This window comes from Camelus ferus, chromosome 19 (genome assembly GCF_009834535.1).
Source record: "Camelus ferus isolate YT-003-E chromosome 19, BCGSAC_Cfer_1.0, whole genome shotgun sequence".
In the NCBI taxonomy this organism is placed as follows: domain Eukaryota; kingdom Metazoa; phylum Chordata; class Mammalia; order Artiodactyla; family Camelidae; genus Camelus; species Camelus ferus.
In genome coordinates, this window is record NC_045714.1 from 14,961,769 (window position 1) to 15,019,862 (window position 58,094).

Here is a 58,094-nt window from a genome sequence, read left to right on the forward strand (position 1 = left end):
CACTCGGGCTCATGCAGGCAGTGAGACTAAGGAAGGTATGATGCTAAATACTGACACACCAGCAGTGCTCACCTACTAACCGAGGCATGGCACAAGTAACTGGTCAGCAGCTCCTAACCACTGCGTCATATAAATAACTAGCAGACAGCTGCTACCACTGCGTGGTGCAAATAACTGCTAAACAGCTACTAACTATGAAGTAGCACTTAATGTCTACTAGCGACTGATTTGTACTTAGTAATTAGTGAATAGTACTAACTTACTGCTAGTCACTAACTAGTACTGAATAACTACTAACTACTAAGCAATACCGCTTACTATGTCATGTACTGAATCGCCACAGTCACCAAGCCTTGCAAGTTCACCGAGTGCTGGGGGGTCTCCCAGGCAGCCTGAGGACCCGTGGGCCAAGAGCCAGCTGGACACAGAGAGGCAGAGCACAGGGCCCAAGGCCACAGAGCAAGGAGGCCGGGCTTGCAGCTGGCTCGGAAGGCTTGAGCCAGGCCCCTGTTACTTCTAGACGAGCCCTCCAGGGTCCCACCCGGGCTCCGCCCCTCCCCAAGGTCAGGCTTCGCCACCCCAGCCACAGCGGCTTTCTCCCACGTCTGAGCCAATGGTCACAGCGGCCCCAAGCAGCCCAGGGCACGGGCGGTGGAATGAGGGAGGGAGGCGCTCCAGCCAACCAGGCTAGGCAGCCTCCCAGTAGGAAGGGTGCAGGCCCCGCCCCACCTCCTTGGCCCCGCCCCGGTAGCTCCCAGGCCCAGCCGCGAGCTGTTTGGGGCAACACAGGCAGCCCCCTCTTGGCTGGACTGCGAGGGTTTCACGAGCCTGGGGAAAGAAGATCCAGCTAAAATTAACCGTTATCAAGCTGTCAGCCCTGGAAATAAACCCGCCTTCCATTGGCTACGAGTGATGTCACCGCGAGCCAGGTTAATAATAACCTGCCAATGCAGAGCTTTCTACCTGTGCCGCCTTCCTGGGGGGCCTTGGCCAGCAGGTGGGGCTTGGGGGCGGAGTGTCTCAGAATGACCTCACCTCTGGCCTTGGGCCGCAGGCTGCCCTCTGACCCCTGAGCATCAGGCGCACATCCTCACGTGAGGGTCAGTCTCCCAGCCTGCCTGGGCAGCAGGACCTCAGATGACCTCAGAGACACGTTCCCTGCCCCCAGCTCTCCAGCCCAGGGGTCTGAGCTGCCCTTGAGGCAGAAAATTAAGTGGTCTCCATGGCAAAGAAGAGCTCTTGGCTACAGAGCTTCCCTCAGAAAAGCAAGGTCACGGCCCCTAATCAGAGAAGGGGGGCTGGGCTGGGCAGGGCGGGGCCATGTGTACACCAGCTGGATCCCAAGGCCAGTCAAGGCTGCACAGCCTGCCGGCGCTGTGCTCAGTCCCTGGGCCAAATGAAATGGGGAGTTGGGGTGACTTACTGGACAATCCAGGCTCCCAAACACTCCACCCTCCCAGACACAGTGTCTGGGAGAGGTGTGAGGCCAACCTGAGTCACCTAGGGAAGGAGGCCTGGAGAGGGGCTCACAGCTCCTCAGAGAGGGGGAGGGGCTGCCTGGCCTGCCCCACCCCCACCCGCGCTGGGGCCACCTGTACCTGCAGCGCGCAGGGAACCATCACCGTGCCGAAGGAGTAGGTGGCCCCTGCGGGCTCCTCCCCAGGCCCTCACCCCACAGGAGCCCTCAGACGTCTGAGCGCAGCCCTGCTCATGACCCCAGGCCACCACCGGCTTCTAGGGAGCAGAGAGGGGGTCTGGTGGGCCGGCGCCCAGGGCCAGGGGCTCCAGCCTGGAGCTAAGGAGAAGGAGCGGCCAGGCCCCCCATTTGGTCCATTGCAGGCTGGGAGGCCAACCAGAGATGGGGGGGCAGGGATCAGCCTCAGGGGCCAAGAAGGGACAGGCCAGCTCCTCCTGCGGCTGGATCCAGGTGCCCTGGCACCGGCACCACCCCGGAGCCCTGGAGTGGGGGAGGCGAGGCCTCAGCGCTCAGCCAGCCTCCCCACCCCCAGGTTCAAGGGTGCATCTCCAGGCAGGAGTTGCCCAGGGGAACGTGAAGCTCGTTAGCATCTCTGAGCCCGTGTTTTCTCCTCTCTGAACGGAGCTCCCCTCAATTGGGCAGTTGGGAATAACCCAGCCTGGGGAGCCCCAGAGACGCTGGGGCCTCTTGGGATGGGCTGATGCCGGAGATGGCGGGCGGGGCAAAGGATGGGAGGGGGACTGAGGGGGACAGTGCCCCAGCTTGTCCCTGAACAGACCTAGAGAAACAAGTTACAAATGGGCCCCGCCCCCAAGTCGGGAAACAGCCCCGCCCTCCTGCCCTGGAGAGCACCGCTACCTTGGCTCCTCCTGCGCAGACAGCGCGGCCTGCTTGAGCTCTGCGGGGATGGTGTGCACGGTGTGTATCCTCTGGGCGGTTTCCCTCACCTGCCATCATGCTGACGGCTGTGCCCAGGCTGCTGCGCAGGGGAGCTGTTAGTTTATTTTTGCTGCTGGGTGGCATTCCACTTCCAGCTTGGGGCTACAGCCAATAAAGCTGCTCAGAACCTCCCTGCGTCCCACCTATGTGCGTATTTCCATTTGCCGCACACACAGCTGTATGTACATCACGCCAGTCTTTCATTCACTGCCTCTTGGCTGTAAGATCCCCCTCTGATACCTGGTCGGTGACACCGAACAAAATCATGGTAAGCATTCCTTCTTTACAGCGAGCAGATCTATTTTCGCAGAGCAGGCAATGACAGGTTAATTTACAGCCAAGAGGAAACAGATAGCTGGTGTTCTTCCTCGACGAAGAGGAAATTGTCCTATTTTTTTTGCACGTCTGGTGATTTGGGGCTGCATACTGAGCATCCTGTGAAGACCCCGGGTCCCGACTCCTCCGGACTCCTTGGGAGACCGCTGGTTCACGTCCCAGTGGCTGTTTGTGCTCACGCGCTGCTGCTGACCTGGGAACCTCGAAGTGCCTCCCAGGCCCTCGACTCGGTGACACTCAGACTCCAGTCTCTGCCCCCGCAAAGCTCTCTGCGGGACTCAGCTTTAACTTTCCTCGGTCGGGCCTGGAGTAGGCGTTGCTGTAGGTTGCAGCCTTTTCTCCTAAGAAGTAAGCAAGCAGGTCTCTCCCCTCTGGCTGGGCCCGAGCGCATGGGCTGCGCGTAACACGTCGTCGTACAGTCGTACCACATTCTCGTCATCACTTTCCAGTTGATGGGCATTCGAGTCGTTTCTGCTTTTTAGCTAGGAGGGATGGTGCTGCCACGCCAGTCCTGTCCGAGCTTTCTGGGTGGGTATCTGTTCATCTTTCCTGGGTGGACATCTAGGAACAAAACTCCTGGGTCTTGTGGTGCCTGTGATCTTTCAAGAAACTGCCAGCCGGCTTCCCACAGCGGCTGCACCTTTTCACGTCCCTGGCGGCCGGGCGGGAGGGCTCCAGCACCTCCACAGCCTCACCCGCACTCGTGACTGGTCTGTGTTTCTGATCAGAGTTCGTCTGTGAGTGTGAAGTGGTCTCTCGCTGTGGTTTGATCTGCATTTCCCTGAAGACTGACGATGCTGAGCATCGTTCCGCGCGTGTGGCCATCTGTGTACCTCCTCTGGAGAAGCGTCCGTTCGGACCCTTAGCCCGATTCTAAGTGGCTTGTTTATTCTCTCAGCGTTGAGCTTTGAGGGCTCTTTATGTCTTCCGGATACAAGTCCTTTGTCAGGTAGTTGGTTTGCAAGTATTTTCTCCCCGTCTGTGGCTTGTCTTTTTATTTACTTAACAGCCATTCATAGTACCAAAGCTTTTAATTTTGATGAAGTCCGATGCACCCACTTTTTTTCTTGCGTGGGATGATCCACTGACACTGGCAAACCCCCAGGTTTAGGATCTACGGCTTCAAAAATTTCGCTGAGATTTTTATCAAAACTATATTAAATCTGGACATCAGTTTGGAGGGAACGGGTATCTGTTCTGCTATGTTTCCACTTACTTAGGCCTTCTTTGATTTCTTTCATTAGCAGTTAGTTCTCGGCGTACAAACCCTAGACATGTTTTGTCAGGTTTATACTTCAGTGTTCCATAGCAGAGGGTAGCCATTATAAACGGTATTTTTGAAATTTCTGCTTCTCATTGTAAATCACTAGTATGCAAGGACACGGTTGGTTTTTGTGTGTTGACTTTGTATCCTGCTGATCTCATTTGCTCAGTCTTTTGGTGGGTTCCTTGACGACGGGCCACCAAGTTGTCTGTGAAGCGGCACAGTTTCGTTCCTCACTTTTGATCTGTGTGCTCCTATGTCTTTCTCTTGCCCCACTGTACCGCTAAGGCCTCCGGGGGGTGCTGGGTAAGCCTAGCGAGAGAGCCCCGCCCCGGGGACGGAGTCTGTCTCTCTCCCTCAAGCACACGTGGCCTTGCTCACTGGGAGCTGGCTGGTGTGAGCTCTCCACTGACGCTCTTTACAAGATCAAGGACGCCCTTTTCCCTTCCTGGCTTGCTGAGTTTTCATCACGAGTGGGTCTACCAAAGCTCATTGTCCATCATTTGACAGGCGTGCTCACGGCTGCCAGCTGGTGCATTTCCACAAGCACTGCTTTAAAGCCTTCGTCAGGTCCCCTCAGCGTCAGGGTTCGTCCCTCCAGTGCCACTTCCTGAGGTTTCCCTGGTGCTTTTATGCCGAGTGATTTTAGCTCTTATCCCAAAGTTCAGTGTCTTTGAAGAATGAACACTTTGTGGTTTGCTGTACACCTTGAGCTGAATTCCAGGGCACTGAAATGCTTGTTTCTGACAGTTTTTCCAAGGTTCATATTTGCTTTTTGGAGAGGAAGTTTTTTGACCTCCTCACTCCTTCGTGCTGGGAATCTGTAGTATCTCTTACTACACGGCTCACCTTTTCCTCAAATGTATTTCTCGTATGCCTATCAGGGCTGATCTCTCTTAGCCATTGGGGACACAGTGGGTCCAAGCCTGGCTCTCACAGATTTGACTAAACCAGCAGGAAAACCGATGGGGTCATCTTTGGTGGGAACAGCGCTGCAGCTGGTGACCACACCTGACCTCCACGGAGCACCTGCTTTGAGCTGGGCCCTGGTCTACGCATCCACACCAAGTCCCACGAGTCACGCGCGTCCTGTCTCACAGACGAGGAAACTGGGGAGTGGCGGTGGCCGGCTGCGGCTCCCCGAGGAACCCTCTGGCCACACAAAGCGACCCCCGTGATGAGCTCTCATTAAGTACTAGTCAGTAGCTTCATTTCTTCTGAGAACATTGACATCACCGACAGAGGCTCAGCTCCTGCTCGAGGGCCCAGCCTCAGCTACCACCCAGGGAGGCATCGTCTGACCCGAAGGTAGGGCGGGGCTGGACGCCATCCTGATGGGAAACATCTCTGGCCCTCCCAAGGGTTTTCCTGTCCCCACTTCCCAGGTGGCTGGAGGCTCAGGTGCTACGTCCTGACCCCGGGCCCAGCCCTGCCCACCTTGAGCCCCAGACAAGCCTCCAAGCAGGCGGGCCACCATTCCCTCAGGGCTGGTGGAAGGGAAGGGCTGACCTCTCTCCCCCGAGCTCAGCCCGTGCCAGACCTTGTCGTTACCGCCCACTCTGAAGTAGCCCCCCTGAGGCGGGGCAGCCAGCGTGGGCAGGCGGGTTCCAGCCCAGGCCTCGGGGCTCCAGAGCCCGCCTTCCCCCAGGGCTAGAGCCACTCCTAGGGCAGCCAGCAAGACAGCGTCCCTGAGGTCAACTCAGCAACTCCGAGGACGCCAGACGGGTGTGTGGCCACCTTGGGGTCATCCCAGACGGTCCACACACAGGCTGGGGATGGACAGAGGGAACCTGAGACCCCGAAACCCCACCCTTTTCCCCAGTCTCACCAGGACGTGCCCCCATCCCCCTCAAGACCGCTGACCCAGCTCTGGGGAGGGACTGGCAGAGCCCCCACCTTCCTAGCTTAGTACACGCAGCTTTTACATGTTCACTTAAAAAACCCTCTCTTCAGGTTGCCTGTTACTGAAGTCACCATCGGTGAGGTTGAGAGTGGGGTGGACTGGGGCAGGCTGGCCAAGCAGGCAGCTGGAAGGCGGCCTGGGGAGGTGGGAGACACACTCATCAGTGCGCCTTCAGGGGAGGTGCCCAGCCGGGAATGGTCTGCAGACGGCCCCACTGCTGGCTCCTTTAGGGCAGGCCTTGGCCACGGAGCCGCCGTGCCCAGGGCTGCTTCCCCAGGTGGCCACGTGGGGCCTCATGCAGGTCACCCCCGACGGCGGGCCAGCACCTGAGCTGACATGTCCCCCTACTGAGCCCTTTCCCATGTGTGGGTCATCAACACACATCCTGCATCCCAGCCTCTGTCCCAGCCTCTGCTCCCAAGACCTCAGCTTGTGACACTTGTGCAAGCAGGAGTCCCAGACGGGAAGTGGCCACAGGGGGGTCACAGCCGAGTGCCCTGCCCGCCCAGGCTCCCTGAGCGGGCCTGCCACAGGGTGACCCCAGCCTTGCCCTCAGCCCCGAGCACACGCTCACAGGCTCTGCCCAGTGCTCGCACCCAGCACACGTCCGCGCCCAGCGCAGGGTGTCACGTGGCCTCAACAGGCTAGGGGAGCCCTGCCGGCTGGAGCCAGGGGAACCGGAGTGGATAGAACAGAACTTAATTGAGGCGTGCCATGCTCTGAGCATGGAAGAGGCAGCAACTGTCCCCAGGAAGTGTCAGCTCCCGGAGGTGGAGAGGACAGCCTGAGAACTCCTCCAGGTCTCTCTCACGAGGGTCCAAAGCTTCCAGTCCACCCAGGAGGTGAGCTCTGCCCGGGGCAGGGGCAGCAGGTGGAGGGGGCTCCATGGTTTCCTGAAGAACGGAGAAGGGGTGTCAGGATCCCAGCCACCCAGCACTTCCCTTCTCCCCAGCTGACCAGGCCCGAGCCAGGCCCAGGGAGGCGCCGGGAGGCAAGGCCTGGGTCCCACGAGGAGCAGGCGCTGGGTGTGGCTGCATCAGTGTCGTCCCAGGGGCCCAGCACTGTTCATGAGCTCTGTGGGAGGAGAGGCTGCCGAGGCCCCAGGCGCAGGACCACCAGGCTGTGAGGCCCGCATGAGTGACTAGGGTGTCACAAGCTCACCCACCCCCGGGGAGTCACTGAGACATCTCCTCTGCTCCCTGCCAGCAGAGAGGGCCTGACTTCAACCTCCCCACACCCACAGCCCAGTGCACCAGGGCTCTCTCCAGTCCCAAGCCCCTCCCAGCAGAAGCCCTGGTGGCCCTCCTGCCCTGGTCAGGGGGTGCTAAGCTGACCCTGTTCTCCAGGGCAGACCCATGTCCCTGCTCTCTGTTCAGACCCTGCCATAGGATAAGTCTGCCCCAGGGGTCCCAGCCCAACTGGGATCTCACCTCCCATATTGCTGCTCCCCACTCCCCCCAGGGTACACTGCGTCCGTCCCACGGGCCCTCAGGAATGGCACCTGCCCTCATTCCCTGAGCTGTGCCCCATCCTGAGCAACCACCAGGCCCAGGATTCTGAGCAGACCCCTCACCAAACCTTGCGTCCTGACCATATGAGCTGTCCATGGTCCTGGGCTGGCGCCTCACGCCAGCCTCTCCAGCTCCAGGCCCCGGAACCCCAGTCCTGTTGGAGGCACCAGCAAGGGGCACACCACAAGATGCCCACACACCTGGCTGCCAGCCACAGGGACACGGGAATCCAGGGAAGGGGCAGAGCCCTGTGGCTAAGGGTCCTTCAGAGCGAGACAAGACTGGAACATTCTTGCCAGAATGTCCCATCCTCCTGCTGTCAATCGCACTGACCAGTCTGCCTTATCAGTGACCCCTCAGGGCCCCAGTGAGGAGGCCTGGCTACCTGCCTGTCCAGCACACCCTCCGCCCTGCCCTTGCCCAGCTCTGAGAACTGGGTCTCAGAGTGTCTGTGCTGGCCCTGCCCCAGCGCCTCCTTGCTTGGCCCTCAGCTTAAGCCTAACACTCCGCCTCCTGTCCCTGCTCACCAAGGAGGGGCCCTGCCCTCTGGTCTGGCCCCTCTGCCAGAAGGAGCCCCCATCTGACTCCCCAAGCCACCCCCATGCCTCGCTGAGCTACACATACACAGAAGGTGCCTCGCCAACCCGAGCATTGAGTGAACAGCGTGGTGCACGGTCCAGGCAGGCCCAGTTTCACCCAGAGGCCCCCTTCAGTGCCCCTGCCTGGCTCTCCTGTCCTCACTACGAACCCACAAAGGCAGGTGCCGTTGGCCTCAGTGTCCTCAGCCTGGGGCACACAACTGGCACCCAACCACCCCAATCACCTTCATGAACCACAAAACATGGAACCCAATCATGCTGCAAGCCCACTGGGGGCTGCCCCTCTCTGGGGGAGGGGCCTGATGCCCAGCATCTCGGGGGGGGGGGGGGCATAAGGGGCAGATACTCAGGCACCAGGCAATTTGTCAGCTGAGGGGAGGGCACCCTGTTGCCCATCCCAGGCAAGCGTGTGGTCAGGGGCCGGCTGAGAGCTAAGACCAGAGGGGAGAGGCCACTCCACACAGCGGGCAGCTCTATGAGGCCCCGAGAAGAGGTGACGGCTGGAGCTTGCGTGAACCCAAATGGCCAATAACCCAGCCACATGGCCCTGGTGCATCTCATCCACTACGAAGCTCAGGGTTTGGTGAGTGTACGGGGGCAGGGGAGGGCAAATGGCAAGTGGTAAGAATTAAACTTGATTTTAAATTTAAGTAAAGTCATGATCCAGAACTAATGCCCTGGAGGGGCAGGAAGCTGGCCAGGGCACAGCTATGGGTGACTCTGGGAAGCGAAGGTCTCTGGCTGTGAAGTGGGGTTGAGGTGGGAGCAGTGGGGGGCCATGTGCCTCTCCTCTGAGGTCTGGCCTCACTTGTATGGGCCACATCTCTCGCCGTGAGCACAGTTATCTTGGAGGCCCATGAAAGGCCCAGCTGGACAGGTGGCAGGGAGAGCCCCTGGAACTGTCCTTTTCCCTGTGACCAGCCAGGGTCCAGTCCGTGGGGACGCCAGGAAGAGATGGAGGACCAAAACTCACCTAGGCCAGGTAGCTCTCCTCTGAGGGTCCTCCCAGCCACGCTGCTGCCCAAGGCAGGTCACAGTTAGAAGTCAGCAGCCTTGACCCACCACCCAGACCAATAAAGGGCCACATCCAGGGGCACCCAGATCCCTCCCCTCCTGGGGCCTTGGCTTTTTCGTCTGCTGAGTGAAAAGTCAGACTGAGGTGTGAAGTTATATAGAGCCCAGCCAAGAGGATTATGGGCTCTTCCTGGTGGCCCCCCTGAAGCCCCCACAGATCTCCCGAGACCTTCCCGACCACCAGGGCTGAGACTGCCCAGCCAGGGCCTAGCGGCAAAGAGCCAGGGAGAATGCAGGGGGACTTCTCCCCCTGCAGAGGGAGGCTGGGGCCTGGAGGAGGTTGTGTGGTGGAGGGGGAAAGCTGGTTTCCACACTGAAAAGGAAATCCTCCTCCTGACTAAGAGGCAGGGTGTGGCAGGGCCCAGCCACAACAGGGAACATTCTGGGGTTGCCCAAACCAGAGGGCCTTACCTCCAGCTACCGGAGGCTTCTCCAGACAGCAGTTCTTTACCTCATCCACTGAAATAACCCCCACCTTTGCCTGCCCTGATTTCCACTCTCCCTCCCTCCCTCCCCCACGCCCCACGAGCAGCTGGATGCAGGCTGGAGCTGAGAACTGGGAGTGGGTTCCAGAGCCCCCAGGGCTGTGAGGGGTCATGGGTGGTGGGTTCCACAGCTTCCCACCCGCGGTGAAGTCCCTGAAGGGCTGGAAAGCTCAAGGCATGCAGCCTGTTGTGGGTACCACCGTGTGCCCGCGGGGGCTCACGTCTGGTTGGAGGGCTGAGCACGCAGAAGCAAAAACCCCCAACCTGTCTTGGGTGAGAAGGGGCAGGCCCCATCCTCAGCGGAGAAGGCCAGAGCAGAGGGGCACTGCGGGGCCTCGGCCTGAAGGGCTCAGCCCAGGGCTGTGGCAGCAGCAGAAACGGACCAGAAACGCAGGGGCCATCGTCCAGCTGCTCGCCGCCCCCACAGAGCTGGAAAGGTGGGGGCAGGCTAGACCAGCTGGGGGCCAGGGCCCAAAGCAATGGCCAGAGCCCGGGAAGGGGGGGTCCAGGAGGTGGGAGGGAGACAGGCTGTGCTCTAGGACTGGGGCGAGGGTCATTTAACTACTCCAACTCCAGGCCACGCCAGGGTGCGCTGCCTCGGGAGCCCAGGTCTGACCAACGCCGCAGGACTGAACTTCCGCCGGCACAGGCCGGCAAGGGCCAGGCCAAGGGGGCGGAGCGGGGAGGTGCTTGGGGAGGGGAGGTGCTTGGGGAGGGGCCGAGCCGAGGCCTCGCAGGGGTCCTGGGCGGGGCCTGAACCGAGGCGGGGCCTGAGGGCCAGCTCGTCCCGCCCCCCGTGACGAGACTGCGGCGCCGCCGTATAAGGAGACGCGTCCGCGCGTGCGCGCCCCGCGCGTCTGGGTCGTGGAGCTGTAGCTCGCGGTCACTTCTGCAGATGGGCTCCGTGGCCTAGCGTCCCCGTCCCCGCCACCTGTGATCGTGCGCCGAGGCCCACGAGGGGTCGCCGCCGAGGTTAGGGGCTGGGGCGGCGCAAGGGTGGGGTCGAGCGGCCCTAATGGGCGGCGCGGGCCGGCCCGTGCGCGACGGTGGCGGGGCGGGTCGCACGGCGGCCGAGAGGACGGAAGGGCGGGCGGGGCCGGGGCCGCGGGCGGGCAGGGGCGGCGGGCCGGGCCCGGGACGCGGAGCTAGGGGCGCGCCGGCCTCTTCCAGAGCCCCAGGCCTGCGGCCCCGCGCACAAAGCGCCTTTGTTACCCCGCGCGGCCGGTTCGGGCTGGTTGGAACCGCCCGCGCGGAGAGGGCGGGCCGGGAGTTCCCGAGCCCCGCCTCGGTTGGGTAAACAAACCCAGCCTTTGTGCCCCGCCCCGGAGCCCGCGGGGCTGAGCCTGGCGTCCCGACCGGGCGGCTCAGCCCGGGTGGGGAGCGTCCCTCTCGACGGGCAGCGGTGACCAAAGGGGCTCCCCCACGGCGCCTTTGCAGGTTTCCACCAGCCCAAGCAAGATCATGGCAGCCATCCCCTCCAGCGGCTCGCTCGTGGCCACCCACGACTACTACCGGCGTAAGTAAGCCCCTTGCTCGCCCCCTCCCCAAGTCTCACCCAGCCTGTGGCGGCAGCTCCAGTGTCTTGAGAACCCTTATCTGGGTGGGGAGTGAGCTGCTAAAGATCCCTGGCACTTGCCCTGTGCTGCCAGCAAAGCCAGCATTTGGCCTGGTGGGCTGGGGGCTCAGTACCCTGCAGAGCTGACTGGGCCTCTTCTCTCCAGGCCGCCTGGGCTCCACTTCCAGTAACAGCTCCTGCGGAAGTGCGGAGTACCCTGGGGAAGCCATCCCCCACCACCCGGGTGAGTGGAGGCCCCGTTCCCATCTGTCCCCAGGGGCCCTCTGGAAGGAGCCAGCTGCAGCATCCTGACTTCACTTTGCTTCCTTCAGGTCTCCCCAAAGCCGACCTGGGACACTGGTGGGCTAGCTTCTTTTTCGGGAAGTCCACTCTCCCATTCATGGCCACAGTGTTGGAGTCCCCAGAGCAGTGAGTCCACTTTCCTGGGGGGCAGTGAGGGGGGTGGGCAGGTGGAAGCAACCTCTGACCACACGCTCTCCCCCAGCTCGGAATCGCCCCAGACTTCCACCAGCACGATCACCTGTGACCTGGTTCGGGAAGCCGTGGGGAAGCAGCAGCCTGGCAGCCAGCCTGGCAAAACCAACTCCAGGCCCCCGTCCTGAGTGGCTGCCACCAGCTGCCAGGCTTCCTTCCAAGGCGCTAGGCTCATAAGAGCCCTCCCCCTCCTCTTCCCTCCCCTCCCTGAGACTAAGCAGGCTACAGCCAACAGAAACGGTTGGGTTCTTTAATATCAAAACAGCAAAACACCAAAAAGGAAGTTAAGAGAACCGCACTCTTTGCTGTCCAAGCCACGTGAGAGCCTTCCTGACACTTAACAACCCTGTGCCTTGCACCAAGTAGAAAATAAACTCTAAGCAGCCATCAGCCTGATGGTGTGTGTGAGCTGTGTGCCCTACCCGCACCCTGCCGCCCCCCGCCCTGGGAGAAGTCACCCATACCCTCAACCTTCTCACTTCCTGGGCGGTGGGGAACTGGCTTTGCTCCCTGGGCCTTCCTGGGGCCCCTCCCTAGGGGGCCACCTCCAAGGTCTGGCCCAGGTGCACATGGGGAGGCAGCTCTGGTGAGCATGGAGCCTCGCATCTGAGAAGGGGTAGGGTGCCTTGCTATGTTGGGGAGCTGGGGAGAGCAGGCAGCCCAGGAGCTGGACAGGAGGCCTCCAGGGCAGCCACTGAGGTCAGGGCCCTCTGACTGCACCCCTTGTCCCTGCCACTAATGCTGGGGGCTGGGCCTCTGGCTCTGGGTTCAGGAGCCCAGTGCCCCTTGGAGGACCTTGAGGAGGCCGTCCTCAAGCTGGTTTAGGGTGGTTCATATGCCACGTCTTCCCAGGTGCCTTCTGGTAAGGGGTCACCTCTTCTTTTTCTAGCCTCTTGAAAGATGCTCTCTGGACAGGGTTCCCCAACCCTGGGGGTGTGGACCCAGGCACCCGAAACTAAGGCTGAGGGGTAGGAGGTGTAGGAGTGCCCTAGAGGGGCCCTGCCACCAGGGACAGCCCAGCTCTGGGCAAAGTCCAATTCCAGGGGCTCTGTGTATGGTGGTGAGGGTGTGGCTCATCCTCTGCTGGCCTCCTGGTGGTTGGCTGGTGGTGTCCAGCAGAGGTGGACCGGGGGAGTGGAGGGAGGCTTGGTGGGAGGTTAATGGGCTGGGCTCAGCAGGCCCTTGGAGGAGCCCATTCTCTGACCTCCCCATCTGCACTCTGCCTCATTCGCACAGGTCCATTCCAAGGCACTTGGATGGCTAGTGGCCCCCAAAGGCTGCACCCTCTGTCCTGCTTGCCCTCAGTGTGTCCACACAGACTGCAGAGTTGGGGGTTGGGCTCCCCTGTGGTCCAAAGGCTGGTAGACAGTGATGAGCCAGGGGGAGGGGCATACCTCCAAGGCTGGCCTGAGCCCCACCCAGTCTTTTTTGGCCACAGTGTCCAGATGAAGCCCCCAGATCCCCTGGTGGCAGCTGCTGATTGCTGAGGCAGGTGGCCAGGGACAGCCGCCTCGCACCAGGTAGCAGGCATCAGGGCTCCTGTCAATGCAGAGTGCTGGAAAGTCCATGCCCCCTCAAGTTCAGGGGTCAGGCAGGGCCAGGTGGCAGAGGGAGTGCAGCCAAAGCCTAAGTCCCCACCGTGCACAGCCAGGGAGGCTCAGTCCTGTCCTGACAGCCAGTGGGCTTCGGGTCAGGACCAGGGACAGGTCCCCTCCCTTAGGAAAGAAGGGAGGGTTCCAGAGCAGGCGTGGGCTGTGGAGGGCCTGGCACTTTCCAGAGCTGGTGTCTTGAGAGGAGTAGGTGGGAGGAAGGGGTAGTCTGAGCCCTAGACTGCACTGGGTGAGCTCCCCTGCCCCGGGACAGGGTGGGCCCAGTGCTGCCGGGGGGCCCCTACCTGGGAGTGTCCAGTTGGTTCATTGAGCTGCAGCCTTAGCACAAATCCTCAGTAACTCAAGGTCAGCCCACACCCTTGATCCGCGGTTGCTCAGGCCCTTCCTCATGGGTTCTCGTACCTGGTGCAGCTGGAGAGCTGCTCCCGCAGCTCTTTGAAGCCAGGCCTCTGCGTGGGGTCCCTGTGCCAGCAGCAGAGCATCAGTTTGTATGTGGTGGGTGGGCACTCGGAGGGGCAGGGCATGCGGTAGCCTGCTTCCACCTTCAGGAAGGCCTCGTGGTTGGACATGCCTGCAGGGGGCAGAACAAGAGGGGCTGTGGAGGCAGAGAAGCCAGTGTCCTGGGGCCCTGCCCTCACCCTCTGCATCCCTGGCACCTCCAGGGCCCTCCCTCTGGACGGTGAACCCTGGGAGGCGTCCAGGTGCTCAGTGAATGGTGCAGGGGCCCTGTCCGGGTGACGGCCGCCTCCCCCCCTGCCCACAGTCGGCAGCACTGGGCACCCAGTACCTGGGTAGGGTGTCTGACCCCCGCTGAATATCTCATGGAGGAGAACCCCGAAGGACCAGACGTCGGACTTGATGGAGTAATGCCCTCGGGAGAGCGCCTCAGGGGCAGTCCACTTGTAGGGGATGCTGTGGTCGTGGGAGAGGTAGATGTCCTCCTGCAATCAGATGTGTGCTGGGCGCAGGTCTTGGGGGCCGCTGTGCCCTCCCCCTGCCGCGTGGACAGGCTTGGGGAGCCCGGTGCGTGGCGGGCAAGTGTACAGTTGTGACCCACACTGTGTCATGGCCTCCTGGGACCCATGCCTGCTAAGCAGGAAGTCCCCACCCACCCATGCCAACAGGCCCCACCCCAGAGGACCCTTTTGCAAAACCCGGGACAAGGGGGCAGAGTTTCTCCCAAAGTGAGCTGCTAGGAGACCCTGGGAGGAGTCGTAGGTTAGCAGCCAAGCAGGCATGACGGGGTTGAGGAGCCGCTCGAGGAGCAAACTGCAGTGACTGAGTGTGGTTTGCGAGAAGCTGGAGCTTCGCTCTGGGGCATCACGACTTGAAGGAATCCCTTCAGTTTCTGTGTTACTGGGGTTCCCGAGATGCTGATGTGTGCAGAGCTGGACAGTGGCCGACGGCGAGTGAGTGGTGGTCCACTCCTCCCCGCCGCGCCCCACCCTGCACATTTGTCCTCTCCTCCTGCAGTTCCCAGGCTCATGCCTCCACTGCCCTCCGGAGCCCCGTGGCCCCCGTCATCTCACCCGTCAGAGTTGCAGCTGCCTCAGCTTCCTGTTGCCCCCGACCCGGGCTCCCTGAGGGCAGGAAGCCCATGGGAGTCTCCTGCCCCCTGCCCAGAGGTGGCCCTGCGCCCCACACCCCCGTTCTCCGCCCTCCCCCAGCCCTACCTTGATGAGCCTGGCCAGCCCAAAGTCCCCAACTTTGCAGGTGTTGTTCTCCCCCACGAGGATGTTCCTGGCCGCCAGGTCCCGGTGGATGTAATTCTGCGATTCCAGGTAACACATGCCCTCAGCCACCTGCGCTGCGATGCCCGCCAGCTCCGAGGCCAACAGGGCTTTGTCGTCAGAGTCTGCAGAGGCAGCGAGAGGCCAGGGTGAGCGGTGCGGCCAGGCTGAGTCCACTCTGCAAGCTCCTGCCCTCAGTGAGGGGCTGGGGCACAGGGCAGCTGGCCTAATTCAAAATTGGAACTGTGGGCCCCCTGCCACCTTTCTGGAAGGCGATTCTGTATCAGAGCCAAACACAGTCCAACGTGCTGTCTGGGATTTCCTTCTGGGAATCCACATTAAAACAATAGGAACTCAAAGGCATTTTTAAGGACTAGGGTGTCCATCACAGCATTATTTACATGACTGAAAACCTCAAAACTGTCAACAACAGGCGCCTGGCTAAGCAGACACAGCACATCACGTGGTGGCGGGCAGACTGTCAGTTTCACGTCTGAAGAGCATTTAAAATGGGGGCCGTTTGCGATGATCAAGCTGATGTGTCAGCCTTCCACGTGCCGGGGTGTGACGACGTCCGTGGACACGCAGCTGTGCACACCGGCTGTCACCCTAAGTGCCCGTTTCTTCCCATTGTAACGTCTCTGGGAACTGGGCCGCATCTGCACCCAGCGCACCTCAGCGAATTGGCTGCGATTGTCTGGTTTTGGTGTTCAGTGAAGTAATGGGACTTTTACAGGTGACAAGATACGTGTGTGAGCGTGTGCACGCTGGAGTGTGGGTGTGTACACAGCGCGAGGAGGGACAGTGCCTTCCAGGAAGAGAAGCGCAGTGAGAACCAGGCCTGGGTGCTCTGGCAGCGGGAGGGGTGGGCAGGCCGCGCCAGGATCTGACCAAGGTGGCCTCAGTCCACTGTGGGTGTAGGAATTCTGAGGGGCTTCTCTTGTCTTTGTTCTCAACTGTGTTTTCTCCAGCTCCTCCGACGACAGGTGGTACATTTATCACAAGCTATTTTCAGTCCTTTCTCAGACAGGAAAAGCGGACAAAGCACCAAGATTCCCAGGCAGCCCTGTGTGTGGGTTGGGGTCGGGGGTCCTCTCTCTTCCTGCTCACGTTTCCTGTTCCCTCCCACGAGCGTGTGTCATTCTGGTCCCAGGAAAGGGGCCCAGGCGCCCACCCACTCACCCCGCAGCAGCCCCAGCAGGCTCCCCTTGGGCATGAGCTCAGTGATGATGTACACGGGGTCCCCCACGGAGGCCACCGCATACAGCGCCAGGATGTGCTTGTGCCGGAGCTTCTTCATGGCCTGGATCTCTGCCCGGACCATGCGCTGGTGCAGGAGGTCGTCTGTGAGGACGAGTGGCCTCGCTGGGTATGGCGGTCGGAGAAGGTGGGGCCCCATCCCTGCTCCTTCCACCCACCTGCACGCCACAGCCACTCAGGAAACGTGGGCGCCTTCCCCCAGACGCCCTGGCTCCCAAGCCCGGTCCCCACCATTCACACGAGGGTCTGCTGTGCCCACCGTCTGCTCGCCCCACACCCAGGCACCACCTGCACCCCCACTTGGTTTACGCCTGCGCAAGTCAGGGGTGGATCCAGGACGTTCCCCGAGTGTGTTCCCGGGCACCTGGCCCCTCAGTCCTGAAGCGGAGAATCTAAGCCTCTGGGGGGGTCCCAGGACACTTTGGAAGAACCCGTCCAGGTTTCCAGTGATCTGCTTATTTTGGTGGCTTTCCTTCCATTTACATGGAGAATTTTAAATTCCCTTCAAAGATAAACGCACTTAGGTAAAAGCACGAAAGGAGGAAGCCGCCCAGACGCGGCGGTAGGTGCCACACGTGGTACGAGGCAGGTCAGCGTGCAGTCCGTGGGCGCCTGGGCCCAGGGCTGGACAGGCCGCCTCAGCCCTGGTGAGCAGGGCAGGGGCGCCTGGCCTGGAGCCCACTCACCTCGGGCAATCACCTTGATGGCCACTCGGGCCGTGTCCTTCCAGAGCCCCTCGAAGACCTCCAGAAGTAGCCAGCCCCAAGCTTCCGGCAGAGCGTGAACTCCTCTCGCGGCCTCTCCCAGTCGTCGCAGAGGGGCAGGGGCTCAGGCACTTGCTGCAGGGATCCCTGCCGGCGGGTCAGGAAGTCCCCACTCTGACCCCAGCAGGGGGAGCCCCTGGTCTGCCCTCAGATGTAGGGCCACGTTCTGCTTGGGAGCGTCCCAGTGTCCAGTGTGTGTGCCAGGGGCTGCCCCCAGCCTGGTGGACCCCTACTGTGTCCTGTAGACAAACACCACCCCCACCACCTGCTCCGGGCCGGTGACATTGCCCTGAGTACCACTCACACAAAACTCCTGTCCAGCTGCTGGCTGGGACACATGGCCCCTGTCGCCTGTCCCCAGGCTCCCACCCCCCCAGAGAGAGTCAGGACGTGGCAGAAGCATAGTTGACCTCTCACCTGCCCAGGGGTGAGAGTGACCGGGCAAAGGAGGGCGTGTCCCCTGCCCACCCTCCTGCTGCCACGCACAGCTCTGTCCAAGCACAGCTCCCTAGGCTGAGTCTCCCTGAGTGGGCCCCGCCAGTCAGGGTATCAGGACCCACCCCTGCCCAAGGGCTGTGTCCCTGAGGAGGGAAGAGCTGTAGGTGGGCAGGGGCCGCGGCAGGGCCTGGCCGGGGTGGGGCGGCCCTACCTTACTGCAGGGCGAGGTCAGCCGCAGGCCATGGGACAGGCTCTGGGCCTTGTGGTGGTCCAGGAGCTCTGGCAAGCTGCAGAAAGACACGGCCTCGTTGAGGTGCAGCTGGCCGGCCCGCCGCCAGATCCTGTAGTGCCGCACAGCCTGCGCGTCCTGCACTGGATGGAGGGGGGCGCTCATGAATAGGCACAGGGAGGGGCCGCAGGCGGAGGCTCTCCCAGCCAGGGAGGGAGAAACCTGCCAGGACCTCTGGACAAGCGCCCACCCGGGGGTCAGAGCTCCCCGAGCAGCGCGGGGGCAGGGCAGGCCAGAGCGGCCGGGCTCTCTGCATGCAAGAAGGGTTTAGGGACAAAAAGCCCCAAAATCAGGCATGGGGGCGCTACAGTGTGGACGAGGTGGGAAGGGGGTACCTGAGAGGACGTAGTCGGCGCCTGGCTTCTCGCTGACCCTGAGCAGGAAGGCCCCCCGCTCCTTGCCCTCGGCCTGCAGTCGGTGCGAGGCTTCCGAGCGAGAGATTCGGCCGAAGAACCACCTGCAGGGCGAGGATCCTGAGCAGTGAGGACCCCACCCGTGCCCCAACCCTGCCCACCTGGAGTCCCAGCCCCCAACTGACCCTCTGCCTCCTCACGCCCCCAGCCCTGACCCGCAGCCGCCCCCCGACACTCACTGACCTCGAGTCCTCTTCTTTGCCGGACACCAACCCCAAATGTCCCACGTGGCTGGTTCTGGACACAGGGAGAGGCCCCTCCCACCACCCTGCGCAGTGTCCCACCTACGGGGACAGAGCTGCCCCACTCTGTGGGTACAGCAACCCCCCAAACCTCGCATGTGGCTTTCTAGCCACACTCTTAGGCCATGTCACGCTGTGACTCTGTGGCCAGCTTCTGCACCCAGGCCACAGTCATGTTGTGCTCTAGTGCTGTGGGACTGGGACTGAGTGTCTGAGACACATACGTGCACCCACACGCGCACACGTGCGATCACATGCATTCTCAGACACCCGCTCCCAGTGCGGGGCGGGGGACAAGCCCTGGACTCTGGAGGGCAGGGTGGGGCCTGTGGAGTTCCCCAGGTGGCCTCTGCTGCCAGCTCCACTGCCCTCTGCACCCCCAACTCCCTCAGGCCCCGCTGGAATGCCAGCCCCTGCAGGGAAGATCACGGCCCGGCACAGAGCCCTGTGGGGTCCACATCCCACCCCCAGCTGACCCAGCACCTCTGGAATCTCCCCCGTTTGCTCTTCCCCCCAACTGTCCTGCTACCTTCCCACTTCTCAAATGTGCTGAGTTCCCAGGGCCTTGGGCCTTTGCACCAGCCACGCCAGCCCCTGCACTACTGCTGTGGAGGCCCCAGTCTGCAGCTGGCTCCTTCCAGGAGGAGGTGCCCTGCGTGTGGCCACTGTCTGCCCTGCACACAGCAGGCAGTCAATCAGTGGTGCATGGGGAGAGGTGCTGGGTCACGGGGGCGTGCAGCAGGTCGTGGGGATCCCTCCTCTGGACCCTCCCTACCCAGAGCTCAGAGAAGCACCTCAGGTCGTCGTGCACATAGCCATGCCAGGCTGCACCCCTCAGGCCCGCAGCTGCCTCTGGGAGCCACCTTGCCGGTGCTGGGGCAGCCATGCTGGGACAGGGAGTGTCTGCAGCCCACACCGCATGCAAGTGTGTCGCAATGGCCCTCCCACTCCCTCTGACGAGGCCACCCATCTGGTTTCGTGTGTTTGGAAGGTGAGTCAAACTCCTCTCCCCAAAAGGCCCAGTCTCTGCCTCGGACCCCTGTGCGGACCCCATCACTGTCAGCTGGCCGCCCTCTCTGGCGCCTGGCACTGTGAAGTGGTCCCAAGGGAGCCCGAGGAGGGGCCGTAGCCTCAGCAGCCCCCGTCCCCAGGTGTCAGGCAGCAGAGCCCAGTCAGGTATCCCAAGACCAAGATGGTGGGTCCAGCCACATGGGGGCACAGGGGGACAGAGCCACAGGCCCCTCACTCCTGGTCAGCCCTGTGCCCCTGTCCACCCCAAAGCCTGGCCACTGCGGCACAGAGCTCTGTCCTGACAGCTGCCCTGCCCTGAGCTCATGAGAGGCAGCAGGGCCCAGGGAGTAGAGGCACCCTGGAATGACCAGCTGGGGCGGCAAGGACACTCACGGCTCAGACTCCACTGTTCCGTCTTCAGCCAGATAGTTGTAGGGCACGTAGCCCTCGGCCAGGGCGCTGCCCGCCGCGTCCAGCAGCACGGCCCACCACCACTCCTCCTGCTTCCTGGCCACGCAGAAGAGGTCCCCTGCCCGGAAGCTCAGCTCCTCGGCTGTCCGGGCCTCGAAGTCCCAGAGGCCCACGTACCTGGGGCCCCTGGGAGCCTGGCCCTGGGACCCCATGGCTGGTACAGGGGCAGAACTGGGCCTCCTGGCCTCGCCGCCTTCACTGGCCCGGCTCAGACACCGCTGGCTAGGAGCAGCGTGTGGGCAGGGCTGACGCTGACAGGCCAGCCCGCCCCACTGGGCCACTGCCCACTTCCCTGACAAGGTGGCAGGGCTGGTCACACCTGTGCCACCAGGACAGCTTCTCCCGGGCCTCCCCAAGCACCCTCGACTCCACCCTGAGGGCCCCAGCAGCTGCCCCCCCATCCTCCTACCCCTGGGCCAGATCAGTCTGGGTGCTCATCTTGCCTCCCTGCTGTGGGGAACCTGCCCACCAAGCAGCCACTCAGGTGTCCCTGGCCACACGGCCAGACCTGAGCACCAGGGGAGGGAGGGTGGGGTAGCTGATCAAGCCAGGGCGCTCCCTTCCCAAACCTCCCAGGGCTGCTGGGACTGAGCCAGGACACAACAACAGGCAGCTCTCAGCAGAACGGCTGCTGGAAGCCCCGGTGGGCACTGAGTCTCTTCCCACTACCGAAGGTTCTCCAAGTGCCAGGTGCCTCCTTCTCACCCACGGAGCCTGCGCAGTCCCTGAGCCCAGCAGGGAAACTCTGCCACGACAGGAAGGCGGTGAGGACAAGGACCAGGGGAAATCACACTCTAACCCTACTTCCTGGTGCTTTCCCTTTTATTGAGACGAGACTATGGGACCACTCGCTTCACTGAAACCAAGTACAAGTATCATTTCACAAGTTTGTGAGCACACAGAGCAGCCCGCTCAGTTCTGACCAGGGAGGGGCCAGGCCCAGGGGGCAGGGACCCAGGGCTGGGCGGTGAGCTGCTCGGCTCCCCTGGGCTCCAAGGCCCCACCCTGCACGCCCACCCTTCACCGCTGCCGGGACACCTGGGCGCCGCGTCCAGGGCCTCGGCCGGATGTGCGGGGGTTTTCCCGGGGCCACACCGGGATGTGGGCCGCAGGAGGGTTCTGAGGTGGAGACCCTGGTCCCTCCCCAGGCACCACCACCAGACCTGCTTGGCTTGTGCTGAAGAGATGCCCCAGGGATGTGCCAGTGACCCCAACCCTGAGCACACCCGCCTCTCCGGTCACCGCCCAGCACAGCCCTCCGGCCACAGTGCGCCTGCCAGCCCCGCTCCGCACATGCCACAGTTTCCAGGAAACAAAGCGGGTGAGCCCTCCAGCATGGCCGGAGCCCTGAACCTCACACCACTTTATCTGGGAACCACCCAGAGCCCAAGGAGCCCAGCTCCACCCCTGAGGGCTGCAGACCAAGGCAGACCCCCTAGCTGCCTGCGGCCCCAAAAGGCTCAGGCCAAACCCACCTGCCCCTACTGTCTGCCTGGGTCGGGAGGACGGTGTCCCAGGCTCTGACCCACAGCCAGGCCGACTGGGGCCCTGAAGTGGCCTGTTCCTACCTCCTACCTAGTCCTTTGGGCTGCCTCTGCCCACAGTGCCCACCCCTCCCCTCTGGGAAGGCTTCAGTCCCCGCCCTCCACTGTCTGTCTCTTGGGGACCAAAGCCATCAGGGTGATCTGGAACCAATGTGATGTCCTGCCCAGTCCACATTTGGTGACACTCTGACGTGGCTTGAAACCAGCCCTGTGGGAAGTCGCATCCTGGAAACTGGCTGCTTCCTTTCCTAGGGGAGCTGGTCATCACCCAGGTGCCCAGACTGACATGGCCTCTGCCCCACCCCTACCTGCACAGCCAGGCCAGCACCCAGCCCCACGCCTGAGGCACTCTGCCTCCCTGACCATTGTCCCACCCCCAGAGAACCGACCCCCAGCATAACTTAGTCACCTTCCAGTGGCCTGACCCATCCAACCCCCCTCCCCAGCCCTCTCTGCTCCAGCCCCAGGGAGATGGAAAGGGCTGTTCGTACAGCTTCTGCAGCCTCAGCCGGTTCCTGCCAACAGCCCAGGAGTCATGCTGCCCCTGGGTCCCTGGTTCTGGGCGCAAAGATGCCCGCGGGTGGGGACCAGCTCTTCCTCCGCTGTGGTAAGCCAGCTGGGGGACCATGCCGTCAGCTCCAGCTCCTGCTGTGATCTGGGGGCTGATGCGTGTGCTGATGGCCGTGCCCAGCCTGCGCTACGTGTGGCCAGCGCCCCGAGTCTGCCAGAGAGCCCCAGCCTGCCACTTCGGTAAGGCCACAGCAGGACTTTGGAGACACTGGGAAGCCCACCTCTCACTCTTGACTCTGAGAGAGCTGAGGGGGCTCCATCTGGCCTTCTCTGCAGAGATCCTCACCCCACCAGGGACACCAGTCACATCAGGAGAGGACCCCAGCCCCTCCTCTGTCTGAGCAGGTGTCTGCATATGTCTGCCTTGCGTGCCCATGCAAGTGTCAGAGCGTGTCAGGGCGTGTGGCCCACGGCCAGAGGCTGCGCGGGCTGGCAACAGTTTTGGGGCACCAGAGACCCCTGTGTGTGTTGACCTGTCCTGTGGGTTGGGAGGCTCCTCAGCAAGGGGGTGGCCCTGGCCAGGTGTCTGGGGCCCGAGTCACGTGAGGGCAGGGTGGCGGCGCCTGCCAACGGCGCTCAGCTTCTCCTGCAGGGTGGCGAAGTCCGGCCGCTCCTCAGGGCTCCCCCGCCAGCACTGCAGCATGAGCACATAGACCTCGGTGGGGCAAGCAGCCGGGCGCGGCAGCCGGTACCCTCGCATAATCTCCTGCAGAGTCTCCTGGTTGCTCATTCCTGGGGAGGGGGATGAGGGGCTGGGTGGGGGCTGCCTCGCCTCTGCCTGGGGTCCCCGTGGAGCCCTCCCCCCAGCCATCGGCCAGACCCTGCCAAGCAGGCAGCCTTGAGGCCTGGAGCCCCTTCCAGGGTCAGTGACCCCCGGGACAGGTGCACCTCTTGCTTCGGGCTGGCTCCCGCACTTCCTCCCTCAGACTACGCCTCGCCTCCGGCCTTGAGGCCCACCTTCATAGGGACACTGGCCGTAGGTGAAGACTTCATAGAGCAGGACTCCGAAGGACCAGACATCCGACTTCTGGGAGTACACGCAGTAGTGGGCTGCCTCAGGCGCCGTCCACTTGACAGGGATCTTGGAGCCACGGCTCGGGGAGTAGATGTCGTCCTGGGCGAGGCAAGACCAGCCAGGCAGTGGGCAGAGTGGCACCCTCCCCTCCCAGCCGCTCGGCCACCCCGCCGTGGTCCACGGCCAGAGCTCACCCTGACCTTGAGCAGCCGGGCCAGGCCAAAGTCGGCCACCTTGCAGGCCAGGTCGTCGCCCACGAGCACGTTCCTGGCAGCCAGGTCCCGGTGCACGATGTGCCGCTCCTCCAGGTAGCTCATGCCCTCGGCCACCTGGCAGGCAAAGGTCAGCAGGAGAGGCGGGCTCAGGGCCTGGCCTTCAGGGCCTGCAGGCGGGGCCGACAGTCAGGGCGCAGGCAACTGCCCGTCACTTCCCTCCATGCGCCAGTCTAAGACGGGGCGGAACAGCACTGCCCACCGAGGCTGCTGAGGGCTCTGTGCTGCCACAGTGACCCCGCGGGCAGTGGCCACTTGGAGCAGGCGGCTCTGTGGCAGCCTGGCCTGGGTCAAGAAACGGACCAATGTTGGGAGGGGGCGCCCAGGGCTGGGCGGGGCCCCCGCTGACATTGTCCAGGGCTGGTGACATGGAGGTCCGCCGCATCTGCATCCCACCCAGCCCAGAACCACAGTGCCCAGACCCCGGCCCGACCTCGCACGTGGCCAGAGCCCACCATGGCCATCCAAGCCTCAGACGATCGAGCGTCCAGGATAGAGGCCTGGAGAGCAGTCAAAGGCAGGCACGAGCCCAGGCTGGAGTCCTCGTCCCCTCCGCAGACACTCACTGCCCAGGAAGGCCTGCAGGCTGCCCCTGCGCATGAGCTCAGTGACGATGTACACTGGCACGCCCGCGGAGCACACCGCGTGCAACCGGATGAGGCGCTGATGCCTTAGGCTCTTGAGCGTCCGGATCTCCTGGGCGAGGTCGGTGAGCTTCATGTCAGCTGTGGGACAGGGCAGAGCTCCAGGACCCACCCCCCCCCCGACCCCCTACCCGAGGCTCCGGGGGCACCACCCCTCCCCTGTGCCCCCCACCCCAGGCTCCGGGGGCCCCATCCACCTGGTTTGATGACCTTGATCGCCACTGGCACAGAGCCCAGCCACAGGCCTTCCCACACCTCCCCAAAGTAGCCTTCGCCCAGCTTCCTCTGCAGGGTGAACTCGGAGCGTGGCCGCTCCCACTTGTCCTGCTCGGGGGTGGGGGGCACTCAGCACCTCTGCACGTGGCTCCTGGGCAGAGTGGGCACCTCCTCCCCGGGTGCCAGGTCTCCCACCCTCTGCCCCTGCATCCCAGCTCAACCCTGGTCTTGGGTAGGGTGAGGGGCCCAGCTGCTGGCCTCCCCAGGCTTGGCCCTAATTGCTTCCGGACCAAAGTGGCACCTTTGCTGGCGGTAGGCATCAGCTCACAAACACTCATCACCACCCGTCTGGGCTGTCATTAAGAGACCAGAGGAACCAGATCGCTGCCCGGCCCCCGGCAGGACTGCTCGCCCAGGATGGTTGCAGAGACACTGTGGCCCCAGTGCAGGTGTGGCAGGGTCCCTCCCGCATCCCCCACAGCCTCCGCGCTGGCCTGGGGCTGTGTGGGCACTTTCCCCAGACTTGTCCCTGCCCTCCTGGTGCTCTACTGCAGAGCTGGGCAGTGGGAGAGGGCACCCTACAGGCCTCCTTTCCCCCTATGCCAGGGATCCCCTGAGATGGTGAGAGCAGACCCAGCCCCAGGGCAAGGCCCCACCCAAAGTGTGGAGGAGGCACTGGGACACCTGAGCAGCACCCGGCCCAGGCCAGGCCAGCCGGGTGTGCTCTGGGCAGCATCTCAGGCCTGGCGAGGGGCAGCCTGGCAGGTGGGGGTTCAGTGGGCTTACCTGGGGCACACAGGGCTGGATCAGCTGCCAGTGGACCTTGTAATAGGCCAGGAGCTCCTCCAGGCTGGGGAAGAGCTGGCCCTTCTGCAGGTAGAGGCTGCCGTCGGCTGCCGTGGAGATGCGGTAGTGGTGGACTTTGGCCTGGGCCCGGACTTGGGGGCACAGAGAAGGAGGCTGTGTCTTGGCTGCAACCTGCCCTAGACTGTCCCACCACCCCAACCAGATGACCCACCCAACCCTCCTCGGGGCCTGGCTCAGCTCCCGCCTTGAGGCCCTGGGATGACTGGAGCTGCATGGAGGCCACAGGGGCAGTGGGGAGGGCCGGAGGGGGGGGTTCCTGCTGACAGTGTGCACAGAGCAGGTGCTCAGTGGATACTTGGGGGACAAATGAGTCCACGTGTGGGTGGAGGGGGGGGAGCAGCAGGGTGAATGAATCGAGGTGAAGGGACCAGTCCAGGGGTGAACAGGTGGGCAAGCACATGAGTGAGTGGTGACGGGAGAATGGGTGAGTGTGTAAGTGAAGAAACACATGCGTGCGGGGGCGGGGGATGGGTCCGCCAGGCCCTGGTGGCTTAGGGGCTGCACTGCCTGGGCAGCAGCCACCCAACAGCCGGGGCAGTCAGCCTGGCAGGAGCTGGGCGCGGGGCCTCGGGGCAGGGACGCGGTACCTGACAGCGAGAAGTCCCCATGGCTGCTCTCACTGGGCCGGACGAGGAAGGCACCTGGCGCGTTGCCAGGGGACAGGAGCAGCTGCTGGGCCTCGGCTCGGCTGATGCCACTGAAGTACCAGCTGCAAAGGGTGAGCACAGCGGTCCCCACACAGGCCCCACGTGGGTCCGAGGCCCTGAAGGCCCACCCTGTGCAGATAGCAGAGCCGAGGCCCGAGGTCCTGCAGTCTCTCGGGGAGAAGATGCACACGGTGCCCGAAGCTGGTGGCCCAACCCAGGGTCTGCACCTGCCCCAGCCCCCAGGGCTCAGCCTCTGGGGTCGTCAGGGACCAGATGGGAGGACCACTGGGCTGGCACAGGGGTGACACAGCCACTAGCAGTGACCTGTGTCAGGTGACTGTCCACCACCTCAGCCATAGGCTCTCCTGCTCATAAAATGACCACGAGCCCAGGCCACAGGCTTAACCCACCGAAGTCCAAGGCTGCAGAGTGGAGGACTGCAAAGGGAAGGGGTCCACCAGGGACCAGGGGGCCCTGATGAGCTGCCCCCTGCGTGGGAGGGGCTGCAGTTGTGGCAAGGAGGACCAGCGCACCACCCGGCTGGACGCGGCCCGCACACCTTGGGAGGCGGACAAGTGAAGTGAGAGAAACAGGCCTCGCCCTGGAGTGGCTGGGAGAGGCTGTGGAGAAGCTGGGGGAGGCCTGGAAGCATCGCATGTCCGCCCCTGAGGGGCCGTGCCCAGCGCAGGCCCCTGCCCCCGGCCCTCTGCGCACACAGAGGTGCTTCCTCTGTGAAGCCAGGTGTGCTGAGGTGGCTCTGAACACCAGGGCGGCAGGGGCTCCCAGGCACCCACTCCTCGGTCTGTGGAGGATGCTCAGACACCGGGAGCTCAGACACCTGAGCGCAGAACAGGGTAGAGCGAGGGCCTGCCTGGGGCTCCCCCATCTGACACCCCATCCAGGCCGACTGGCTACCTAAGTGCAGCTCCCTGGTTCCACATTCTGGGGAGGAAAATGGAAAAGCCCCTAGCCCTGCTCCATGGCCTGTGCCTGCTAGCCGAGGCCCAGAGTGGGGACCCCACCCCTGAATCAGCAGCTTCCTACCTGGACCCTCCTGCTTCTGGGAGCTTCCAGGAACCCAGTGGCAGGATGCCTGCCCCCTGGGTGGGGGGCACTGCTGCCCAGGGACAGTTTGGAGAACACAGCCCCTCATCCATCCTGAAGGGGGGAGGGCAGAGGGATCTGGGGACTGTGGAGGTGGGTCAGCTCTCAGACCACTGCGGGGTGGGCAGAATCAGCAGGGATCCTGGAGGACCCAAAGCATGATTCAGTAAGTCAACACAAGGTGGAGGTGTCCCCAGACGAGGAGAACGAGGTAAGCAAAGCTGGCTGTCCTGGGCAGGTGGGCACTGCTAGAGCCTGGGGTGAGGTTGGGGCCTGGTAGGACAGGAGCCTGTGCCCACCCTGGGGAGATATGGGGAGAGGCTAGAGTCAGCCATGGGGCTAGGCTGAGGCTGGAGGGAGCGGAAAGCTGGAGACAGGAAGAGGTAGGGCAATGGGGACGGAGAGGCAGAGGCCTGGGGTACATTAGGAGCTAAAGTCAGCAGACACAAGAGGAAGGGTCAAGGACTTGAGGACATGGGACCGCAGAGACCAGACCTGGCTGGGCAGCAGGCTCGGGGAAAGCCGACACATCTTGGGTCACCTAGATTTGGGAGCAGGAGGTGCAGACATGAGGCCGCTGGGCTTCGTCCACCAAGGGCCTCCACAGCCAGGCCTTGCCCTCCTTCCGGGGTCCTTGAGCCAGGAGAGCCTCCCCCCTGTGAAGGGGCTACAGGGGCCCTTCCCAGGCCTGCAGTGCTTCCCAGCCCCCAGCCCGCCCCGGACCCACAGCAGGGCCAGGAGCAGGCTGAGCCTCGGTGCACACCCCGACTTCAGCGATGTTCTCAGAGTGGCTCCCCCTGCCCAGCTGACCCAGGGGCTAATGACACTGTGGGTGTAGTCAGCCCTTTCATCCCAGCAGAGGCAAACAGTCATTAGCTCTTCCTCCCAGCAGCCCCTCCCCTCCCCCCGGAACCCTACCATCACCTCCCGGAGCTGCTCATGGGATCTGTCCTCCACCTGGAGTGACTGTAGGCCCCTCCCCACCAGAATGGCTGGGCATGGTTGGGGCTGGAGTCCCCTCAGAAGGCACCTTCCTGTGATTCAGGCTTTCCCCCAGTTGCAAATCCCCCAGGAGACTGTGGGAACACCTAGGGGCCCCAGGAGGCTGGAGGCAGCTGGAGTGAAGCTGAGACCGGATGCTGATCTGCACAGGCCTAGCTTGGTGCGGGACCAGGGGCCCATGTCAGGGCGAGAACTGGGCAGTGGGCCTAGCTTTGCTAGCCCTGTCCACCAACCAGCTTCTGGCCTCTTCTCAGCCAGCACGTCACCCCTCTGCAGGCTGGGGCCAGGCAGAGGCATCTCCGCCCTGAGGGTTCTCTGGCCGGGGCCCCATCCGTCTGAAGTCAGGGATTACATGGCCACGCATCCAGAGGAGACAGGTAGGGGCCACGCCCAGGCTTTGGGTCAAACGCTTGAGGCCCACGTACCATGTCCACAGCCATATGGCGGGGCCCTGCTCAGAGCCGGCACACAGCTGTGCCAGGAGGCTACCCTGTCCTGAGTGCAGACCCTGACCCTGGGCAGAGAGGTCACCTCCTCTGAGGAGCCCTCTGGGAGAGTGCCCCACTCTGCTTCCCTCCATGATCACAGACTGGCATGCAAATAGCCAAGTGTCCGTGCCAGCCGCTCCCCTCCTGTGGACTGCCCTGGCCCCAGGGGCCTTGAGGACTCGGGGGAAATGGGCAGGTTCCCCCAACTGCATCCACCCCCCCCAAACAAGCCTCCTTGGGAGCAATCCCGAAGGCCAGGGCCATGCCTGCCCCATAGCTAGCCCAGCACAGGAGGCGGGGGCACTGGGGGAAGGTGGACAGGTGAGAGGCGCAGGTGAATGCCTCTCTCTGACCCACCGTATCACCCCTTCCACGCCGGGGTCACCACCTGCCCCCTCACAGCACAAGGACGGCCTCTCCGCCGATTCATGTCCTCACTCTCGGTCAGAACTGCACCCGAGATCGTAGCCCCTGGCCCTCTAAGCAGTGGCCACTCAGCCAACACTGCTCAATCCCTGTGTGAGAGCAGGAGGACCTGGCCAGCAGGGCAGGGCCCTAGAGTGACCACCACGCCGGGTGCCTGGCCAGCAGCGTGCACACACACCATGCAGCTGACCCCTGGCGCCACCTAGCCACTCCTGCCGGACAGAGTCCTTGCCGCCTTCCCTCCCGGGGGTACAGGGCTCAGCTTGAGGTCACAGGCTGTCTGTGCCCCACGCCTGTGTGCTTGTTCAGCTCCGAGGGGCAGGGCCTGGAGGCGTATCCCTGGACGGGCAGTCCCCCGACTCCATCCTGTGATTATTCCTGACTCCCCTGAGCGGTGGTACTCACGGTTGGTCGGAGAACGCCTCAGGGGTGACCCTGGTCACGCACGTGATGGGCACCAGCCCGGTTCTGGGAGGGCGGGAGAGCCTGCGGGCGAAGATGTAGCCGCCCTGCTCCCTGAGGGCGTAGAGCCTGTCCCCGCGGCCGACGCTCAGCTCCTCCGCGCTCTGCGCCCTGAAGTCGCACAGCGCCCTGAAGAGCTGCGCGGGCGCCGGGGGACTGCAGGGCTCCGCGGCGGGGGGCTCCACCCCCGCGGGCTCAGGCTCGAGGTCTGCATCGGGGTCCAGGAACCCCGGTGCGCCCGCCGGCCAGATCTTGTCCCAGAAGAAGGACAGGAAGGTCAGCCGCTTCCTGAGGAAGGGCTCCATGCCCCGCGACGCTCCCGACGGGGAGACACCAGAGGGGCGGTGGGATGGCGAGCGGGCGGGGCCTCGCTGCGCGGGGCCTCAGCTTGCGCGCGGTGTAGGGGGGACGGTCTCCCCAGGGTCTCCCGGCCAAGCGCGCAGAGCCCCCGCCCGCTCCCGGCGGTGCGCAGACCAGCGCAGGGGCCCCCAGCCCCGGACACACGACGGCCGCTCCTCTCCCCGGCCTCGAGGGTGTCTCGCGGGCAAGACTGGCCCGCGACTGCTCTGATCCGGGTGCGGCTGGGGTGGGAGCCGCCCAAGAAGCGGAGTCGAGGCGGCCTGGAAGAGGGTGTCCCAAAACCGGCGTCGGGGCGGGGCTATGGGGCGGGGCCTGGTGGGTGGGGTCTCGTGGGCTGTAAAAGGCAGAGTGGGGAAGTCCCTCTGGGGAAGGAGTCGCCAGCGTCTCGGCTGTGTCAAGGTCACTCTCCCGGTGTGACCTTGTAGGACAGTTCTGCAAGGTGTTTCTGGCAAAGGGTACTTGGGATCTGTGTTATTTCTTACAGCTGCAGATGAATCTACAATTATCTCAAAATGAAAGTTTAATTTTAAAAAATTAGCTGAGGAATGAGAAATAGGGGGAAAAAAAGAAGATGGGAGCTGGCAGAGGTCCAGGGACATGCCTGGCCCAGAGGAGGAAGGAAGGCTGCGCTGCCCCTCCACCCCCTCTCTGTGGGTGGGCTGCAGGTCTGGGGTCTTCCTCCCACTACTTTTCATTCCCTCCCCACTTTCCAGGTGCCAGGCACCCCTCGACCTTCAGACAGCACCTCCCTTTCCACATAATCCGACTCTTGCTCCTCGGACCTCTAAATAACCGTAACAACGACAGAACATAATTACTGAGTAAGCGCCCAGGGCTCTCCTTCCCAGGCCCGACCTGCGGGGGCTTCGACGCTCAGGCCTGGACCCAGAGGATAGGCTGATTGGGGCTTAGCCTCCTCCCAAGAGTGAGGTCAGTAGGAGGGACGGGGGTGCCGAGGGGAGGCTCTGCCATGGAACAGCCTGGGAGGGGAGCCCAGGCGCAGACACGCCATGCTGGAAGGGTTCCCGCCACTGATCTCCAAGTAGTTGGAGGAAGAGGCGTCCCTTGCCTTGAGGAGGCTCCCGGGTTGTGACGCCCCAGGTTCCCAGGGAAGGGAGTCAAGCCTCTGGACGGTTCCGTCCAAGCTGAGATCAGGAGGCGGGCCCAGGGCTGAAGATTCGGCTGGGAAGAGAGGTTCTCTCAATCGGAGTCCTGGGACCCGGGACCGCGCCGCGCGCGATCTTGCCGCAGCCCCTCCAGCCGCATGTATCCGACCCCCACGCCTTGGACTCTCCGCCCACCCTGCCTCCACCCCCGGGAGGGCGGGGCGTCACAGAGGCCGGAGATCCCCATGGCAACCGGCTGGACGCCGAGCATGCGAGGCTGGGCGCCGGTGGCTCTGCGCACAGTGGGCGGCACTGCTCGGCCCGCTCCGGGAGGCAGGGCAAGTGGGCGGGCGCGGGGAGGCTGGAGGCTCGGGGAGGCTGGGGAGGCGGGCTGGGGGTGCAGGCGGAGGTGGGCAGGCAGGCGCGAGTGGAAGTTGATTTAGGGGAAGTGGGCTTGGGGTCAGGGGTATGAAGTTGGAGGCCGAGTAGAATGTAGGTCTGGGTAGGCCCGCCAGGGCAGGCAGCTTCTTCCCCAGAGTTCACCAGCAGCCCCTAGACAGTTTTCCAACTGAGACCGCTGGCCACTGGCAAACGAACACACTTCCGTCCCGTAGCCAGATCTGGACCAAGAGTTCCCTCCAGAGGTGGCCTGAATCTGCCCCAGCCTCCGGCCACCATGGGACTTGGAGTCCTGGGTCCTAGTCTCTGTTGGCACCTCACCCTGATACCCTCTCTGCAGCACCAAGGCTGGTCTGCCTCTGCCCCAGGAAGTTCAAGGCCTGGCCTTTGCCGGTGGGGCAGGGGGGAGGGGGCAACGGAGGGTGGGGGGACCAGCTTGAGTCCCAGCCTTACTTTGCACTTAGCAGTGCAGACTGGGGCGGGTCCCTTAGCCTCTCAGCTCCCATTTGTAATTCATCCAAACTTCACGGGGTTGGGACAACATGAGATGTCCCAAGTGAAACCACTGGGTCTGTCTCACTGAGCTTGGAAGTGGCTGGGACCTGGGACAACAGCCAGGGGTGCTGGCTCCTTCTCCGAGGAGCCCCAGCCTTGTGGCCACGGCCTGCCAGGCCTGGGGGGTGCACTGGCCCCCTCCCACTGACACTCAGAGCTGGGAACCCACGTGGGGGAGGGTGCAAAAGGAGACCCAGGCTCTGGGATCCCTGCTGGGCTCAAAGCCCTGACTGAGAGCAAGCTGCAAAGTGTCCTGGCCTCAGGCACCCGCCCTGTGAGGCAGCGTGCTGACACCTCATCACTTAGGGGCCTTTCTCCTGGAGTCAGTGAGCTCTCCAAGTTATACCCCAGGACACACCCTCAGCCATCAGGAGCTGGCACGATTACTCCTCAGAGCTGAGGCCTCGGCCAGCCTGCCCCCCGAGCTGGCCCCGTCCCCAGCTGCCTTGTCTCTGAGAGACCTTGGTCCTCTGCTTTGCACCTGCAGTGAGGCGATGGAGGGTCTGCAGGACAGTGGTGTCCCCCCTGAGGTCTGGTGCTACTCAGACAGGATCACACTGAGTCCTCTCACCTGCTCCAGAGGGGCACCGCGACCCCATCCAGATGTGGCCGCACCACTGGTCAATGGCTGGGTTCTGCACAGGCTGTTCTGGCCCCAAGCGCAGTCTCAGCCCTGCCCTATGCCATCAGAGCCAACAACCAGTAGTGTTGGCCCCTCAACGTCCACTTGCACCCAGATCTGCAGCCTGCCCGCCTGGCCCTCCAAGCAGCCTCTTTCCAGAGAGATGAGCCCTCCTCCCCCGGCCCCCCGGGGAGGGCAGAGGGCCCAGCAGTGGGAGGGGCAGTGGGCCTGAAGTCACCCACACACAAACACTGCCCCCAGCGAGCCCTCAGGTGGGTGGCAGAGGCCGGTCTGATGGTTCTAGCTCATGCCCTCCCCCCTCCCCCTTCCCCCGGCTCCCAGACCATGAATTTCCAGGTGACAGGCCTGGGCCTGGACAAAATGAAGCTGGACAGCCCCCAGTCCTTCCTGGACCAGGAGGAGGCAGAGGAGGCTGAGGACAGGCAGCTGCTGGAGCCCGAGGCCTGGCGGACCTACGTGGAGCGCCGCAACGCTCTGCGCGAGTTCCTGACCTCAGACCTGAGCCCCCAGCTGCTCAAGCGCCACCACGCCCGCATGGAGCTCCTCAGAAAGTGCTCCTACTACATCGAGATCCTCCCCAAGCCCCTGGCCCTGGGCGACCAGAACCCGCTGGTGCTGCCCAGCACCATGTTCCAGCTCATCGACCCCTGGAAGTTCCAGCGCATGAAGAAGGTGGGCACAGCCCAGACCCAGATCCAGCTCCTGCTGCTCGGGGACCTGCTGGAGCAGCTGGACCACGGCCGCGCTGCGCTGGACTCCCTGCTTGAGTCGCCCAACCCTCGGCCCTTCCTGGCCGGCTGGGGGCTCGTGGAGCGGCGGCTGGCGGACCTGTCGGCCGTCATGGACAGCTTCCTGGCCATGATGGTGCCGGGGCGTCTGCACATCAAGCACCGCCTCGTGTCCGACGTTGGCGCCACCAAGATCCCGCACATCCGACTCATGTTGAGCACCAAGATGCCTGTCATGTTCGACCGCAAGGAGTCGGTGGCCTACCAGGACTGGGTCAGCCTGCGCTGGTTCGTCACCATCCAGCCAGCTGTGCCCGAGCAGTTTGAGCTGCGCTTCAAGCTGCTGGACCCACGGACACAGCAGGAGTGCCTGCAGTGCGGCATCATCCCCGTGGCCGCCTGCACCTTCGACGTCCGGAACCTGCTGCCCAACCGCTCCTACAGGTTCACCGTCAAGCGGGCCGAGAGCTACACGCTGGTGTACGAGCCCTGGCGGGACAGCCTCACCCTGCAGACCAGGCCAGGGCCCCCCGAAGGGCCTGCCCCCAGTCGGCTGGGCAAGCCAGGCCTGCCCCTGACCACACCTTCCGAGAGATGATTTTCTGATATTTATCCACTAATAAAGAGGAGAATAAACACATGCACACAATGAGAGAGACCAACCTGCTTACACTTGAAAGGCGGCAGCAGCTGTGAGTGTCTTTCCTGACCCAACCCAGCCCACCCTCAAGCCCCAGGCCTCCAGCTCCTGCACCTTTTCCAGGGAGAGCCCCTGCCGGTCTTTCCAGAACACTGACCCCTGGAGCGAGAAGCTTCAGCCCAGCATGTGGCTGCCCTGAGGGCTCCACCCCTGGGCCCCAGCCTCTCCCACTTCTCCCCCACCCACCCCCTCCATGACCAGCTGTGGGCCCAGCACAGGCTCCGCTCTTTCCCGCCTCCTGGGCTGGGATTCCCCAAGGGAAGACAATACCCCCAGGCCCTGCCCAGGCCCCACTGGGGGCTGTCACCGCCCTGTTACCACCACCCCAGTTCCACCACCCCCAGTACCACCGCCCCAGTTCCACCGCCCCCAGTACGCTGCCCCTAGTCCGCCGCCCCAGGTACACCCCACCCCCAGTTCCACCGCCCCCAGTACCTCCGCCCCAGTTACACCGCCCCCAGTACCGCCGTCCCCAGTTCCACCTCCCCCAGTACCGCGCCCCAGTACCACCGCCCCAGTCCACAGCCCCCAGTTACCTCCGCCCCAGTTCCACCGACCCCAGTACCGCCGCCCAGTTCCAACGACCCCAGTCACAAGCCCCAGTTCCACCGCCCCAGTACCTCCGCCCCCAGTTCCCACCGACCCAGTACCGCCGCCCCAGTTCCAACGCCCCCAGGTACCCGCCGGCCGCACAGTACCACCGCCCCCAGTTTCCAACCGCCCCCAGTACCTCCGCCCACAGTTCCACCGACCCCAGTACTACCGCCCCAGTTCCACCGCCCCCAGTTCACCACCCCAGTTCCACCGCCCCAGTTCCACCGCCCCCAGTACCACCGCCCCCAGCTTCACCGAAGACAGGGGGCCCATGGCCAAGAGGACATTTCTTTTAACAAAAATTAAAGTCTTATCTTCTCCCCAAAAGAAGCTGAAGTTCACTGCAAGCCCCACCCAGGGTGACGCCCACCCGGGGTGGCTGAGGTCCCAGTAAGGGAGCCTGGCCAGCTCTTGTTTGGGTGGTCCTCCCTGCAGTCTGTCAGCGCTCCCCACCAACTTCCGGCGTCCAGCCCGTGTGGTGACCTGGGGAGTCTGTCCTCATCCTCTGTGGTCGTGTCACCCCCCAGATCGGCCAGCAGCTCGCTCCCTCCCCACACACACGTCCACTTCTGGAAGGCAATGTGGCCGTTGCGTCCACGGGTCCAGGAGGGACAGCCCTGGCTGTGCCGTGTGCCCCGGCTATGGCCGAGGAGTACTGTCAGTGGGAAGAGGCCCAGAGCCACCCCCAGTACACTGATAACTAGCTTTCCGCCCCTCACCACAGACACCATGGTGGTCACCACGACAGACCTCTGAGAAGAGAAGGTGTGGCCAGGGCGGTGTGGCCAGAAGGACAGCCCCCCCCACACTGACACGTGGCTGGTTGAGGGGCCCCCAGCTGTGCCAGGAAGGCCCAGCACCCCCCTCCCCGGCTGTGGACAGTGCACTGCAGGGTTGGAGCGGTCTTAGCCTGGGGCCCCTCCCAGGTATCTTAAGCCTCTGACACATTCATGGTGCTGCGTGCTGGCCAGGGGCTAAGCCATACTGTCACACACACTGCGGCATCACACGGCAGGACACAGACACAGCCTGAGGGGCAGATCCAGGTCCTCAGTGCTGCAAAGAAACGCAGACCCAGCTGGGTGGCCCTGCCCTGGGAGCAGGCCTGAAGTTGCGAGAGGGCTGCAGAGCTCGGAGTGGAGCCCCACGTCCACAAGGGGCTCGTCACCTGGTTCCCCTGCCAGGGGCCAGTCCCTGAAGGACACAGGGGTGTGGGCCTGAGTTAGACGGGGCACTGATGGCAGAGAAAAGGCCCTGTCTTCCCTCCGGGGAGGCCTCCCTGCCTTGAGTTTGGGCTGAGGACCCTGCTCCAGTAAGAGACGCTAGCTTTTGGTTTATCTGAAACTAGAGAATAAATTGAGCCCCACAGACCACACTCAGTGTAGTCAGAGACAGTCCAAGAACAGCCCCGACGGGGTTCCCGTCCTGACCCCAAACATTCCCAGTGACACTAGGACTACCCCAATCCGAGATGCTCCCTGCCACCAAGTGCCCCAGTGCAGCAGCTCCGGAGGGTGGAGCGCAGACTCGTCCCCTTTCCTCCCAAGTCTGCACACAAGGTGAGGCTGGCCTGCTCCCAGCCCGGGTGGTAACTGTGCACGGCCACGGCTGGCCCCCAGTGACCCCTGCTCAGTCTGGCAGTGACCACTGAAGGCCTGTGGGTCCTGCTGAGAGGGGCCCGCCAAGGCAGTGGCAGAAGAGGGCTCTGAACTCTCCCGTGCTGTCCTGGCAGCCTGAGGGCAGTGAGGTCTTCAGGGAGAGTGTGACTTCCCATAGACTTTCACCTCCGAGGCGGGGCCAGGCTCTGCTGGGCCTCACAGAGGTCCAGGAGTCAGGACCAGACCGGGCAGCAGCGCAGAAGGTGGTGGTCTCCTGCGAGGGGAAGCAGGAGTCAGAGGTAGCCCTGCCAGCAGGAGGAGCGGCCCCAGCCCTCCGTCCCTGAGCAGCTCTCACCGATGACACAGAGCCCCTCTTGGGCCCGGGCGAGGGCCACGGTCACTTGGCTGGGGTCCGCAATGACGCCCAGGGAGTTTTTCAGCCAGTTCTTGGTCGGTCACGGGTCTATGTCACTCTTGTCACAGGTGCGGACCATGCTCACTATAACATAGTGCCACTGGCTCCCTGGGAGGCGAGGCGAGTCTGGCGAAGCCCCTGCCACCCACTCACCTGACCCCTCGCGCACAGGCCTCCCACCCGGTGCCAGCCCCACCCTGAATCTTGGTGATGGAACACACAGTCACTCGTGGAACATCTTCCTGATGCTCAAGTCTCTTGCTGATCTCCGCCACCTGGGCGTTGTAGGGCGTGAGGATGGCAATGTCCTTGGGGCCCACTGTCCCCCTCAGGGGCAGCTCTCTGGCGATGCAGACCTGAGGGACCAGGGGTGCCGGTGAAGCCAGCCCTGATGTCTGTCCCACCCTGGGCTCCCTCAGCTCCTCTGCCTCCTCCCCCAGGGAGCCCTCCCAAGCAAGGGGTACCAGGGAGGGCCCGGGGGAGGGCCGCCACCACTGCCATCTCCTCATCCTTCGCCTTGGAATCCTCACCCTCTTCATCCGTAGACAGCAGCCGGCTCTTCTCTTTGCTCTGCAAGTGGCCAAAGATGACCGAGCAGCCCTTCTCGTCAGCGTGGCCCAGGACGCTGGGCGGCCTGCCCAGGCCCTGCCAGGTCTTCAGTTCCCTTTCGTAGAACTCCCCTGAGGGGAACGCACAGCTGTGCTCATGCTGGAAGGCGAGGACAGGAGTCAGGGCCAGGCTGGCCCTCGCCCACCTTGGGCCCAAGAGCTCTGGGCACTCAGCATGTGGTACTGCACATCCCACAGGCAGGCACCCCTGAAGTACCTCTGCCACAGAGACCGGTCCAGCCCCAGCTTCTGCAGCAGCTCACTCCTGACCACAGGCCGCAGCTGCTTGTGGTCCCCTAGAAGGACCACCTGGGAGGACAGGCAGGCATGTCCTGACCCCTCGGTCAGCAGCGCCCCACCCTGGAGCTGCCCTCCTATTCCCTGCACCTCTGCACCCCCAGGGACACATGCCTGGGCTCTCAGCTCCTGCTTTACCCACCTTCTCAGCCTGGGAGAAGTTCACCAGGGGAATGAGGGTCTCTGGCTCCGAGGCCACACCCGCCTCATCCGCAAGGATCTGACGGATGTCCAGGTCCTCAAGGCTGGAGGAGCCCTCATGCCAGCACGTGAACAGGACAGTGCGGTGCCGGTCAAGCTCGAATTTCCAAGCCTGCCCTAGGACTTTCCTGTACCTGTGGGGACACCATATGGTCACCCAGGCTGCACCCCTGCACTCTAGGCCAGGAGGCAGCCCCATGGCTTCAGCTGCTTACCAGCTGAAGATCTCCTTGGAGAAGATCTCCCCTTCCTGCAGCCGGGCACCGAGGCCCTGACGTCAGCCGCATGGGCGTTGGAAGACTGACGGACCCGGTGGTGCAGGGCGATGCTCCTGGGGGTGGGTGGCAGTGAGAAGACCTGTGTGAAGCCGTGTTGGCCCCTGCCCGAGGCAGGGCCAGCTGGACAGCCCCCGCCCCTCGCCTCCACCCTGTATAGAACAACAGTGGAGAGGCCGCACCTGAGGGTCTGGCTGGGCCTCCCCTCCTGAGGGGTCTTCTTAGGGGGCCCCTGCTGCCCACACCCGGCACTGGGCACTCAGTGGCCTCCTCCTGCTCCCTGTGCACACGAAGGGGCTTCAGCTTTGCCCTCCTGCTCAGGAGAAGTCCTGAGGAAGCCAGGGTGTGAGTGATGGCTCCCGGACCCAACTCCCCCGGGCAGAGCCCCTCCGGCTGCCCCGGTGCGCCTGCCAGCACGCCACCGACTGGTTGGAGGGGCTGCAGCACAAGATGGGCCCCCCCCCAAGCTGGCCACTGTGGGAGCCACAGGCTGGCACCTGCTCCTCGTTTGACGTGCAAAGCCAGTAGGCAGTGTGGACACCCAGCACCGCCTTCCCAGAGCCTGTGGGCAGAGCATGGGGTGAGCAGAGCCCCCACCTGCCTGCTCGGGCAGTCCCGCAGCTCCAAGGTGGGTCCCCCTGGTGGGCCCCAGATGACCGTGAACTGCTTCTTCAGAGCCTCCCTAACGGCCTCATTCTGGCTTGGGTTCATCTTGTGATGGCCTCCAGGAATGTCGAAGGCTGGTCACTCCAGGAAACTGCTGGGGGTCCCTGAGGAAGGAGGCAGACCTCTGAGCACTGGCCAGGGGCAGGGCTGGAGAGGTGAAGCCAAGGGCTCCCCATCCACCCACCTCTGTGGAGGGGCTGCTGGCTGGGTTGGGGGGTGGGCTGGCCCTGGGCTATGCTGATGACCCACGGGGATGCACGCTTGAGCCGACACACAGCTTCGTCTTGGCAGCTGGGGCAGGTGGGGGTGAAGATGGATACCGGACACCAGCAGGATCTTCCCGGGCAAGGAGCACTGCCCACGGGCCACCACCCCAGGAGACGGGGGTTCCCAGCCCAACCAGCCCATCCGCCAGCCTCTCCCCGGAAGCCACTCACAGGCCCCGGAGCTGCCTGGGCAGCTCGTCGTCGGTGAAGCGGCCCCAGGCCTTAGCACCTCTTCCGGAACCACACCCATGGCCACGTGCTGAAGGAAGAAGGGCACCTACTTAGTCGGCCCAGCCCTCCTTTGGGCTTCAGTCCTCCGCCAGCCCGGGTGTCACCCAGGTATGTGTGTCAGGGTCAATGTTTCGGACAGGGATGACGCAGCTGGCCGGGGGCGTGGCGTGGCCAGCAGCCCTTCGAGTCGGATGCACGGGTAGCAGTGGCCAAAGCTGAGGTCGATGCCTCTCTCCTGGAGGAAGGCGGGCTCCAGGCAGAAGGTGCCCTGCAGCTGCCCCTGGGGCGTCCGCTCCGCCCCGCAGGGTATGGCCACATCCTGCAAAGTCACAGGATCGTTCTCGGCCGCAGCGCGGGTGGCCGACTCCAGGCAGCAGAAGGGCTCCCACACGTGGGCATCGTCTTCCACGTCCTGGTGCCAGTCCCGACCCACCAGGGGCACACAGGGTGAGAAGCCGTCCCCTGGCTGCTCCACGTGCTCCAGGCAAAGGCTGAGGCCAGGCGCCACAGTCCACAGCTGCAGGACCGGCTCCAGGAGCCCACGCTACAGGGCGGCACTGAGCTGGAGCTGTACGTGCAGTGTATCCCCACTGCCCAGCTCCCAGGCTGCCTCCACGAAGGGGCCGCAGGTGCTCCACCTCGCCTGTCCCGGCTCCCGCTGCTGGGGCTCGAAGCTGGGCTCGCCCCTCTGTCCGCCCTCGGCTTCTTCATCAGCCTCAGCAGCTGCTGCCACAGGGTGGAGTCCACAGGCTGGACACATGGGTCAAGCGGGGTGCTGGGCAGTGGGGGGCACTGCCCACCCACCTGCGTGGAGTAAGGGCGGCGCCGCCATAGGAGCTGCAGCCGCAGCCACCTGGCCGGCCACAGGAGTGCCTGGCCGGCTGCAGGGGTGCTTGGGTGGCTGCAGGGAGCTGCAGTGCACAGGGTCGAGGTCCAGAAGGGTCTTGTGGCTGGCTGGGAAGAACAGCTTGAAGCAGGTGTCCTCCGCGGCCACCACAAAGCCCAGCTTGCTTTGCAGTTGGGTCTTGAGCCAGGCGGCCAGGTTCAGGCCACAAGCCCAGTGCTGGAAGCTCTGGGCACACCTGTACTGGCAACTGAAGTCCTGGCAGAGCTCGTCAATGTCCCCGGGCATGTAGGGGGACCCTACCTGGCCCAGTGCCAGCAGGATCTGCCGCTGCAGCACCACATCCATGTACCTGCAAATGGGTGAGGTGGCCCAGGTGTACCTGTCCACCTGCAGCGAGTAGTGGCCATCCAGCTCCATGCCCTGGCGGCCGAAGACTGTGTGGCCTTGGGCCCTGTTCAAGTCAAGGAGGGCAGGAGCCAGGGAGGGGTGCACGTCGTCCGTGGAGATGAGATCGCCAGTTAGATGAAGCCCTGGGCGTGGGCTGCAAGCTGGAGTTACCTCTAGACGGAGACCAGGACGTGGAACTGCAGGTCTGGGGAGATGTAGGAGCTGAAGCTGCCCAGCCGGTGGTGGCAGAGGTGCAGGGACAACGGCACCCAGTCCTCGTGGTCCTGGCTCAGGGCTCTGAGCCAGCCGAAGCTGGGCTCACGCTGCACCCGCAAGGGTGTGACCCCCTTTGTACCCTCACTGTCCACCAGGAATTTGGCCACCTGGCTGTTGAACTGGACCATGTACTCCTCAACCATCATGTGGGCCACGCGGAAGCCCAGCACGCTGTCCCCGTCCAGCTGCTTGTAATGACTGTTGCCCCTGAGGCGGCGCTGGCGCAGCATGTGGGAGAAGTAGCACGCGGCTGCCACACAGGCGTCCACAGAGTCCAGGCAGGCTGGCAGCTTGAGGCCGGCGCCCCGGTGCCCCCTGATCACCTGCTCCACCTCTGTACAGGTCAGCTGGTGGTCAGAGCAGATCACAGCGGGTGCAAAGCACTCACTCTTGAGCTGGTTGCTGCCCTTCTCGGTCGTCAAGAAGAGGGAGACGGCTAAGTGGTCCTGGCCTGGCAGGAGGCTGGCTGGCAGCATGGACACTGCTCCTGGTCAGGGGCGTAGATGGTGGCCCCCCCCACCTGCAGGCCTCCAGGCCCAGCGCCCCCGTCCCTGGGCATGCAGCTGGCCACATCAGCGATGTGCGTGGCCACCTCATACGTGGGGCCCCGGTCCTGGGCGCTGATGGCGCCGTCCAGGTTGCAGGTGAGCGGGTGTCCGTGGCGAAGGCCAGGAAGCTGCGGCAGCCCTCCAGGCAGCTGGGCGCCCGGCTGAGCTCAGCGTGGTGCCTGTGCAGCGCCTCGCGGACCGAGGCCGGGTGTGGGGAGGCTCCTTCAGCCTGCAGGCCAGGTCCAAGATCTGGAGACTGCTCCCAGGTGGTGGCCTCGGGCAGCACCTTCTGGAAGCCCAGTGGGTAGTAGAAGCGCTCCCGCCACAGAAGGACACACACCCAGAAGAGGCGGTGGTGCCAGGCCTCCACCGAGAGTGGCTCGTGCCCCACGCGCTGCACGCGGCCCTGCAGAAGGTGGTGGACAGGCACCTGCAGCGGGTCCTGCAGCCCAGCCACGAGGACCTTGGTGGCAGAGCCATCGATGGGGGTCATGACGCAGGGTTCCCACTCGTCCACATGGCACACGAACGCCAGCTGGCGATGCTCCCTCTGGTGAATGCTCAGCACGCGGCCCTGGGGCCACCTGGCCCAGCCGAGCACCTGCACCAGCGCCTCGTCCCCAGGGAAGGCCATCCCGCAGTGCAGGCGGCCCTTGAGCTGGATGGGCCCAAACTTCCCGTCGTCCAGCGGGACGCTCTCACCTCCCGGAGGCTCTCCCTCAGGAAGGCGTGGCAGCAGTGCTGCTGGGGCCACTTGTGGAGAAGTTTCTGCTGTTTGGCTTCCGGCAGGTTCACATACTGCCACGCCGGCGGGGGAGACAAGGGCCGGGCGAAGCTGTCCAGCAGCCCATCCTCCTGGACGGTCACTGTCACGTCCCGGCTGTGGTCCAGGAGCTGCTGCGGGCGGGGCTCGTTGCTGCTGAGCTCCCTGTCAAAAGGCCAGAAGCCCACAGGGCCCTCGGGCTCCCTGATCTCTGGGGCTGACGGTCCTGCCACAGCGCCTCTGGGGACCATGCCCCTGCCACATGTGCTGTGGCCCACCCCCCACTACCCCCTCCTCTGGAACAGTGTCCCTGGCATCTGCTGCCACAAACCTTTCTGTTTCTTGGGCCGCAGGCTGCCAGCAGCTGGCCCAGCTCTGCTTCTGGATCTGCTCCAGAGACAGGCCCTCGGGGCAGACGGCGCCGTGCTCCACACACTCACGGAGGAAGCTCCCCCAGAGCTTGCTGCAAGCCTCCAGGGAGCAGAGGGCCACAGCATCGCCCACGGCCACCACCTGGGCCTGTGTATGGGTCATGACGGTGCTGAGCACGCGGGCGTCCGTGAAGCACCCTGGGGCCGGTGCCTCCGGCTCATCAGGCTGTGGGTGGTGTGCAGTGTGCCCAGCACCACCACCCGGAAGTCTCACCTGCAAGGGGGGCAGTTACAGGGTCAGGCTGGGCCAGAAGTGGGAGGGGAAGGGAGGGGGGAGGGGAGGGGGGGGAGGGGCCCCACTTCCCCCAGCACCGATCAACCACCTGGCAGATTCTCAAAGCTGCCCACAGACACCTGGCCCAGGTCCCGCTTCCTCAGCTCCTGCCTCATCGCTCTCACTGGAGACACACCACCAGGTCAGGTGAGGGGCCCCAGTGAGGCATAGCGTCCCCTGCCAAGGACGGGACCCTGGTTCCCAGGCCCTGGGAGGTGAGTATCTGAATATCTCAGCCTCTCAGTATGGAAGGAAAGCAGGCTGAGGAGGCCTACCAGGCCACGGGGGAGGGAGGCTTCCCCGGGAGACGGGGCTTGGGGGAAGCTGCCCTGGGCGGCAGGGTCTCACCTGGGCCCTGTGGGACACAACGCGGTGCTCCTCTGCTCCTGGTGGCCCCAGCACTGGGGCCAGGAGTTACAGACCTCCTGTACCTTCTCGACAACCTGAAGAACCTCGGCTGCATTCAGCCAAGACGTCGTGGAGACGTCGCACTGGGGCTGCCCGCCACGCGGCAGAACTGGAGCGGGTACCACCGGGGTGGCCAGGGATCTTGCCGCTGGCCTGGATGGAGTGGCCGCTGGCTAGGGAGACGTGGTCGGAGACAAAGCGGACAACGGTCTGGGTGGAGCGGTAGTTCTTGTACAAAATAGTGCAGCTCCTCTGGGCGACCTGGAGCGTTTGCTGCCGGTGGTGCTCGAGGAGGCGGTGCCGCAGCACGTCTGCCCCGGCGCCCGGCCACACTGAAGAGCCGGGCGTGCCCTGCAAGTGGCTGCCCGCCAGCACCACTCGGGTGCCGGGCGCGGCGTAACGCAGGGGCGTGAGCGTCTCCCACTCCAGCATCTGGGAGGCCTGGTCAATGAGGATGTGGGAAAAGAAGCCAATGGGCACCCCGGGCTGGCGTGTCCAGGAGGTGCTGGCCAACACAATGTGGTGCCGCTCCAGCTTGGCCCAGGTCGGCAGGCGAAAGGCCTGGTGGTCCTCGGTCAGGCAGCAGTACCTCAGCGTGGCCGCGTCCGTCAGGCTGGGTGGGCAGTCCGTGTGCACCACCCAGAGGGGAGCGGCCTCAGGGTGACCGCTGCTGACGTAGGGGTGGAAATACTCCGCAGCGTAGGTGTCGGCCACCCTGTGGGGGAGAAGGGCACAGCGCCTGTCTGCTAAAGTGCCTCCCGTGCGTCCCCCCTGCCCAGACAACAGGCAGTCCAACCCGGCAGCACAGGGGACAGACAGAGAAGCAGGAGGTCAGTGCCCGATGAGAACCAGACAGCAGCAGAGCCCTGGGGAGGGCGCAGCGTGGGCCGGGCCACCAGCGCGGCCCGAGACTGGGGTTGACCCCGAGCAGCCAGGGAGCAGCAAGACCTGGCCCCACCTCTCCGAAGGGGACCACCAGCCAGGGCCTCTGCCTGACACGGGCCCCTGGAGCCCCAGTCCCAGTAGCCAGTCAGCCCTGGGCAGAGATGGGGAGCCCCGTGCTTGAGCAGCTGTCCATCTGGGGGGAACTATGACAGGATTTTCAGAACACCCAAGTCTCGCCCCAGGAAATGCTGGGTGGGTCCAGCCACAACCCTACCCACCACTCTGCCTGGCCCATGTTCCTCTGTGGGCAGGAGACCATGCACCGGGCCTGAATCACAGGCGTCCCCTGTCCTCAGCCCGGTACTGACTGTCAGGTAGACTCTCAAATGCCTGGGACTGGCCCCAGGGGCTTCATTGCCACCCAGCCCAGCCCCCACCCTCTCCTGGAACTAGCCCCCGAGATCTCCAGTGAACCCGGGAACCAGCCCGAGCCCCAGACCCCCAGGTCCCTCCTCTTCTCCTGAGGTGAAGGCCGGGGAGGCGGGAGAGCAGCCCAACAGCCCCAGCTCACCTGTCGGTTCGCGTACAGAGGAGCACCTTACGAGGGGCTGGCAGGCGACCTCCAGGGAGGCCATGGCCAGCGTGTAGGTCTTGCCCGTGCCAGAGGGGCCACAGACGAGCAGAGGGGGCAACAGGCTGCCCCCACCCCAGGGCTGGTCCCCATGATGACCGCCACAGCCTGCTTCTGCCTGCGGTCGCCCTGCAGTGTGGGCGAGACAGGCCCAGGGCAGGGCAGGGTGCAGGCTGACAGGTCAGGCACCACCAGGCTCTCCTCTGGCAGCGCGTCCACCGCCTGGTGCCAGAGGTGGAAGGGCAGCGGGTCATTCTGGAACTGCACTTCCAAGATGGGGTGCCCAGGCTTGGGCTGTAGCCCCAGGGCCGCGCAACAGTGGGCAGGCAGCAGCAGCCACAGCACCTGCCCCGAGTTGGGCCGCGTCTCCACCCACACCCCACACACCCTGGGATCAGGCCCAGGCACAGGGGGCCACGAGCGCCGTGCTGACTGCGCGGCTCAGCAGAAAGCCCTCGTCCATGTCGGGCATCTCTCAGCGTACAGGGGTCCCTGTGGCGGCAAGAGTGTGTCCAGGACTGATGTCTCCAGTGCTGTCCTCAGGGATGCCAGGCCCCGACAGTTTAGCCTCGGGGGAGGACATGGGTCGGCAGCCCCTGCCCCCGCCAGCCCCACTCACTTGGCCACCGGGTGTCGCTGAGCAGCCTCCTCCTCACACAGAGCCCAGTGCAGTTTCTGCCGGGGTCGGTGGGGAAGATGGAGCCCTGGTCAGGGGCCTCCAGGGCTGGAGCAGACCCCGCGGACTTGGCCACCTGGGCACCGCCATCCTCTCCATGCCAGGCACCACGTGGCGGTTGCCTGTGTGCCAGCGGTCCGGCTCCTCAGGGAGGTGGCCAGGTGTGGCGTTGCCCAGGGCCCCGGAAGTGCTCCTGGCCCACCTGCAACTCCAGCTTCCTGAGCAGCACCAGCCGGCAGCCAAAGTCAAAGACCACCCATTGCTCGAAGGTGCCTGGGGAAGCGCTCTGCCTGAGCACCCCACCCGGAACACAGGCCAGACAGCTGGGCGTGCAGAAGTGCTCGCTCTGGGCAAAGACCCAGGCCTGTTGAGAGGCTGGGGGCCACCAGTGAGACGTCTGCTCCAAAGTCTTGCTTGAGCAGGGCTACACATCGCAGGGGCTCCTGGGGCAAAAGATGGATGGTGAGGTGGCCTCTGGAATCCACCCTGCCCATCAAGGTCCAGGCTGCAGCACAGACCCTGCCTTCCCTCCTGGCTGTGACCCCAGCAGGGCCCTTGGCCTCTTTGAACCTCGAGGCTTCCTCTGCAAGATGGGGTCACTGAGCCAGCCTGGATAGCCATTGTGGCCCAGGTGATGGGGGCAGTGTGGGGCACTCAGTGGGGACCAGCCCAGCGCTCCCTCTCTGCACCAACCCCAGCGGGAGACACAGGCTTGCTCCAGATCCCAGACTCAGGAGAGGTTGCCCAGGGCAGAGCTCCGGACCCCAGACCCCAGCTGCCCCCTGACTGTGCAGCCCCTCACCTCAGAACAGATGGTGAAGGTCCAGGTGTGCGCCGCCTGCCTCTCCCAAGTCCACCGCACCAGGGGCCGCTTGCAGCCGACAGATACATGGTCAGGGGTCTCAGCCAACTGCCCAGGAAGCCAGGGGTCAGCAGGGCAACCCTGGCCCAGCCCTGCCCCCATTCTCACGGCCCCCACTTACCACCAATACCTCACTGGCACTGTCCTGGTACTCAGCCAGCAGCTTCTTGCAGTGAGACCCCAGCCCATCCTGCCAGGCCGCCGACCACCTCAGCTCCATGGTCCAGAATGCTGGGTCCACTCCTGCAGCTCTTGCTTTGCACCTTGTTTCATAAGTCCCCGAACTCACAGAGGCTGGGCCTGGCGGGGGTGGGGGTGATCAGCAGGCCACACGGGGGTGAGGGCCCTCAGCCCAACACTGGCCCGTCCATGTTGGGGAGCAAAGCTGATTCCAGGCAGAAGGCAGGGAGCAACCCCATCCCACCCACTGCTGCACACCCAGCACCTGGCAGGAGTGGCCTCCGTGGACCTCCCTTCCCCACCCCTCAGAGGCCACACAGAAGACAGGGAATCCTGGTTCCAGCTGAAGGGGGTTCATCCCCCATCCGCAAACCCCGCTTTCCCGTCCTTACCGCGGGTAGAGCTCCAGAGGGGCGAGCCCAGTAGGCAGGCTGCGGTGCTTCAAGGGCACGACTAGTTTCAATTCCAGCATCTGTGTGTGCTCCAGGGGGGGAGCAGTGGTTCTCGGAGGCCTCCTGGGAGCGGCAGGTGACAGGCAGGCGTGGCAGTCCAGCTGGACTCTGGGGCGCTGGCCGTGGAGGGCTGTGTGCCCATCCCCACTGAGGGCAAGGGCCGTGAGCAGGCCCTTCTGACCAAGCTGGGCCTCCCACACAGGCACCTCCACAGTGTTGTGATCACAGCGGCGGCAGGACGCGCCATGCTGGCACCGACGCCCTCGCTACACGCATTTGCAGTAGGCCAGGGGCTGGTGGCCCCAGACATCTACCCGCACCGCCAGGACTTGCTTTCGACAGCCCCTTGTGCTCACGCGAGCCAGGAGAGTGGGGCAGTTCCCATGATCGAGGCATCAGCTGTGGGGCTCCACCGGACAGATGCCCGGGGGGCGGTGCTGGAAGCAGGGAGAGCAGAGTGTCTGGAAGTGGCCACCAAACTCCGCAAGGACGGCGTCGGCTGGGGCCAGCGGCTTCCCCTGGGCCACGCCGCTCTGCGCCCCCACCTTCACCCACAGGTGGCCAACGTTGTGCTCGAGCTCAAAGGGCCAGACTAGCGCCCCCTTGGGGCTCCTGGCAAAGGTGCACTGGTTGTGGTGGTGCCTGCAGCCAAGCCCCGGGCTGTAGTAGCGGCAGACCTCACAGCGCGCAGGCTGCGGGAAGCTGGGCGGGCGGTCCACCTTGCGCCAGACACTGCTCTCGTCGGCTCTCTTCAGGCGGGCCAGCAGGATGTCGCAGGCACAGCTGTGCTCCACCCTGCTCCGCAGATAGGTGCTCTCACTGAGATGTGGGGTGCAGCGGGAGCAGGCCAGACACAGGTCCACCAGGGCGCGCGGGCTGGCCAGGGACGGCTCCTGGGTGGCCTTGGGGCTTGTGGGCTGTGTGCCGGACCCTGGCAACTCCATCCCTGCTGCTGGCCTGGCTCCGGGGGTCCTCTGGGGATGTTCACCAAAAGTGGGAAGTCTGGGGCAAGAGCAAGGAATGAGGTCAGGAGAGCTGTACGCCCTGGGTCCAGGCTCAGACACACTCTCCTCTCCCACAGGCCAGGGGCCAAGGGAGCAGCAGCAGGGTCGAGAATTCTGCTAACATGATGGGAGAGGGGTGTCTAGTCCAGGGAAGCTGGGCCCCATGACGCTGACCTGACCGAGACCAGCCCAGCCTTGGCCTGTTGTAGGGTCTCTGGGTCCTGCCCACAAGGAGCCAGGCGGGCTGCACGGGAAGGAGGCTGCCCAGAGACCAGGGCTCTCGGCGCCACCCCCCAGAAGCCCCGCTTCCAGGCCTTTGCATTCCAAGGTCCCTCGGGCTCTGGGTCTCCTGACTCCCAAGGACAGCACCCCTTGTTCTGTGACATGAAGGTTGTCTCCTGGGAACAAGGCACCCACACCTGCCTGGATGGGGCCATGGGAGGGGCCAGAAGAACAGAGCAGGTGGGAGGCAGGACCAGCAGCACCAGGGCTGCAGGAGGAAGCTGGACGGCGGGGAAGGGGTGGTGCCCAGCACAGCTGGGATTGAAACTGGTCCCTGCAGACACTGCTGGGCCTAAAAGGGAACTTTCAAGGAAAGTTTGAGAGCGACACGAAGATGATGTTTGACAAGGAAATGATGGAGCCCTGAGCGCCCTGGGCTGGAGAACCCTCCCGCTCCAGGGATGCCAAACCAGGGGCTGTCTGCAATAGGGGTAAGTGAGGGAATGCAGGAACAGGAAGAGCAGCCAAGAAGCGGCAGTTCAGCAGTAAGAGCCCTAGTTCCTCCTCAAGGGACACCCGGACACCTGACACGGTCTTGAGCTCTGCAGGAGCCAAGGCCCCACCAGGTGGAGGACGGGTTGATGCTGACTGACTCCTGGTTTCAATCAGCCAAAGCGTGGACTCTGTCGACCTTGGCCCCAAATCTGCTGAATTCTGCTTTGTTTGGGCCCCTTAACGAACCTGCGTGCACCCTCAGCTTAAGATTCCCCAGTTTTGCTGCTGAGGACACACTGAGTGGGATTCCTGCTGCCTTACCTGCTGCAGCTAGTTACTGCTTCCTCCTCCCGATCTCTGGCTCAACACCAAGAGGTAAACTCCGCTTTGGGTAACAAAATGTTCTGGAATAGAGTTTTTTCCAAGAGCACTTGTTAAAGAAGAAAACAATTGTACAAAACTTGCTTACAAAAATCAGAAGTACAAACAAAGAGAGAACAACAACAGCAAAAGTCAGAAGCAAGCCACGGGGCTGGGACGGAAGGCAGCCTGACACTGCTGTGCTCCGAGGTCACGTCACACGCCTGCTTCCTGCTTGGCGGGAAGGAAGAGCATACAGAAGGCGTCTCAGCACATGCACATCGTGACCTGTCCTCCAGGCCCTCTCTGGGTTGATGGGAGGGAAGGGGGCAGGGCACAGCCTTCAGAAGCATGACGCGGCCATTGGGGGCGCGACATGAGCTGCTTAGAGACAACAAAGCCCACGATGGCGGAAGACTGGACTTCCAGTAGACCCTGAGCCTCATGATGCACTCACACAATACTTCAGCTGCCACGTGACATCCCCACAGGCGCCGTGACAGTCCTGAGCTGACCATACAAGGCCCCAAAGTGGACTCCGGGAAGTCCCTGCCCCTTTCCCAAAATAGTTGGGATAATCCCCCCACTTGTTAGTGTCTAAAGTTCCCGAGCCCATAAAACCACCGCACCGGGGCCTGTCGTGCTGGGACAACCCACCCTCTGTCTAGGGACCGTGCATCTCCCTGAATAAATCCGCTTTCATTTTACTTTTGAATTCTTTCCTGCATGAAGCCAAGGACCCTCACTCTCAGGGACTTCCTGGAGACCAGGGACATGACCACCCTCACAGACCCCCATCACCCTGCATCGCCCTCTGGCCTCACAGGCATCCAGATCCAATAGCCCGTTTCCTCATCTCAGCAGGAATTCTCCCCCAAACTCCAGACGCAGGGTTCCTCAACCTCTTCAGCCCTCCCTCTCCTTGTCAAGCAGGCCTCATCCCTAACCCTGGACCCCTCTGCACTCCCTACGTCATCAGCAGGTCCGTCCACACCGGCATCCCTGTTAGAACAGTCTTCAAAACTCTGCTCTGGGAGGGACGTGGAGGGACGTGGAGGGACTAAGTCTAGGAAAGGACAGTGGCCACAGCCTTCATCATGTGAGTGAAGCACGGAGTCTCCGTATCTCCCCAGGGTCCCTACCAACCACAAAGGGAAAGGTGGCTTTGTGGTGCAGACGCCCAGGGACAGGACGTCAGCAGAAATAGGACAGCCTGACTTCATGGGCGCTGGCACGACGCACAGGGGCTCACAGGCAAACCTTAACCAGACTCAAGGAGACATCACAGACTCGGCAAATGACCCTCAGAACGTCCAGACCCAGAATGTGGCCTGGGTTCTCAGAGGGGATTTGTCAGGAAAGCACGCTTGTGAAATTACTAGACGGTTCCAGTCTGAATTGGCATCAGTAATATTGCATCGATGCTGAACTTCCTCTTGACAACTGACAAGAAGTACCAGTTCCCACGTGAAGCAGGAGGGGTAAACGGCATGGTGCCTGCAACTTGCTCAGACGGTTCAGAAATGAAAGTTCTTACATACAACAAACCACTCAGGACACGATGTGAGCAGCTGGTCAGTCTAGAGTACATGAAAGTTCTTTGCACATTTACTACACATTTGTGTGCATTTGTTTGAAATGACATTAAATTAAAAAGTCACAGAAGCATCCTCTGACCCCCTTGCTAACGCTCGCCCTCTAAGGCCCACTGCCTTTGCCTGAAAACACTGGAAAAGCCCCAGAGGCCCCCCGCGGCATCTCCGCAGGGCCCAGCCACGTCCACCTGCAGTATGGTCTGGTCCTCGGCGGGGCCCAGCAGCCTCACCCAGCAGAACTCACCCAGCAAGACACCTGCCCCAGCAGAACTTTAAGGGCTGTCAAGAACCCTCCCAAGGACACACCCAGCGACCCTCCCAGAAGGGAAGGAGGTCACACCCTGCCCCAGGAGCAAGTGGGTTGCTGAGTCCATGGATGGGAGGGTCCCAGATCTCATCAGCATCCCAGGGGGTCCTGGTTTAGCTTGTGGGGAGGGATCAGCCTTCCCCTGGCTCATGGGGAAAGGGTCACAGGGGACACATCCCACTGGGAATGGGGGACGGGTCGGGGGGGCGATCTGACCACGAGGTGACACCCCAGGAAGGGTCTCCACCATGGCTAGCCCCAGCTGCTCTCCCTGACCTGACTCCAAAATGCCTCTGCATGGTGGGCTCTCACCTCCACCCATGCACCCCCACCCCACAACCTGAACCTCTTCAGGGGCCCCCAGACCAGTCCCTGAGCAGAGGGCCATCCTGGTGAAGACGCTGGACAAGCGCACCCTCCCCCTCAGGAAGGAGCTGGCAGCTGCACCCCTTCCTGCCCCCACCTGAGGTCTGACCACTGGCAGGTCCTCCTCCAGGGCAGGGCCTTGAGGGCTGAGTGGTTCCTCCCTGTACCCCAGGCCCACCGCCCACCATCCTGGGTGCCCTGTCTCCATGGGGTCTTCCCCAGAATGACCTGCTGGAGATGCCCCAGTGACCACTGAGGGAGGGTGGGGTAGGCTGCACCCCAGTCCCACGACACACCCTGACCGAACACGCGGACTCCAGGCGGGGCCTGTGCGCAGAGTCTGGCGTGACTGGGGTTCCAGTTGGGCCTCCAATGCCAGAGCCCGCATCCTCCCCGGAGACGCAGACGAGGCTTGCTCCCGAGGCCGGAGGTCTGAGTTCACACTCCTGGCCACACAGCCCACCGGGGTCTCCAGGACCTGCCGCTGCAGGAGGGGTTGGCCGCTGATGTAGTATCGTCTGCGTGGCAGATGCTGGGCTGCAGGGGACACGATCCTGCCTGTGGCCCGGAACACGTGGAGCGTGGGACAGAGCCCACCGCCAATGCTGGGGGAGGCGCTGGGCAGGGGGAGGGGTCCCATGACCACGGGCTCTCAGCTGGTCTTGGAAGGGCACTGGCCCAGGGCAAGGGCAGGCCGCCCCACAGACGGCGCTGGGGCCTCTCAGGGGCCTCTCACCGAAAGCAGCTCAAGAGAGATCATCAGCATCTAAGCTGAATCGCAGAGTTCCTAGGAAACAAGAACCCTTCACAGCCTTGGGGCTGGCAAATATTTCTTTAAAAGGACATGAAAAGCACTTTAAAAAAAGTCGATAAACTGGATTTCATAAACATCAAAAATTTCTGCTCTTTAAAAGATGCCCATGAGAAAAATGAAAAGACAGAGCATCGACTGAAAGAAAAGACTCAAAATACACATATCTGATAAAGAACTGTATTTTCTTAATCTTAAAACTCAATAAATTTGAAAAGCCCAGTTTTCTTAAAACGAACAAAATAATTGAACAGACACTTCATATCGAAAAGTATAAAAGAGGCCACATGCATGTTAAAAAGGAGCTCAAATCACTGGCCACCAGGGAAACGCAAGCCAAAGCCAGAGAGACACCGCTGGGAACCCGCTGGGAAGGCTCGGTTTGGGAAGACTGGCGGTACCTGGCGGACGGGGCGCTGCGGGGCAGGCGGTCCCGGAGAAGGAGGACCAGGCCTAGCTTTCTTGGCACGAGAAGCCATTTCTGGCCTCCCCGTTTCATGATCTGAGCTGTTCCCAATGCTTGGCCTTGAACTGGAGCAGCTCTCAGTAATAAGATGTGGTTTTAATTCATTTTTTATTTTGGGGGGAGGTAATTAGGTTTTTATTTGTCTGTTTATTTTTAATTAATATTTTTAATGCATGCTAGGCACGTACTCTGACCCTGAGCTACATCCTCCCCAGGAATAAGACCTTAAGGGAACAGAAGAACAAAGGACTGAAACCAGCAGGAGAAGTGGCAGGAGCAGAGACAGTGCGTCAGCTGTAAAGGCCCCATTTCCGTTTCAGTGGTGAAGACCAGCCTGAGGGCTCTGCTGCCCAGCCAGCGGGAGCCCAGCGCGGGAGGATGTGGCCTTTCTGACTCTCCCGGCTTCCATCACTGCAGCTCAGTCTCTGTCTGCCTTAGCCCCGAGTCTACTGCTGAACTCTCCCCCTCTGCTCAGGCCCCTTCACCAACATGCACGCACCCTTAGCTCAAAACCTCCCCGGTTTTGCTGCTGGGGAGACACTGCCTGGGAAAGGCCCGCGGTGCCCTCCTTACTTGCTGCGACTCCTGCACCTTCCTCCTGCCCATCCTTGGCGCCGTCGTCTGTCAGCTCCACACCCTCCGGGAGGTGCGTGCTGGTTCCGGGAGCAGAGCCGGACTCAGCCGCAGCACCGCGCCGTCCCCCACTCCACCCTCGGGACGTTGTTCCGCCCGCACCTCTGAATTAGGCTATGAAATTAATCCTGGGAAATTGTGCCTCAAAGGACAGACGCTTCCTGTGCGGGCAGCTGATCAGCTGGGTTTACGTGTGCTTGCGAGTACTTAGTTGACAGCTGAAGGAAATCAGGCCCTGACATGGCCAAGACGGGGTTCTTCTGGGCTCCGAAACTGAATTTTGAGCACGGGGTTAGAGCTGGCAGCCTTCTGTGCCTGCAGGGTCTGCTGGAAACAGCCGTGGTAAGTGTTTGCTCTTTTCTGAAACTCGATTAGCGGGGGAAATACAGGGCTGGCCCTTGGAGCCTTGGGATTGGAAAGTCTGCTAAATTGTTGAAATTTTAGAGAGCTCTCATCTCAGACTATTGCACCCATTTTCTTTATTTGTTTCAACTTTTCAATCATAGTGCACATCCCTTCCATTTCTTCTTCTTTTCCTTTGATCCTATCTGACCAGGTGTTTTGCAGCTTTTCGATATTTTGGACATAATTCCCAAGGTCAAATTCTAAATGAAGTTCCTTGACCTCCAGCTAACTTGAAGGTTTTCCAGAGGGTCACTGGAATACCTCAGAATACTCGTTTTTCTCTCCAACTCGGAGACAGAGATTAAATTAACCAGGCTTGTTGGGTATGTCAAATTACATGGGAAACTTTATCTAATGAGTGGGGATACAGCTTCTTAGGTTGTGTCATACAGGTGAATGCTATTAACACAGATGTTCTAGACATTATATGGAACTCCCAAAGTTCTGGTGTGTCCTGGTAAATGATATCAGTCACGATTTTAGTAATTATCTTAAATTCTTGTATGTCCCAGCAGTAACCACCTTTCTTCTTGTCGGTCGCATTGTAATCAGATCTTTAACCTTGCATTTTTAAAGACTTTTGTCATTTATGGACAGTTATGATTTTATCCTGATGTTTTGGCAAAAATGCTTCATCTCCAAAAAGATTCATAGAAGACTTTCTGGCAGGTACAGGTTTCTGATAACTTTCAGATCATAATGCTGAACTGGGTAAGAAATTAAAGAATTTCTTCTGGAAATCTGATGGCTGCATAAAACTGTTAACAGAAGATCATGGATTAGTCACATAGGGCTGAGCAAACGTTATGAGTATGGGTATAATTTTTGTTTTTCTCTCTGAAATATTACTTACTGGGTTTTAATCTGCGTTTTCCAGATACAAGGAACCCTTTGGACTATACCCTGCAAGTAGAATTGCAACATTGATCCTTTCTCTCTACATAATCCCTCCAGAGTCTGGAATCTCTTAGGTTCCCAGCAGCTTTCTCAGGAATATAAGGAGGTCCAACTCCCAACTGGTACAGGAATCTCGAGGCAATCTGGGGACATCAAGGAGAGAGGAATTCACCCACATCTGTCGATATCACAGATGGAGTCCATGACACACCTCTGGCCTGGCTTTCTTGGCCTAGGGTGTTTTTAAAGTTTAGCCTGAGATTCCTCATGAGAAGTTTTAGCACAGCCAACTTAAAAAGTCTACGTGGTCAGTTAACCAAACTTATCTCACAAACAATTAGTCTTAATTTGGCTATATTTGGTAGGGAAATGAGGGTAGTTTTAGAGAGAAGATTGCGCTTCAGTGGGTATTAAATTCTGGTTTTGCTAATCGAGGTCTGTGTCTACTGGCTAAGACTCACCTTCCAGACCGCGCCCTGTAAAGTTTAGTTATTAAAAGTCACTCTAAGTTTGTTTCTGAAGCTCATCACAGTAACCGAACTTTGGGAGAAGATCGGATTCACCACGACCTGCAACCAGGAGATTACTCATGCTGGAAAAGACATCAGATAAAGTGCTCATTGCAGCCAGTTTGGAAAATACCTCATCAAACCTCTCCCGAATGAACTGTGAGTCCTGTTTCTTTCTTTCTTTGTATTATGAGGGGGAGGTTATTGAGTTTATTTATTTATTTATATGTGGAGGAGGTGCTGGGGATGGAACCCAGGACCTCCTGCATGCTAAGCGTGCTCTCTGCCACCTGCGCTGCACCCGCCCCCTACAACTCCTGCTTCTGACCTGCAGCTTCAGTTAGGACCAGCACTGCCCGACCAGGACGAGACGATGACACCCGAAGCAGACGGCTGAGCCAAGATGCCAGGCCAGGCCTGCAGCGCTTACGGTGACAACTGCTCACAGTTTTGCTTATGAACCTGTGTATTTCCTCCTTGGGCTCAATCATACGCAAGTTTCAAAAATCAATCCAAATGCTGAGTTTGTGGCCAGTTACCTAAGCCTCGTGCTCCCAGGTGGACTTGGTGGATTTCTCTCCTCCAAGGCGCTAACTGAACGGCCTTTAGAAATTTTATTTTAAAAGCACCGTACGAGCTAATGTTACCACCAATATCACTAGGCGAGACCCTCTTACTTGGCCAATTAATGGGGACTATTCTGAACCAGGCCATAAATACGGCTTTTCACCAGATGTTGACTATTGGGTAGCTCCTAACAGGACCCAGTGGTTGAGGAAACACGGTTATGAGCTTTGTTCGGGGTATGCTCCGTTGGTTTCCTCTGAGCTCAGGTCACCTACGGGTAGCCGTGCAAACAGCCCCTGTCAATCTGCGACATCAGTCTGTAACGTGAGCAAGCTGGTTTCTGTCAGGTTCCCAGTGATATGATCGTTTGGCCACAGTATTTGTTGACTCATCTTATGACCCATCAAGTGTCAGATTTCTGCTCTGAATAATCCTCTTCCCAGTTCAGAGAATACCAGGGAAATGGTTTAGTTCAGGAAGATCTTGACTTAAATCTTTGCTAATGACATTTTGGTTATCATCGTGGAACTTGTAAGGTGCTGGTTCCTTGCCTTTCATGGTGCGTCGTCTGCTCCAAGATAATGATGCCTAAGTGACCTGGAACTATAGATCACGTCTAGAGTTCTCTATACCGTGATGGACATACACCATGCGCATGTGAGAACATAGGCTTCAGTCTTACTGAACAACTAGAACTGGCTCTCAGCCCTTGCCGAATAGTCTTCTAGTACAGCCCCCACCCCCCGGCCCGAGAGACAGAACTGGCTGTTAGGACCCTGCACTGAGGGGCGCGACGGGCCCGAGGCAGGCAAGCAGCCACCCTGGCATCGAGGGACCAAACGTTTGCTCGCCTAAAGCTTCCTACTGAAAGACTAATGATCAAAGGGGGGGGAGTTGTGAAACAAAATACACATTTTATGGCAAAACAAGGACTTAGACGTGGTTTTTTCTCTGCCCGTTGGCCTCCTCTCTCCCGGCACTGTGCACTGTGTGTCTGCGTTGCGTGCTGACCAGGCCTGCCCGCTCCTCAGAAACGCCTGCCCGACTGTAAAAAGTGGCGTTCTCCCAGCATCAGCGAGACGGCTCCTTAAAGGCAACACTCCTTCTTGGTCCCGTGAGGGGCCATGATGACGCCTAAACCTGGACTGTGTGAACCGTCAGTAAGGCGCCATTTAACATACAGCCCTCTGTCTCGAAAAGTTACCTGACTGCCTTGACTTCCTATGGGCAGAACCGTTCTCAGAGGATTCTGAGATGCTGTTCCTGGGTTATAATCCTCAATTTGGCCCAAATAAAATTTCCATTTCTCTCTTAGATCAACTGATTAACTTTTCATCAGCGCAACCTGGAACGTAGTGGGGGAAAGCCCACGAAGTAAACAGGACGCGAAGGAGATGTCATTCAGTGCAAGTGGAACCCACCAAAAACAGTGTTTTTCAAACTTTTTCCTGGAATCTGCAACCGCAGTTTCCCAAGTACCACTTTGACTCCACGTGATGCACACTGCGCCTCCTATCCTGCTCTCCTTGTTCCCTCTGTTCTGCTGTATCCTACTATCTTCACGTTTAAGAGAACACAATCTTCTAAACTGACTCCACAAACACTAAAATGTTACCGTCTGTTTGAAAGACGTAACCAAGAAGCTATGTCAACCGTTATTAACCAGAAGCCCAACCTTAAAATACATAGAGCACCCAGTTTGATCTATAGATTTAGGGCAATCCCAGTCAAAGTCCCAGCAGGTTATTCTGTGGACATCGGCAAGGGTCACGTCGGGGGGAAACAAAAGACCCAGAAGAGCCATCACAATACTGAAGAAGAAGAACAAAGTCAGAGGACGGACACCGCCCGACTTCGAGACTCACTGTAGAGCTGCAGGAATCAGGACAGCGGTTCTGGTGAAAGAACAGACAAACAGATCAATGGGGCCGAACAGAGAGCCCAGAAATAGACCCACAGATAGACTCAAGTGGTCTTTGACAAAATAGCAAAGACAGTCTCTTCAACAAACGGTGCTGGAACCACTGGACGCCCACCCACGTGCGAAGATGAATCGAGACCCAGGCCTGGCACCACGCACAGAACGAGCTCAGAGTGGGTCTCAGACCTAGAAGCAAAACGCAACACTCCTGGAAGGTAACACGGAAGAAAATCTAGGTGATCCTGGGTGTGGCGATGACTTCTAGGTACAACACCAAAGGCGTGATCTGTGAAAGAAATGATAGATAAGTAAGACTTCATTAAAATAAAATAATCGGTCCTGCAAAAGATAGTATTAGGAGAACTAGAAGACAAGCCACAAACTAGGGGAGTATATTTGCAAAAGACACATCTGATAAAGCACTGTTACCCAGATACACAAAGAATTCTGAAAACTCAACAATAACAAAACAAACAACCCGATTTAAAAACGGCCAATACTTTAACAGACCCCTCACCAAAGAAGACATACAGATGGCAATTCTCAAAACTCAGAAGCAACCAAGACGTCCTTCTGCAGGTGAATAAATAATAAACTGGGGTGCATCCAGACAGTGGAATATTATTCAGCACTAATCGAAATGAGCTGCCAAGTCATGAAAAGTCATGGAGGAAACTTAAATGCACTTAACTAAGTGAAGAAAGCCAGCGTGAAAAGGCTACAGACTGAGTGAACCCAACTGCATGACATTCTGGAAAAGACAAAACTATGCAGATGGCGAAAGGATTAGGGGTTGCCAGGGGCTGGGGAGATGGCAGGGGGAACAGGTGGAGCCCGGGAGACTTCAAGGCAGTGAAACCCCCCTGTGCGATGCTGTGCTGGTGGGCGCACACCACCATACACGTGTCCAGATCCGCAGATGCACAAGCGAGAGTGAGCCCTGGCGTGAACTTCAGGCTCCTAGTGACAGCATCCTGTCCGTGTAGGCTCACTGGCTTTAACAAATTTCCCACTGTCATGAAGCTGTTGGGGAGGCTTTGCCGGGGGGGGGGCATATAGGAAATCTCTGTATTTCCCACTCAAGTTTGGTGTGAACCTAAAAATAAATATGAATAATAAATAAATAAAATACATGATGTATTTTAAAGTAT

General features: G+C 61.7%; 5 protein-coding genes and 1 long non-coding RNA gene across 8 annotated transcripts; 3 read left to right on the forward strand and 3 right to left on the reverse strand.

Annotated features, from left to right (window-relative positions):
* The first annotated feature begins 10,395 nt into the window (after positions 1-10,395).
* Positions 10,396-12,028, forward strand: PPDPF (pancreatic progenitor cell differentiation and proliferation factor). Its single transcript, XM_032461588.1, has 5 exons — positions 10,396-10,560; positions 11,026-11,104; positions 11,310-11,387; positions 11,476-11,572; positions 11,649-12,028. Exons 2-5 carry the CDS (start codon positions 11,050-11,052, stop codon positions 11,764-11,766), a joined length of 348 nt encoding a protein of 115 aa, XP_032317479.1. The 5' UTR covers positions 10,396-10,560; positions 11,026-11,049; the 3' UTR covers positions 11,767-12,028.
* Positions 12,029-13,033: 1,005 nt separating this feature from the next.
* On the reverse strand, positions 13,034-22,040 carry PTK6 (protein tyrosine kinase 6). Its single transcript, XM_032461584.1, is given in 9 exon segments — positions 13,034-13,819; positions 14,036-14,189; positions 14,922-15,103; positions 16,161-16,322; positions 16,925-16,987; positions 16,990-17,077; positions 17,652-17,812; positions 18,065-18,186; positions 19,789-22,040. Coding segments are annotated over 9 exon segments (1,596 nt in total). The 5' UTR covers positions 20,268-22,040; the 3' UTR covers positions 13,034-13,634.
* On the reverse strand, positions 22,034-29,746 carry SRMS (src-related kinase lacking C-terminal regulatory tyrosine and N-terminal myristylation sites). Of its 3 annotated transcripts, none has more exons than XM_032461587.1 (8): positions 29,067-29,746; positions 25,582-25,703; positions 24,914-25,065; positions 24,109-24,235; positions 23,834-23,992; positions 23,190-23,377; positions 22,938-23,094; positions 22,034-22,614 (listed from the first exon to the last, which is right to left on the reverse strand). In XM_032461587.1, the coding sequence occupies exons 1-8, from the start codon at positions 29,426-29,428 to the stop codon at positions 22,595-22,597; spliced, it is 1,287 nt and encodes a 428-aa protein (XP_032317478.1). In that variant the 5' UTR covers positions 29,429-29,746; the 3' UTR covers positions 22,034-22,594. The 3 variants fall into 3 exon arrangements, with proteins under 3 accessions (XP_032317478.1, XP_032317476.1, XP_032317477.1); XM_032461585.1 differs by having other exon boundaries at positions 22,034-22,712; positions 29,067-29,745; XM_032461586.1 differs by having other exon boundaries at positions 22,034-22,712; positions 23,196-23,377; positions 29,067-29,744.
* Positions 29,747-29,872: 126 nt separating this feature from the next.
* On the forward strand, positions 29,873-33,554 carry FNDC11 (fibronectin type III domain containing 11). Its single transcript, XM_032461163.1, has 3 exons — positions 29,873-30,413; positions 30,585-30,749; positions 32,508-33,554. Exon 3 carries the CDS (start codon positions 32,511-32,513, stop codon positions 33,510-33,512), a length of 1,002 nt encoding a protein of 333 aa, XP_032317054.1. The 5' UTR covers positions 29,873-30,413; positions 30,585-30,749; positions 32,508-32,510; the 3' UTR covers positions 33,513-33,554.
* A 2,434-nt stretch (positions 33,555-35,988) lies between these two features.
* HELZ2 (helicase with zinc finger 2) lies at positions 35,989-51,374 on the reverse strand. Its single transcript, XM_032462335.1, is given in 47 exon segments — positions 35,989-36,080; positions 36,162-36,329; positions 36,418-36,577; positions 36,711-36,929; positions 36,998-37,138; positions 37,269-37,461; positions 37,543-37,594; positions 37,597-37,658; positions 37,785-37,818; positions 37,821-37,949; positions 38,021-38,167; positions 38,244-38,372; positions 38,453-38,559; positions 38,706-38,745; positions 38,748-38,845; positions 38,847-38,898; positions 38,901-39,453; positions 39,559-40,127; positions 40,130-40,759; positions 40,762-40,923; positions 40,926-41,528; positions 41,531-41,751; positions 41,918-42,176; positions 42,179-42,226; positions 42,338-42,415; positions 42,620-42,781; positions 42,784-42,825; positions 42,828-43,414; positions 44,156-44,189; positions 44,192-44,291; positions 44,294-44,626; positions 44,628-44,689; positions 44,692-44,783; positions 44,835-44,898; positions 44,901-44,975; positions 44,978-45,066; positions 45,068-45,249; positions 45,251-45,334; positions 45,694-45,801; positions 45,875-45,978; positions 45,981-46,028; positions 46,031-46,053; positions 46,326-46,417; positions 46,419-46,468; positions 46,471-46,651; positions 46,799-47,387; positions 51,037-51,374. Coding segments are annotated over 47 exon segments (8,385 nt in total).
* Positions 51,375-52,850: 1,476 nt separating this feature from the next.
* Positions 52,851-55,538, forward strand: LOC116657785. The gene is made up of 3 exons (XR_004312918.1): positions 52,851-52,986; positions 54,469-54,614; positions 54,790-55,538. It is a non-coding gene; the product is annotated as an uncharacterized LOC116657785 (long non-coding RNA).
* Positions 55,539-58,094: the final 2,556 nt, after the last annotated feature.

Coding starts and splice junctions, on each gene's coding strand:
- PPDPF (XM_032461588.1), top strand. CDS start 11,050: ATGGCAGCCATCCCCTCCAGCGGCTCGCTCGTGGCCACCCACGACTAC. Junction 11,388..11,475: donor AGCCATCCCCCACCACCCGG/GTGAGTGGAGGC, acceptor TGCTTCCTTCAG/GTCTCCCCAAAGCCGACCTG. Junction 11,573..11,648: donor GTGTTGGAGTCCCCAGAGCA/GTGAGTCCACTT, acceptor GCTCTCCCCCAG/CTCGGAATCGCCCCAGACTT.
- SRMS (XM_032461585.1), bottom strand. CDS start 29,428: ATGGAGCCCTTCCTCAGGAAGCGGCTGACCTTCCTGTCCTTCTTCTGG. Junction 25,704..29,066: donor GAGGCGTTCTCCGACCAACC/GTGAGTACCACC, acceptor CACCCTTTGCAG/CTGGTACTTCAGTGGCATCA. Junction 25,066..25,581: donor TGGGGACTTCTCGCTGTCAG/GTACCGCGTCCC, acceptor TGTGCCCCCAAG/TCCGGGCCCAGGCCAAAGTC.
- FNDC11 (XM_032461163.1), top strand. CDS start 32,511: ATGAATTTCCAGGTGACAGGCCTGGGCCTGGACAAAATGAAGCTGGAC.